General features: G+C 34.2%; 1 protein-coding gene across 1 annotated transcript; it reads left to right on the forward strand.

Annotated features, from left to right (window-relative positions):
* Window positions 1–36,538: 36,538 nt before the first annotated feature.
* Window positions 36,539–54,859, forward strand: LOC127845882 (mucolipin-3-like). The gene is made up of 12 exons (XM_052377057.1): window positions 36,539–37,681; window positions 40,816–40,910; window positions 42,095–42,206; window positions 43,279–43,396; window positions 43,523–43,616; window positions 43,897–43,996; window positions 45,453–45,583; window positions 51,734–51,847; window positions 51,993–52,103; window positions 52,644–52,766; window positions 53,452–53,673; window positions 54,041–54,859. The coding sequence occupies exons 1-12, from the start codon at window positions 37,660–37,662 to the stop codon at window positions 54,338–54,340; spliced, it is 1,542 nt and encodes a 513-aa protein (XP_052233017.1). The 5' UTR covers window positions 36,539–37,659; the 3' UTR covers window positions 54,341–54,859.
* The last annotated feature ends 17,230 nt before the right edge of the window (window positions 54,860–72,089 follow it).

Below are 72,089 nucleotides of genomic sequence, written 5' to 3' on the forward strand. Positions count from 1 at the left end.
CACAGTTTTCTGTTTGAAGACATTTATCGCACTGAAAGGGTGTTTTGGTTCATCACCTGACAGAAACAAAAGTAAGCACAATTTTACAGTTTGCATGCATGCAAGCTAATATCGAAACCATGTTTAGTTGAGGGTTATAACTAAGCGATAGACGAATGCTTTTTAGCATCCTTTTAAATTGTGTGGTCATGGGAATAACAATTATAAATACATATGTGAAATATTTCAAATGCAGACTGTATATCCCATATAGAAGAGGGTAATATTAATAATATCAATAAATGAGAATATTCGTCACAATCCTTAAAGTAATATACATATAACCGTTTAAGCATATCAATACGATAAATGGTATGCTAAACAAACATGTTAATGTTTTTTATGTACGTTTACATTTTTGTTTAGATGTGAAATATTCACGAATTACAGGCTGGTGTAATACGTGTCTCGTATGTTGAACAGGTCACATGAGCCCGAGCCTGATCCATTGGCTTCAAACTTTACAAACCAACAATCATGGATGTAAAATGCTAGGCATTCAAAAAGTTCCTTAGCAGATATAAGTGACATTTCTGCATATGGCATTTTAATCTCGCCAAACACTTTCACGAATTTGGATTTCTTTGTTGCGCTCCCACATTTCTCAAATGCGTACTACTTTCAACAGATTTCCAAACATTTTGATGCTCCACTTGATGCAGTGAAAGTGTTTGGCTAACCACAGCGCACGTTTCCAATAATGCGACATAGTACTTGAGGCAAAGGGCAGATTCATTTGCCAGAAGCAGGCAAGTGTTCCACACGTCACATGACATAAAGCTGCATTTCAATCGGCCTGTATTTATATTTGAGCGTTGGCCATATCTGATACAACTTAAAATGACGCGAACATGCCGTAGACAATAAATTAGCTCAAGTTTCGACATGAAAATTTATTATGATGGATTCATTTTAGACAATAATCAGCGTTGAAGATACCGCAATCTTGGGATGAATAAACAAAACTATGAAGTCAATTATAGAGAATGCTCATTAGATGCGTGTAGGTAGTTTGTTACTACAATATTTTGACGTATAAGATAAACAAACGAATACATAATAATCTTCGATTTGCATAAACACTTGAAAATTACAAATTCACAGCATCTTCGTTTATTGTTAAAATGCCGAATGTGTTATTTAATGTGCAACATAATACACAATCACAGATGCGTATTTAGAAATTTTGTACAATGATGGTCTCAAAAATATATCGCTATTTCGAATCTTTCAGTGACAAATAAACTTTCTATAAGGGCATATTTAGTGTTTTTTTATAATTACAAGGATTGTTTCACATAATATATAAATAAATACAAATTGCACATGATATTTAGAATGTATATAGGGATATTTTGAAATGATAAAAGTAATATGTGATCCTGTCGGATTAATGTACTTGTGTTATCAGTTAGTATATCGACGTAATATATAGAAAAAGGGGCATATATTACTGCTGATTTTATACGGATAACTGAGGCAAGGCGTTTCATAGTTTTGATTTTATTGTGTTCTTTTCGGTACCATTTATGTTTGCATATATGTGTTTATCTACATTTTAATCAAATACACAGCGAATTCCCAACGAGGGTAATTGAAAGATAAATGGGACGCCAAAGTCCAGAAAAGACCCAGAAAGTTTACCGCTGCACCAGCAGAAGAGATACCTTTTTATACTATTAGGTCCTTTACCTATTACAGTATCTTATCGGCTAACAGCGAGACACAAAACAAATGCTTAGACAAGACAGCACATTCACAAGACAATACTAACAGGGACATGAACAACGCACAGACCAGAATGTAACTGGGGTCGCCAACTTCAACCGGTCACTGAAGGTACACATTCACAGTCGGTGTTCATTAGAACGGTATCCAAATGGTCCATGGTTGTGACTCTATGCCTACTACATAGCGCTCATTTTATACTTTTCATAAACTGTCACACGCTTTATTGTGTGCTTACTACCGAAATGTCAGCACATTTGTTTTCGGATATTTAACACTACTTGCCGATCATAGCACGTTCATCGTCCGTTCGATGTTTATTAATTGTGTTCCTGGCCAGCGTTTGAAGATATTGTTGCTGATGCTACGAGCTCCTAATGAATCCTTTGCCTAGCTATGAATGTAAACTTTGATGAACTGTATATACTGCAGTAAAACGCACTCGGTAATGAAAATGCAGCATAACTGTTAGGAAAGTATTGTACATAACGACGTTCTATATCGAAACAAAAACCCAACTAAACATTCCAAGGGTCATTAGAAGTAAGGATTTACGACATGATTTATTAAACTGTTATAAAGATAAAAAATAATGTTGGGAACGCATATGTGCTCCAGTTTGCAAATATATTTTGAATGTTTCTTTTTTCTATATATATAAAGCTGAGGCAGCTACTCCATTAAGCGATTAGTCATCTCTTATTTTTTATTATAAGGAAGGCCATACACATTTGATTCTTTATTAAACGTCTTTTCAAGTGTCTTTATGATAAGTTAAAGAAACTGCTTCTTTACACTCAAGAAGTGTTATTTAAATTCAAACGTCGATTCTAATGATACATCGGCTGAGTTGTAAATAATCATTGCAAGCAGGGGGCAGGGCAGTTTTCCATATATGATTATGTTGGAACTTTGTTTGTGAATACTCTATATGCCCTATTTATTGTCTAACTCATTAAACTTGATAAGAACATTTCCCTCGATGATATACCGAGGTAGGAACCGTTGAAATGAGTTAAATAGTAGGTCACAAGATCAAGTTTAAAAAAGCTTATTAAAACTCTTTAAGTTATATTTTTGCTCCTATCTTATTTGGTCGGAATATTTGTTCTTACGATATCTTATTAGTTTTATGACACCACGTTAACAATCTTTAAGTCAAACTTTGATGATGATAATTGCAGATGATAACGGCAAATAGTTTTGTCAAAGAGTACTCAATTGATAATTGTGTTCGGCGTTATATAGCGTCTTGATCTTGATGACACATCTTCCTAATGTTAGTATTAAAAATAATGAAGCCATGAAAAATCTCGGTACAATGTTGTCCAAACTATGTCATCAAGTACAGTCTTCAAACAATTAAGGCTCTGTGTAGTCAACAGATAGCTCGTTTTCTAGTTAAAGGCAATGGTTAGGCTGAATCTTATTGAAACCTTGGTGTAAATGTTTGTCTGAGCACTGTTACGGATAAGTTAAGTTCTGGGTCATATGCGTGGAAACACTTAATATATAATAATACATCTTTGTCACATAAATCCTCGTTTCCACTATTGAGGCCAAATTTATTAATTCATTTGAAATTTGATCAGAATGTTAATTGTGTCAATATCCAAGCCTATTCGAATCTTGGTAAAGCGTTCCCAAACCCTAGATCCCGAGGTCAAGTCTTATAAAGTCTTTAATAAATACTTATTGGCAGTCTAGAAGCACTATCTTAATCGTGATTAAAAAAGAGTTGTTAGAATGTAAATATTGACAAAATCAATGTCATGTTTTAATCTAAGTCGAATGGCTATAAAATTAGTAGGTCACCAGGTCAAGTTTACCAATTAAGATATCCTGAACTCAGGTGGCCGATTAAAGACCAAATAGACCTGTTGTTATTTCAAATATGAAAATTCATTTTAACATATTAAAAATACTTATATACATGTGTATGCTTGTTTGCCACTAAGTTTTTTTAAACGCCCATGGGTTCACCATTGGTCCGCATTTCGGCTATCGTGTCTTTCTTTTATTTTTATATTCAGAAAATCTCAAGGGACAGTGGTTTTGTTCTTGAAATACTCAATTGTATTGTGGCCCTCTACAAGTTTTTAAAAAAATATGTTTACGAGGTCAAAATAGGCCAACCCCGGGGTGAACTTGTAATTTGGTTATGTACATGAAGTGACAACTTAAAAAATAAATATATAAATCCGAAAAGTCTTGAGGTTTGGTATTGGAATGTACGTTTGTATGATGGTCCTTTACCATTTTTTATGCCTCTGCTCCACCTTAAGGTTAACTTTCTTAAATAGTGTCTCTGCTTAGTTTTAAAATGGCCCGTTGAAAAAATGTCACAAGGGGGCTAAAATGTCGTTGTATAATTTAAGCAAAACATTTTGAACACTCTTAAAGTCACATTTTAGTTCAAAAGTTATTATAGAGGATTATATGATTTGTTTTATGATGGTTTTGGAAGAGTCAGTAAAGCTGCTTAGAACGGTTCAATTCACTGAAGTCTCAGATGAGTGTCAAGCACCAAGGACTCTCCCGTTTTTCATCAGGGGACTTCACATCCACAGTTTGCGGGCTCGATCCCCGGTCCGGCCAAATATCATTTGAAGCATTTGATAATTAACTCTTATCTGTTGCGATTCTCCTTCTTTATCGGATTCAAAACAGGAACGTCGTAATTAACTGACACAAGTATTTGTTCTAAGCTCTGGTAACCCCGCTTGCAAAAGGAAAGTATGAGTTGATAAACTCATTGTTGTGTCATGACTGAAATACTGTTGTAATGGGCAAAAATTCAACGGACGAAAAAACATACGTGGAGTTTTTAGACAAAAGAGGAATGTGGGGACTTTCGTATCCAATCGACACACGTCTTGCTTAGTATGTATTTGTATTCAGATGTGACTTATAGCCAAACTCAAAGATTTTTTTTGTCAGCTATAAAAGTTTCCTCCTTAAAGAGTCCAAGAAACTTATTTATGGGACAAGTTTTTGTGTTAATAAGAACTACCGTCTGCGAGCTGTGCTGATCAACTTGATAGGAAGTGTTCTTTTTAGGGCATTAAAACCTTGCAAGCTATGTGAACGTGTTTTACAACGCGCGTTCAACCCATTATATATATTATATTTTTAGATGGCAACTCTCACAGACTTTTACAAATTTAAATAGATGGTTGAGCAAGCCGTGAGTAAAATACTGTTCAAATATTATACAATTACTGCAGTCACTTATTAAACTTGAGACTAAAACAGATCTCATAAATCTGTCAAAAGCTTACCACCTTCAATAAGAAATTGTCACCTTTGACTCGAGAGCTGATATTTCGATAACTTGTGAAAATGCGTTAGTTTCTTTGCATTTTACCGCTTCATAACACATAGCATTTCACTTCATATGTTTTCAAGCACGCGGTTGCACTTTTTGGGAAAATTACTTAATTAATTTAGCGCAAACTTACCAAAGTTGTGTCTTTTGACAATGACCGGGCACTCGTCTTTGTGTTTTTGAAAATGGTTTTGAAATAATGAAGAAATTATCAAAAACGTTACCTGAAGCGACGTTTTGTTTACATCCGATTGTCCCACACATAGCCGAAAAAGTCACGTGGTTCAGGCACCTTGATTACAGAACTCTTTGTGCACGGCATAGGTTTATCTATCATATATATATATATATATATTATATATATATATATATATATATATATATATATATATATATATATATATATATATATATATATATATATATATATATATATATATATATATATATATATTATAATATATATATATTCGAGTAAATTTTAAGAATTGACAAGCATTTTGTGATTTCATGTCATGCACTTGAGCTAATCACATGACCAGGGTCGCAATTGTAACTAACTGGGGTGATTGTTCATGACAATATTTAGCTCACACACACCGCTGTCAGTCAGTTATCACCCAACAGCATAAGTATGTTCACTTAGTAACGGTTAATCATTTTGCTAGGATAAACGTTCCCATGGAGAAATTGTTTACGAGGAGTTCGTAAGTTCTAATCATAGCGCGTTACATAAGTTTATTGTGTGGTGATTTACTATTTTACCGATAACGCAACCGTTTCCTCTTATTCTAGATGCTTAAGTAGGACTTTCGTTAAATTTATGACCGCGGTTGTGGTGGATGCGGGTGGGATGACCCTTCCAGATAAGATTTATTTTAATGTTTATGTCACACACGGCTTTTCCTGCATTTGTTTACTACAGGTATCGATACAAGTTACATATTTTCATATTTTATTTTCATAGCTCCATGTTTAATGAGTTTCCATATAGAATTTAGTCGATTGGATTAACTGACACATGTTACTTCAATACAAATAACTTGAACATTTATCAAATAAACTAAATTATTATGCATTTATAAATGTTTATAATTGGAAATACTTTGTACAAGTATGTTGGCACGTCCGTTAAAGGAAATGTACAAGATAAGTATTGATGCAAAGCATCAAAGGGCGTCAGGAATTTCAGTGTAAAAGGCACTCAATGAAGTTACATGGAACGATTGTTTTTCTACTGTAAATATTAATATATTGGCCGATTATTTTAAACAAAATAGAAAAAGATACTGGTATAACCATTTTCTATGATTTTGTGTTATAACCCACAAATAACCATTATCTATGATTTTGTGTTGTAATCCCCAAATATTTCATAGTTCATTTTATTTACATTGGTTTCCTTTTTTACTGGCATCCGTGTGCAGTGATCATTAATGGAACAGAACTGTGTAGGTTTTAAAAAATCTGCTTCATCTTGTAAGCGTTATTTCATATTTTTCTCAACTTCCAGGGGAGATGATTCTGAACTTATTCTTACGTTGCTCATTTGCGATAGGGGTTGAGTACTCATTGATATGAAAACACTGTAAAAGTTTTAATGTGTTTACGAACCCCCCCCCCCACCCTCTCACACATATTTGTTAATGGCCATAATAAAAACAAAAAATGGTTACAATAAAACGACGTATTTATTTAAACTAATGTAACGAATTTATAAACTAAATAGGAGTATCATGGATGTTATGGATAATCTGGACTTTATAGGACAATGTGTATTTTAAGGATTGTTAGTACATGGGATTAAATGGATCATTTAAGGCTATAAAGAGACTTGATTGTTAGTGTAAGTTGAGTTGCTTTGAGGTGTTTAAGATCAGTTGTGTTGGATGTTAATTAAGGTCTGTTACTTGTGATTTATTGGATATACTGTGAATTACGTTGTTATTGTGTCTTTGGGATAATACAGCTAAAACGGGTTAGAAGTGTTTATTATTCTTGTGTTTCTACACCTGTCCAGAGAAAACCAAAGAGCGTTACAATATTGGCAGCGGTGGGATGCAATTCCTATGTGGATAATTGCATTTCACGAACAATCTACGTTGGGGTATTCTCGAAGTTCTGTGATTTGTGATTAACGGTGAACATTACTGGCCAGGATGTCCACCCCTGAAAGTATTTCAGATCAGAACGGGCAGGATGTCAAAATGAAGCCGAGTATAAATTCTCCGACCGCATGTTCGACTCCCATAGGGTATAACTCGGATTCAACGGATCTGAAGCCACGTGCTCCATCCAAAGATTCAGGAATAAGTCAAGTATTTTTCCCAGATGATTTTGATAGTGACGTGAATACCTTGTTTCCCATTTGAAAATAAAAAGGACAGTGTACCAGTTGTCACAGGCAGACCAAAGAGAATAAGATGGATAAAGTTTGTAACATTCTGGGTGATAGTCGTACTGGTTGCTGTGCTACTCCAGTATTACAGAAATAGTATTCTGGAGATCCATACACATGTTTTGGAGAGGGCGATGGTTTCTTTAAAAGAATTTTTGCCACATCTAGTGCTGGTATATGCAATTTTAGTATCGTCTCTGTTGCTTCTCTGTTATGACTGTTTCTATGAGCGTCCATTAGGGACTGATAATAAGTTTTCTGGTGTCGTGAATCATGAAGTATCAAATGTTGGGAGATCAAATGTGCACAATGTTGATAGAAAGGAGCAGTATACTGCAAAGTCTTCGTCCCGTGATTTCCCGTGTCGTAGAACATTCAGTGGAACTGGAAGTGATGTTTGGCATGATTTTTGAAGGTACTTCGATAATTTGACCACTTTGAATAATTGGTCCAAAGAGGAGTCTAGGAGAACCTTTTTGTGTTCCCTGCGTGGTCAAGCTGAAGCTTTTGCTTACGGATTACCGTCAATAATGCAATCCGACTGCGACCTACTGTTTTCAAGAATGGAACAGAGATTTGGCATAATCAATATGAAGGAAAGCTATTTAGCAGATGCCAGATTGAGAAGACAGCAGAAAAACGAGACATACAGAGAATTTGCCCAATCCATTGAGGATCTTCTGAGGAAAGCCTATCCAGACTGTTCAGAACTAGTAGGGGAATTGTCGTTGAACACTTTTCTTTCAAATTGCCACGACTCAGCCGACTTTAGAGTCTCAGTGAAAAGAACCAGACCGAAAATTTTGCAAGACGCGGTTACAGCTGCAATTCAAGAGGAGTGTTTAAGACAGACAGAACGTGAAAAACAAAGAGCTGACCACAACAGTGTACGTGTTTTTCACTTAGGACGTTTTCGTGGCCGTGGAAGGCGTGGCAACTCATCTTGGAATAGTCGGAACTGGAATGGACGGGGTAGAGATGATTCAAATCCAAAGGATCAATGGGAATCTCCGAGCAATCAGGATCCCAAGGATTCATCGGAAAACTCGGATCGACCGTCTCGAGAGGTCAGAGCACGGTCGAACTGAACATTAAAGAAAGACCTCAACAAAGTGACGTGAGTGACAATAATTTGAAGTACATCCGAGTTAGACTGAAGAAAGGAATGACAGTCTCAGGAAAGGTGTGTAATCAACAGATAAACTGGAAAATTGACACAGGTGCGAGACGAAAATTTATTACATCGGATACATTTAAAAGCATTCGTTATCGAAATAGGCCTGGACTTAAGACAACAAGGTGCAAATTCAAAGCTGCTAATGGGAATGAAGTGATTTGTGATGGTGAGGCATTGGTAGTGCTTAACTTCCAGGATACCGAGATATTCTTTCCAGTTATCGTTGGTGGTGTAACGGAAAATTTATTAGGAGAGGACTTCATTGAAAAATTTTAGTGCAATTTCAATTATAGTAATAGAGAGTTTCTCATAAATGTTGTAAATGACGTTGTTGAAAACACGCTTACTTCATCTGGAAGGAAACTTTCGCAAGTATGTACAACGGAAAAATGTGAGGTACCGGCAGGCTGTGAAGTACTAGTAAACTCAAAGGTGAAAGGTGACGTGGCGGAAAGAGAAGGATTCCTTGTTCAAGATAGTAAATTTGTGGAACAGCATAGCATGTTAGTTGCTAGGGTCTTAGTTGGTTATGGAAATACTTTCCATGCCAGGATTTTAAATCCGAATAGTTCAGCTGTAATGATTCCAAAAGGAACAGTGATTGCATTATTCAAACCAATTCAATAGATTGCTGAATATGATTCAAATGAGGACTCAACAGTGTATCGTGTTACTGAACAAACACGCTGTGATTTGCCGCAATATTTAACCAATACATTCGAAGATGGCAAGCAAAATCTTGATTCCGATCAGTCCGACAAATTTCATCAACTACTGTTTCGACGTCAAAATGTGTTTGCAAAGCCATGAGAAGTGGGCCGTACAAATGTCGGTTCACATAAAATAACTCTAACGGATGAGACTTCAATGAAAGATGCACCTAGGAAGATTCCATTGTTCAAACGCAAAGCCATCAAAGAAGAAATTGAACAGCTCGAAAAGAAAGGATTCATAGAAAAATCAGAGACACCTTGGAGTTCTCAACTTGTGATGGTTCGTAAGAAAGATAATAGTTGGAGAATGTGTGTTGATTATCGTAAACTGAACAGTAGAACTGTTAAGGATGCATGCCCAATTCCAAGAATACAAGATGATATTGATTCATTAGTTGGTGCAAAATGGTTTTCAAGTTTAGATTGTGAAATGGCATATCATCAGATTCCATTGGAAGAACGGGATAAACCAAAGACTGCTTTCGCAACGCCAACAGGGGGCTTATACCAATATACAATTTCGGATTGTGTAACGCCCCGGCGACTTTCCAGCGTATCATAGAGAAAGTATGTGTTGGGCTCCAATGGGATATACTTGTCCTCTACTTAGACGATATAGTTGTGTACAGCCGTTCGTTTGAAACTCATTTGACAGATTTGGAAAAAGTGTTTGATAGGCTAGAGAAATCTGGACTGAAGCTTAAAGCCAGCAAGTGTCATTTCTTTTATAAAGAAGCAAAGTTTCTCGGCCATATTGTTTTACAACATGGAAGAAGGCCTGATCCATCCAAGATTGAAGCTGTGACTTCTATTAAAACATCGGAGAACATCACTGAATTACGTAGTTTCCTTGGTTTCACGTCGTATTTCAGGAAGTTTGTGAAAGACTATGCTGTTATAGCAAGACCTTTATATGATCTCACAAAGAAAATGGCTGTGTGGGAATGGAATGGAGATTGTGAAAAAGCGTTCGAAAGTTTAAAGTGCAAACTTACATCAGCACCAATTCTCACATATCCTGATGTCGAAGGGGGTGTATTCATTTTAGACTGCGATGCCAGTAACTATGAGATCGGAGCTGTTTTATCACAGGAGCAACAAGGTGTTGAAAGAGTGATAGCGTACGGGAGTAGAGTGCTCGATAAAGCGGAAAAGAACTATTGTGTTACACGGCGCGAGATGTTATCTCTAGTGTACTTTACTAAATATTTCCAAGAGTATCTGTTGGGTAGGAAATTTCTTATACGTACGGATCATGCTTCATTGAGGTGGCTTCAGCAGTTTTAAGATCCGGATGGTCAAGTGCACAGGTGGTTGGAGCAACTTAGTAAGTTTGATTATGATATAGAACACCGCCCAGGATCGAAACATTCAAATGCTGATTTTCTGTCTAGAGTAAGCAGAGGTGATGTAATTGAATGTAAACAGTGTCATATGTCATTAGAGAAAGCAGAGCATCTACAATTTGAGAAAGAACCAACAGTGGTAGTCGATATAAGTGCCCTTGGGAATACAGATGAAAATGATGTTGAAGTAGAGATGCCAATACCACGAGTGAGACGAAAACGATGTCGGAAAGCGAATAGGCCAAATCAATCAGAAAATATACCTGAACCGGAGAACTCTCTTAGCAAGCAAACACTCTATAGTGTTCAACGTGAAGACAGTGATATAAGCTATGTTTTGAATTTAATTAGATCGGGAGCAAGTAAATCGACATGGTCGGATATTGCAGATAAAAGTGCTGGTGGGAAATTTTGGATTTCAAGATGGGACTTATTGGCGATACAAAATGAACTTCTCTGTATCAAATGGGGGTATTCGGAAAGTGACATAACATGGCGGATATGCCTGCCGCAGGAAGAAGCGAAGAAAGTATTATGGTATCTTCATGACGTAAAAGTGTCAGGACATTTTGGTATAAAGAAGACTATGAATAGGGCCAAAACATGTCCATTTTATTGGATGAACATGCGCCGTTCTGTGGAAGATTATGTAAAGTGTTGTAGAATATGTTGTGAGGCGAATAATCCTAACCAAGGCAGGAGACATCTGTTACAAAAATACGTAGTTGGTGAACGTTTTGAAAGAGTGGGTATTGATATAGCTGGTCCTTTTCCTGAAACGGACCGTGCCAATGTCTACGTGTTATTGATTATGGATTATTTTTCAAAATTGACGTAAATATTTCCCCTCCGGAATATCCAGGCAGAAACTGTGGCTGACTGTGTGGTACGAGGATGGGTGAAAAGATACGGATGTCCTCGTGAAATTCATTCGGATCAAGTGAGGCAATTCGAAAGTGCAGTCTTCCGTGAAATGTGTAATCTACTTCAGATAAACAAGTGCAGAACAACACTACTTCATGCTCGCTCAAATGGATTAGTTAAACGTATGAACAAGAATATTCAGAATATGTTATCGAAATATGTCTCTGAAAATCAAAAAGATTGGGATTTGCTGCTAGATTACATGGTGATCGCATATAATAGTTCAGTGCAAGAAAGTAGAGGCTATAGTTCCCATCGAATAGTATATGGGACGGAAATGTCGTTTCATTAGATATTCAAACCGGAAGTGAGTGTCAAAAAAGTGCAGCAGCAGAACAATCAAATAGCATCCCAAGTTTCGTCAATGACCTTCAAGAAAACCTAACAAAATGTCTAGTTTTGTGCGTGAAAATCTGGCAAAGTCAAGTGAAAGACAAAAGAAGCATTATGACTGTCGCATAAAGATACATTATTATGATGTCGGAGATTTGGTGATGAGAAATCAGAAGGAAACGGTCCAAGGTGTTAAATCGAAGATTGTGCGTCACTGGACCGGACCATGGGTTATAACAGAAAAGCTTTGTGATGTGCTGTTTAAAATTCGCTATTCAGAGTCGTCACCACCCGTTATAGTTAATGGTGATAATCTTAAGAGATTCCATGGTGATTCAAACCTGCAAGAACACAATAAAACAACGGAGGTACAGCAACCGAATGTGCGAGATTTTATTCCGAACAATACAGAAACAAACAATAGAACTTTTGTGGAAAATGGAGATAAACATTCAACGAGAAATGAGACTGTCTTACACGATATAATGAGAGGAAATCAATTAAATACAGACGCACATCGTACGGACGGACTAACGGACCGCAGAGGAGCATATCAGTACATAACGGATCAGTTTGTACAAGAAGATCAGTTGGATCAATCGGAGCGGTCACCTGAAGTGGAACGAGCACGGAATTTCCATGCAGAAAACGGCGCGAAAGACAGTTCACGAGCACGGGTTTTCCAGGCAGAAAAAGGCGTGAAACAGAAAAACAGTTCAGCACGCCCTTGTGATAGAAGCGGTGCAACTTTCAGCCGAACAAGACGTGTTTTTAAAAAAAACGAAACATTTCAAAGACTTTGTGTTATTAGTGGAAATGGGATATTGTTGTGATACGTGCGGGAAAACATTCAGCACTAAAAGTAATATGAGGAGACACATAAAAGAACGACACGCATCTGAGCAAAAGTACTTTGTGTGTACAGAAAAGAAGTGTGATGGATTGTTTGTCAGGCAATCGTATTTGAGGTATCATTTGGAACGGAAACATGGACATATGCGTCTAGAGCGAAACGTGTAAGTGGATATGCTCGATTGATGACGAAGAAAGAGTGGCGTGACGTTTATTACAGTGATGTTAGTTCGGATGAAAGCTTCTTTGAAGGATTAGTGACTGGAATTATCGAAGAAAGTTCTTGTGCCCAGCAGCAGTTTCAGCAGCCGCAACAACAATCTTCAGCTGTTGAAACATTGGATAGTGATGTTGACCATGTCGATGTGTCATCTTGTAATTTCGGACAGAAGGTGCCTACAGCGAACGAGACACAATCAGCGTGTGTTGATGACGGAAGTCTGGAAGCCATCCCAGTTTTTGAAAACTATTTAAAAGCTATGGAGGAGCTAGACGCCCCCATGGGGATTACTGTGCAGACTGTTTTTGATTATAGTACACGTGACAATACTGCATCCAATGTGCAGTGCGGTGATGAAACTGCAAGTGCAGTGAGTGATGGGACTATTTTGCAGGATGAACATGGTGAGGCTGCAGCATTTGTGAGTGAACCGGACACGGTAAACGATAGCGGGTTTGCCGACAACGAAGCAGCGCCTATGGACGAGGATTTTAAGGACCAAGTAAATCAGGATACGGCCGATGATGGCGGGGTTGCCGACGACGAATCAGCGCCTAGGTACGAGGATGTAAGTAAGGCCGATGACAGTGATGACGTCATCATCATTGATGACGTCAACGACGAGGATCAGCATGAAGAGTATGTTGTTTCATCAATTAACCTTACTCTTCAGCGCACCATAAAACTTGTTAATGGAAACCCTACCGAGATCAAGCGCACGGCATCAATTGGCTACAGTGAGACCATAGACTTTAAAGAAGTGACTTCTTGGAAATTATTTGAGATGTTTCAGGACGAATTCAAACATTATGCATCTCAATATCATGACAATAAGTTACTGTTAATTCCAGGACGGAATAGACTAATAAATATCAGTGCTTAATATGATGAACTCTTGATATTATTATTTGTCAAAATATTCATAGTGAATGAATTTATTTTGCGTTCTGTTAAAGTTTAGTTTGCATTTTTAATTCGTTTTGCATTTTATAGGCATAAGTACATGTGTTAATGAACTACGAACAGTGGAAGTTCTGTCTCCTAAGGAGGGAGCAGTGTAACGAATTTATGAACTATATAGGAGTATCATGGATGTTATGGATAATCTGGACTTAGCTGTTTTATGTTGATTTATAGGACAATGTGTATTTTAAGGATTGTTAGTACATGGGATTAAATGGATCATTTAGGGCTATAAAGGGACTTGATTGTTAGTGTAGGTTGAGTTGCTTTGAGGTGTTTAAGATCAGTTGTGTTGGATGTTAATTAAGGTCTGTTACTTGTGATTTATTGGATATACTGTGAATTACGTTGTTATTGTGTCTTTGTGATAATACAGCTAAAACGGGTTAGAAGTGTTTATTATTCTTGCGTTTCTATACCTGTCCAGAGAAAACCAAAGAGCGTTTCACTAAAATATCTAAATCAAAACAAAAATTTAACATAGAACACAAATAAAATAGTTCGATTCTACTGGGGCTCGAACCTTGGGCCTCTCACATGTAAAGCGAGCGTGTAACCACTACACTACGGAACCGCTTGAAAAATCACCTTCTAACTAAGATATTAATAAGCTAATAATAGTCGGTTTAAATGTAAACCCGGAAGTTTAAACGCTGGATAGTGAGCGGGGTTTAAGGTCCATACCAAAGGGTCCATACCACTGGCAAGATTCGGGTCAGGCCTGCGGCCTTCTATATGTGGTTCTTAAAAAGAAAACCTGTAGGAGGACTTGATAGTAATGAGACTGGGGTGCTGTGATGGTGCTCCTCATTGATAAGCGGTTGCTTCCTTTATCAAGACTCATTATTTCAATTAATAATACGTGTCGCGCTTCGCGCTCTATAGCGCCTTTATTAGTAACTAGGTGGTTGCTAGGATAGTTGAACAAAGGTTTTAATGTGTTTACGACCCCCCACCCTCTCACACAAATATTCATGGGCATAATAAAAACAAAAAATGGTTACAATAAAACACAAATAAAATAATTTGATTCTACTGGGGCTCGAACCTTGGACCTCCAACATGTAAAGCGAGCGTGTAACCACTACACTACGGAACCGCTTGAAAAAATACCTTCTAACTAAGTTATTAATGTAGTGGGAGCCTAATGGGTACTTTATCCAGAAACTGTCTTTGTTATTTATTCCACATAGTAAATTGTAAATCACGACTAATTGCAAAATTTTAAAAATTTTACCAGCCGGTTAACTTTTTATATTTGGTTGAATACACCTACCACTTGACTCGGTTGGGCGTTTTCTATGGATTTACCCTATATCCAAAATATATAGTTTATTGTAATGGGATATACACATATTTTGACAATTAACTTAATAAACGTACTCGACTGGATTTTGTTAGAAGTTACAGAATTAAAAAAGTGTCATTGACAAAGAATTGTTCCTTTGATGTCCAATTTATGCACTTATCTGGATAAAATGGCAAAAACGACAACAAATAGTTCGGTGACAAGACACTTTAATTACGTTTTATGTCACTTGTAGTGTGACGAATGCATATATTGTACATATTTATTTAACACAGCATATTTCTACACACTGAATAAATTTCAGGAAGTTTTACCGTTCCTATCTCAAGAAATTTTAATTTGAGTATGCCTACCCCAATTCATTTTCACGCAATGAATTTAAGTACAAATTTATATATCACTTCGTTTTGGGGGTTGTCTAGTTGCTTATTAAAAGCTACAGTTATAAACCATGACATGTAAAGAAATTTAGCTAACTTTGAATTAATATTGACATAATAATACATTAACAAGAGCATCGCATAACGGATGCCACTCTCGGCTGCGAAATCTTGTCAGAAGTTTATTTTTTTAGAGGTCACAGTGACCTTGACCTTTGACATAGTGACCCAAAATGGGTGTGGCGTGTAGAACTCATCAAGGTGCATCTACATATGAAAGTTCAAAGTTGTAGGTGGAAGCACTGTGATGTTAGAGGCAAAGTTAAAGTTTTATATTAGAGGTCACAGTGACCTTGACCTTTGACCTTGTGACCCAAAAAAAGGTGTGGCGTATAGTACTCATCAAGGTGCATTTACATATGAAGTTTCAAAGTTGTAGGTGGAAGCACTTTAAATTTAGAGCCAATGTAAAGGTTTTATATTAGAGGTCACAGTGACCTTGACCTTTGACCTAGTGACCAAAACAATGGATGTGTTGTGTAGAACTCATCAAGGTGCATGTACATATCAAGTGTCAAAGATATAGGTGGAAGCACTATGATGTTAGAGGCAAAGTTAAAGTTTTATATTAGAGGTCACAGTAACCTTGACCTTTGATCTAGTGACCCAAAAATGGGAGTGGCGTGTAAAACTCATCAAGGTGCATGTACATATGAAGTTTCAAAGTTGTAGGTGGAAGCACTGTGGTGCTAGAGGCAAAGTTAAAGTTTTATATTAGAGGTCACAGTGACTTTGACCTTTGACCTAGTGACCCAAAAATGGGTGTGGCATGTAGAACTCATCAAGGTGCATGTACATATGAAGTTTCAAAGTTGTAGGTGGAAGCACTATGATATTAGAGGCAAAGTTAAAGTTTTATATTAGAGTCACAGTAACCTTGACCTTTGACCTTGTGACCCAAAAAAGGTGTGGCGTGTAGTACTCATCAAGGTGCATTTACATATGAAGTTTCAAAGTTGTAGGTGGAAGCACTTTAAATTTAGAGCCAATGTAAAGGTTTTAGCACAACGGCGGATGCGAACGGCCGATGAAGAAGAAGCTATGACAATACCTCGGAGTTTTCTCCGAAAACAGCCGAGCTAATATTACAATCTTAAGGTCACCTAAAGTCAAAAGGCAACATATGAATACAGGCGCAGTTCACCACAAAATGTCAAAGTTGTCCCAATATAACGTAGCATAAAGATGTATAAGTTATCATGTTTCTTTAAACATGTAGCACAATAATATACAACTTATATTTTAATAAAAACAGCCAGATTAATGACAACTAGATGTACATAATTTAATGTCAGTATAAAGCCATTGCGTGATTTTAACTGGCCGCGTGTCATTTGAAAGCCATATTATCTCGTTCTGTCACTTTTCGTCACTGAAAATTGACCGATTTTAGGGACCACTTTAGATAAAATATTTTTTTTGCGTTTGTGACTTTTGGTAGTACCTCATTGTTTTTAGCAATGAAAGTATCCCTAAAGTCATCCTCTCCGGAACTAGTAAATATGGCTTTCGAATGGCACAAGGCCAGTCAATATCCCGCAATGTTTTCAGCTATTGTTCGCTTAAGAGTTCCTCTATGCAACAGCACGTCTAACAATCTAATGTGCTTTGCCTTTAAGGCTTTTCATGACTTAAACAAACTGAATTATGGATTGCAATAACAGTTTAGATGTGAGCCATATTGTCAGTAATTTTACATGTTTTAAGCAGATATCCCAATGCTTCAACATCATCAGGAGCACTGTTGGCGTTGCAGGTTGCCTGGAGAACACGTTCACTAGATCTTCCTGTTTGTGTGACTGTCCAGGATACGATTTTTGAAAACCGGCAAACAGTCAACAAAACTGTTAACACAATTACAAAACGTTTCAAAACAGTATGTGTTCAGCAATGCACTAACCAAAACCGGAAAATCAAACCTGCGCCCATTATGAGCAACAAAAATGGCTCTGGGAAACTATGCAAGCCACATCATACAATCATGTAGAGAAGTTTTAATTGATACACTATCAACACTTCCACCATTAACACGCATTATGCCATGATCATCAACAGAGATGCCAATCACTTTCTGAGCTTCGGAAGAAATTGGCACTGTTGTCTTCACATATGTCGAAAACTTAAAACCCGTCTTCAAATGCACAACAGCAATCTGAGTTATATCAGGCATTACTGTACCTCCAACTGACATACACAATTAAATTCACACAATGCTAATTTCATGAATTTTATAATTCCCCTTTAAATTTTATTCTGACGCCTTATATGCTCGTTGGTTATGAGAAAAATCAATTTTCAGCACAACAAGCACATTACATATTGACAAGTCGTTGAACTCAAATTATCGCTTGTAAAAAGAATTCACCATTTATATGAATAGCTCAGAATTTAAATATACCTATGCTCCTTCATAAGATTTATTATTAAAAGTAATGAATTTTTTTTTTTTTTAATTGTTATATTTGGAATAGCTTTTAATATTTATTATAACAATCACAAATCTTTTTAATAATGTGCCTGCCCTGGGGTTCTAACCAAAAATCTTTAAAAAAAATGTTATTTTACCAAACTATGAACACAGAGCCTTTAATAAAAAAACTATTATTAATATGTTTCATGTTCATCTGGAATAGGAAATAAGAAGACAGTTGATGAGAAAAAATACTAAAATTTGGCACCAGAATAGTCAATAACATTGTATTAAAAGTTAGTTTTTACTTTTACTCTATTTCTTTCTCATAAGCATCAATGGCAGCCTTGTTAGACGACGCAGTTGAGATTTTCTTGATGGTCTCCCCAGCACGAGCCTCCTTCTTCTTAAGATTTCTTTTTGCAATAAGCGTTATGTTTAGAGTGGTTAGGAAGTTATTTACCTTCACCGGCCTGCCCAAACTGACTTTCATTGCCGAAAGAAGAATTGAAAATAATAAGAACATGAAAACGAAATAAGGCCGTAGTTCCTTAATAATGACGTCACCATGTATTTTCATAGAATCCATTCGTATCATCATTACATTATTAAATATCATGAATGAGCAATCAATTGGATTTAACAACACAAATGCGAAACTAAATTTGAAAACAAACTGAATATGATGGACACCGGAATATTTGCTTATATATATTACACGATGAACAAATATTCACTGGGAATGACACTTGGAATTTTAAGGGGTCTGAACATGTGTTAGAAGTCCAAAGATCAATGGCAATTGTACAATGATTAAACATTGATATAAATGGCAGGTTGAAAAATGAAGACATGCATACCTGCTCCAAGCTTGGTATTTACGTCAAAGCATTGCATTCCCCTGATCTTGAGATGGTGCTGCTTTCCATAAGCAACACGGTTGACTTTTCTACAGTCAGGGTTTTCACAAACAACATACAAATAACCACTGAGGCTATTTTGTAGTTCGCCAACAATGTTATATATTGTAAAAGGAATGGGACACAGATTACAAAACTGACCATACTGTAATTTGATTTGCAAAACCTCCAGCTCAACGAGTCAATCAATCTTCTTCCATCCCCCACCCACTTCTGCTTACTCTTTTCACGCCATTTAGCAAATGCGAATAGCTTTTACGTGAGTCATTTGCATACTGATCTCCATCGCAGAGCTCGGTAAATGAATAATTGTTATCGAACGCAACGTTGTCAATCGGTGTTTGCTTCTTTTTCGATTTTGCAAATCGCTCGCTTTTATTTCGCACTTTCATTTTGCTAAGAAAATGTCAACAACCGTGACGTCATGAACACAAATATTTTATGATACGAATTAATTTAACTTATATTTTTATTGTATAGTTATTAAATCTTAAATAGATAAGCAAATTTAACTCTTAAATAAAAAAATACAAATTTATTTCGTGTATTTAGTATAATTTCCGGACTTTACCGTAGATATCGCTTATAGCCGAAACGCTTTCCGAATACGGCGATATCAACCGACTATTCCCGATCTCACTAGGCACATACTGCCTTAATAAGTGACTGTAGTGTAACGGTTATCAATAAAGCAATAAACCGTGTAATCGCTGTCGTCTTGTAAAATTGAAGAAAATACGCGTTTACCAAAACTCGAACAGCAAAAGTCTGCGCTATTGTTAGAAAAACCACAAAATAAATATATTTTGATTATGTTTTGTTTTTATACAAAACCAGAAGGTTTCGCGTATTTGCCCAGTCCCTGTGATCTTTCCCCTGTGATCAGTTATTATTTAAAACAATAAGCTTTGCATTATTGGCAATAAATGTTGTAATAAATGTAATAGGCACAAATGCAGTACTTATTTACACTATTTTACACAAAAAATCACCACTATGCAAGATATTCTTAAAATAAAAAATATATAAATTTACATTGATCCTTAAAATAAGTTCTCCCATAAGCGAAAAAAACATGCATTACATACTAGTCGCCGCACTCCAGTGCGACGCCAACAATGAACGTGTTCACGCACCTGCTTTTGAAAGATTAATTGGAAAAACATTTCATAGTTATTGTTTTGGTAAATAATGGGGAACATTTGTGGATTTAATTACTTTCCGGTACTACTTGTGTCCGAAACCCCTCATTGTAAATGGAAGGCCGTTTAGAAACAGCATGTGCATTTTTACCGACCGCTTTGTATTAAAAATATAACACAACAATGAAAAAGACAACAAATGAATCTTTATCAATTCGAGGTTAAAGTGAACATGCACGGGTCATTCTTTTTGGACCACGTAGTCGGTGTGTCCTGAATGACTTCATAGAAGTTCGTTATCTGTAATGAAAAACGTTACGATGTTTTACTAATCTGTCGCCTGTAAAGATGTCAGAGGGGATATCAACAGCCAAATCAACAGCGAACTTTGACACATTAGATTATTCTGATACCAACTAGCTGAAATAATGAATTATCACATACCGGACGAACTTAACGTACATAACTAACGTTTGCTTGACCGTAAGCGCACAATAAAATGTGTAAGTGTAATAATGTGTACTTCCTGATCGCGTCAGAGAAATAAAGTATATATACGATTTTTACAGGTAATTATTTGCTTTATATTCTTAACATTTCTTTAAAAATTATATTTAAACAAACACGTCATGACACCATATGGTTGTTAACATTCTTAGATAGCATTTGTTCATGCATGGTCGTTGCAAAGAACACTAAGAGCACAACACATGATATTGATGTACATTGAATTAACACATCTTTACTTAATTTTAAATGCAATTTAATAATGTATGCATAATGCAAATTAAACGCATTTTGAACTATTTGACTGAAGTTCATTTAAATGTGAAGCTTGTCTAATATTCGCGCTGTTAACTATTTCTGCATAGCCTGCTTGCGGTTTGCTCGAAACATTTGTCAGAATTTATTTGTCATTTTTTCAGTTTATGTGCGAGTGTGCGTCCGTCCGCCTAAGTGTGGAATGTTATTACAGCATTCATTATGCATCTTAAAAATTACTTGTCCTAAATATTCACCATATAAGACCCCTATCCCTTGCATAATGGTAAATGTCGACGTAAAAAATGTGTACGTGCTCATCTTATCGAGCTTTTTCAAGTATGAGGATATGTATACACATAGAGTCATACAAACGAATGATAAATTAAGCGTATGGCATTGAACAATATATGAATTAAACGAGTGAAGTTTATCACTGACATTATTATCAAATCGGCCTTTGATGAAGATATCACAAATATGTATACATGGTCTAGTTAACAGCGTACTACTAAGTGTACCATAAATGTAATAATACAGATCATTAGGTCAGGTTTGAATTAGGTTCAAATTCCATTCTTAGTTATCTAGCAAAAAGTTAACAATTTAACCAAATCATGCATGCAAGCGTTTTAGTTGTTTGAGTCGTCGTCGTCAACAGTACTCCAATTTAAAATACAAAAACAACACCACCATTTGCATACTGTACAGTTTGAATCCTATATATAATCTCCAAATTAAACTGTTTTCAAGTTGGCAACTTGTTGTATGCTTGAAAATTTGAATAGTCATCGTAGGTTAATCGTGTTAAATTTATATTTTTACTATTAAATAAATCGTCATATGCGCACTGACACAAGTACATTTATAAATTAAAAAATGTCAGAGTTGCTTTCTGTAAACAATTGTACTCTGGTAAGCGATTAAGGTAATCGTGAATATATTATTATTATTATGATTATTATTATTATTATTATTATTATATAATGGTTTCAAGTTCCGCTTTAACTAACTTATCCATCATATTTAGTTATTCAGTGGCTGTAACCGGTGTCTTCAAATATCTTCGGTAGTTTCATACACAACACGCAAAGATTCGTTTCCATACATATTCTTTACGTAATTAAAATGTAATTATTGCGATTATCTATTTTATACTTGTATTGTAAATACACTAGTATTAATATGTTTTTGAAGCATTTATAAACGAATTATAAAAGTTATGAAACTGCGTTTGAAATTGTGTCACTTGGGGCCCAGAGCAATCCCAATAGGTAAAATTAAAGAAAAATCGTGTGAACACTTATCATGAAACTTGCATCGACCGTTAAGTTTAATGAAATCTCGGCCGAGTTCAAAAGTGGGTTTGGATCAATTCGCCGTCTTTGATAGAATGAAAATAAGTCGCTTTTAGAAGGCGCTTGACACTGTCTAACAGAAGATCGGTTTCAAATACTGGAAGGGCGCCGCCATATTTGTTGTCTGAGCGATCTGAGCAAACGATAGATATAAGTACGTCATTTGTTTAAATTTTATAACGAATTATATATATATATATATATATATATATATATATATATATATATATATATATATATATATATATATATATATATATATATATATATATATATATATATATATATATATATATATATATGAACCATCTTTTTGGGGTGATGGGGATTTCATAGTATATTTCCTTCATTCTGCATCGTAGCTAGGCGCACACGCCGAGGTCTCCAATGATAATATGTATGTCTGTTTTTACGTCTGTTTTCTGGTTATTCACTCATATATTTCTCCCTTTTCATAAGGAAATCGACTGTAAACGAGTATCTAATAATAGATCCCGGTAAAATGGAAATGACGTTGTTGTAAAATATAATTAGCTCCCTTTATATCTAATACTCTCACTGTATCTTCTAGATCCAACGCATTTCCGCGGTGTATCTTACATAGTGTAAGCATAGTGTTAAGGTTTTTATGAATCCTGGTCGGATCGTACCCAAAAACAATTAATTTGACCAGTTTGTAAATAAATGTTTTCGTATGAATAAATTGTCCCGTCTGTGTATGTAAAATTGTTCCCACGTTAAGATGGGTTGCGGTGTTAGGGTGGGGAAATAACTATGCACGAATTAACTTTATATTACGAAATACTTTACGAAAGTTTCGTTGATTTTGAGCGTTATAGCGGCTTTAAGAAATATATATTCAAGTTTTGTTATTTTTCTAATCTAGGACGTAGCAGCTTTAAATATAGCCAAATAGTTTTGTCGGTTCTCACTCTAGATGAGACATTTCTATTTTGATTTATGATACCACGAAGTCATATGTGAACTTAAGTAAAGCAAATTTTCCACAATTTACTGCAAGCAAGACTTACACTTCATAAGCATTGACAATCAATGCTACATTTGAATTTTGGATTGTTATGTACAATCTTCTGTGTTTAGCCGGCATAAAGGGGTATTTAGCACAGTCATCTATGCTTCTAGTTCACACAAACCTGGGTTAATATAACTTTTATTGGTCACATAGACTGACTCAAACATAATCATATTTATGATTAGGATATGTGACATGATGCATGCCTTGAATTGGTATTGAACTTTTGTTTCGAAGTTTTTATTTGAAAAATAGCCGAGTCCGTAAATGCTACAAACTGGAAAGTCATTTATAGAAAATCTATTCTATTGTTTAATGGTACACCATACTTATTTAAAAGAAATGTTTAATCGAGTTATACAGCTGGCGCAATGAGCACAGGCACTTATGATGGGGACAGCGATCAGAGCAAACTATTATCAAGAGACGATTCTCAGGTATAGCTAGACGACTTGTGTATTTAGAAGCTGACTGGGTTTATGTTAAACTGATTGAATAAGTCGCGCCTGTACTTGTATTGTTTAAGAGATTGGATGTTTTAAACCAACAAACGACTTATAAGTTAAATTTCTATTACATGGATAGGCCCGTTTGGCTTTGTGGTGTTCGTGCTCCCTCGGTATTTTGTTTAAAGATCTTATATAACTCGAAATAAATAAGTAATAGAATGAAAACCTTCCAGACATATGGTGTTCCAAATCTATGATGTCGCAGTTATAAATATAGCCAATACGTTTTTTCGCTCCTCAATCTTTATTATACAGTTTTATCCCGATTAATAATACCATGAAGTCAAATTTGAGCTTAAGTAATACGATATTCTTAAGTTAACTACAAGCAAAACTTTCACTTCATGAGCATCGGCAACCAAGGTTGTATTTTAATTGTTGATTTCCTCTGTGCAAATGCGGTATGACGGGTGTTAATAAATGCCATCTATAGCTCTAGTTTAGAGTCATACACTAAATTGATATTGCAATCGTGTTTCTACGTTCGAATCAATTATTAAGTACTCATTCTTGGTAAAATCGAATCAGATTTAACAAAACAAACAATTTGATACCAAGATGTAATATATTTTAAACACAAAATGCAACACAAACGGCAATAAACATGTTTAAAAATAAAGCGCAAGTGCTCATGACGTCATGATTTACACGTCAAACGACAAAATCAAATTCTTTCCCGCTTTAAATGCAGCTTTTTAGCGTTGTGTTTTCCCCATTATTTATTTAAAATCGGGGACGTAGAGGTATGATCAACAGAAAAACAGGTGACTGTCTGATCATTTTGTAATATATCAGGCTTGGCACGAATAAAATAACGGCTCGGCATGCCTCGTCGTTATATAATTCTAAGTCTTGCCTGATATATTTCAAAAAGGTCAGACAGTTACCTGTTATTCTCTAATTATACAACTTCTCTTGTTTAAAACTTCACCATAATTATGTTTAAAAAATATTTAAAGAGTATTTCAGCTGTCGTTGACATTCAATATGGAGCCTGCGAGAGGGGGAAAACAGAAAATTCTCAGGTGAGGCTTGGGATCATGGATCAGGAAATATTCGTTATTTAGAAGCGGACTGCATTAAAGTAGTAACTGTCTGACAAAATCGGGTGTGTATCTGTATTTGTTTTGAGAGATCGCAGGGTTCAACAAGGTAAGCGACTTAAAGTTAAATTTCTTTTAAATGAATACCCCTTAGTTGCATTACGTTGTTCTAGCTACTTCGATTTTTTAATTCAAGATCGTAGAGGATGGTATAAAAATGTTATAGAAAAAAACATTAGAGACATCTGATATTCACAATCTATGACGTAACAGCTTTACATATAGTCAAATTGTTGTTCTAAAATTCTAAATGTGACATTTCTTTTCCGATTTTTTAAACCACGAAATCAACGTTAACCTTTAGTAATGCATTATTCGTTAGTTAACTACAAGCAAGACTTTAATTCGTGACCAATGACAATCAACGCTGGATTTTAATGTTTGATCTTTGAGTATAATCGTCTCCGCATAAGCGGAATGAGTGGTGTTAATCAAAACGAACCTTAATAAAAGTAGGGTTTGCTGTTAATATAAATTTATTCAAACATATCCATATAGTAGATTAGGATATCGAACATGATGCATGCCCTAATTTGAAAATTGCAGCCGTGTTTTTTTATAAGAAAACTATTGTTGTTTTCGAAAATCTCCAAGGCGGGACAATCATTGTATGCAACATCACTTACTTAATGGAACATCAAAAGTATGTTAAATGATGTTTATAGGGAAATTTAACTAGTGCGATCATTCAAGGGCGCTTCTAAAGCCACGTCAAGTAATGGAGACACCGAAATTAACGCATTTAGAGGAGCAATTCTCAGGTATAGTTCGACAACATGAACAATGGGACGTGCCTTAACAGAGGCTGACTGTGTTTAAGATGTAAATGACTGAGAAGACGGCGTATGTATCTGTATTTGTTTACGCGGAAGGACGTTTAAACCCATTAAGACACTTTATAGTTAAATTTGTTTTGTAGAATGAGTCCGTTCGACTTGTCGGTGTTCGTATTGTTCAAGATCGTAGACGTCAGAATATACAATTTTGTTAAAGGAAAACCTTCCAGAGATCTGCTGTTTAATAACGTAACCTTCGAGAAATCATATATGAACATTCCATTTTCTCTTATAATACACAATGGGTTTTCATGTGGACACTTAAAGTCTCTATAACGCTCAAAATCAACGAAAATTTCGTTAAGTATTTTGTAAAATAAAAGCAACACCTTAACAATCAGTGTTCCTTATAGCAATAGCCAAAATTTCAACGCTAGGAGTGGTATGATTACATAGATTTTTGTAGATACAAAATGCTCGTTTTTATTTATTTGTGGCCACAATTAATGCCCGCGAATATATCTATTCATACGACACACGAACATCATTTTAGTGTCCATGTGTCGTATGAATAGATATGCAAAACAATAATAAAAACAAGCATTTTGTATCTACAAACATCTATTTCACCAGACCACATCTGACGTTGAAATTTCGGCAATTGCCATAAGGAACACTGATTTTTAATTGGTTAAGTTTATTTTACGAACAATTGTACGAAATTTTCGTTGATTTTGAATAGTAATGTTACTTTAAAAATGACCAAAATAAAGATGCTTTATTTTTCTAAGGTTGGTTTATATTCTGTAATATATTGATTTTCAAAACATTTTAGTATGACTTACCTGTTGGTAGACATTATTTAAGTAAATTATGAGACCTTACTTTCAAATGACGAACAGTTGACCTACCCGTTTAAAAGAGCTTTATACATGATGTACTTCTTTTCATTAAGTCTTATATGTTAGGCTATTTATTTTAAATGTGTGAATTGTTAAGTATTGTTAATGAACTAGTATGTATTTATATTCAATATTTTAACTAATGATGTTACTCGTACTTACGACACATGTTTTTCTTTATTGGATATTAAAAGCATTCTCCAACATACTAGGTAAATAAAAGTAAATCATGATGAAAATAATAACAATACTTTTGCATGTTTTTTTAATTAAAGATTTAGCAAACCACGAACAACCTAGAGCCGAACCTTTGCTTTCTTAAAATGAATTAATTTGTATCCTTCATGAAATAGATTAAATCAATCGAAGCGTATCATGACACATACGACAAATAAACCGCTAGCAAAACCCCCCAAAACAAGTGGAGAATATATAAGGTAAGGGTTTTATGTACCTTACGAAAAAATAAAGAAAGGTTTACACGGCGAGGTTATTGTTTTTAAAAACCACTTTGTTCCTTTCAAGACATAGTAACAATTTGTTGTTTTTTTCGTACTTCTAATAACCTCTAATTATATATCAAGCAATATGTGGGGTATTGATACACCTATATGATGTGTCTTAATTCGATGGTCGATTGTTAAAGTATATAACATCAACACATTCTTTTTGTGTATAGCTAACAACAATACTATCTTCGCCAATCGCTTATTTTTATAAATTTCATTACAAAAACCAAATCATATGCATTTTGTGCCAGAAAGTTTTTGATTAATGATAAGCAGGCCTTCATTAAGGTTATTTGTTACGAAACGCATTTTCTATTCAGTTCTAACGAGAAAAACGGTCGCGTCATGAGCATTGACAATACATGCTGCATGTTAATGTTTTATCTCTTAGAATAATCGTCTGTCTTTAAGCGGTTTGAGAGGTTGGTAACCACTGCCATATGTACCTTAATACTTTACAAACCTTAGTTAATTAAACGTTTACTGGTCATATAGATTCATTCAAACACACTCATATACAATGTAGTTAATTACTATATGGGACATAAAGCATGTCCTAAATTGATATACAATCGTGTTTGTAACACAATTACTTTTGGTTTAAGTCCGTAAATGCTTCAGGCAGACAAACTATTTTATGCAACATCTCATATTAAATGTTACACGAAAAAAGTGTTGAATCTGTGTTTACAGAGTCATCCAGCTGGTGCAAACCCCAAAGGCGCTTCTAAAGCAACGTCAAGTAATAGGGACACCGCAATGAAAGCATTACGAGGAGGCAATTCTCAGGTATAGCTCGACAACATGAACTAGGGGACGTGCCTAAACAGAGGCTGTCTGTGTTAAAGCTGTAAATGACTGAGAAGACGGCGTATGTATCTGTATTTGTTTACGATACTGATGTTTCAACACAGAAAGCAACTTAATAGTTATATTTGTTTTATATAAATATTGAAGTATTGTATATAAAATAGTATGTTCCTAAAGTAAATATTTAAGATAACGACGTTACTGTAATTAAGTAAAATATTATTCTATATTGTATATTTAAGAAATTCTCAGCCGTATTAATTGAAATTAAGTAAATCATTTTAATAAAAACAAAATATAATAATTTTGCATTTTGTTTTTGAACAAAAAAATCTTTGAGAGGCATAAACACCGTAGAGTAGAATATGCGCATTCATTTAAATGATATAGAAATATAAATCGGCTGATCGGGTGAACATGTCCGTCTTCTTCTCACAAAAACGCAGGAAAAACGCCATTTTGTCAAGCAGTTTCATTTAATCTTTCTTAAACGCGGTCGGTCTCCGTATACAAATTTCTCCGCATATTATCATGACTTCCGTTAGAGTGAATAAATTAGTTTCTGTAATCGAACCGAAATTATCAATCGAAGCGTATCTCAACAAAAACGACACATATGCCACTGGAACAAAAACCAAATAGAAATGGAGACTATTAAGTAAGCGGTTGTGTGTACCTTACGACACGTTGAAAAAAGCTTACCAAGGCGAGGATCTTGCGCGCAACAACCACGTGGTAACTTTCAAGACATAGCTAAAATTTGATCTTTTTGTAAACCTCTAAAGATATGTCAAAGCGCTATGTGGGTTATTGATACACCTTAGTGATATGTCTTAATTTGATGGTCGATGTTTTTGTTACCTATTGACGTGTGATTTTGTTTATAGCCAATTAATAAAAATCGTTTTCGCCAATTGTTTTGAAGTATATAAAAAATGTTGCAAAAAAACGTCTTTATTAACGATAAGCAGGCCTTTACTATGGTTATCTGTTGCACAACATAGTATTCTTCATTATACTTCAAGCAAGACTTTCACTTCATGAGCGCTGCCAATAAATATTGTATTTAAATTTTGATTTTTGAGTGAAATCGACTCTGTTAAAGCGGTATGATGGGTGTTCATTTGTCATCTATACTTCTAGTTAAGACAAACGTTTGTTGTCATTTTTAACGTTTATTGGTCATATAAATCTATTCAAACAAAGTCGATTTGGACATGTAACATGATGCATCCTTAATTGATATTGAAATTGTGTTTCTATGAAAATTATTGTTGATTTTGGTAATATCCGAGTCCGTAAATGACATAGGCAGGACAATTATTTAATGCAACATCTTTTTTTAATGTTACATTAGAATGTATTAAATGAATGATTACAGGAGAAACCAGCTGGTACGGAGAACCAAATCCGTACTGAAACCGCGTTCAATGATGAAGCAACCCAGATTAAATCTACCACAGAAGAAAATCCTCAGGTAAACCTCGACAACTGGAACCAGGGTACATGCGTTAACAGATTGCTGATAAGCAGGCTTTTATTAAAGTTATCTGTTGCGAAACGCATTATTCATCAGTTTAATACATGCAAAACGTTCGCGTCATGAACATTGACAATCAATGCTGCATTTTAATGTTTAATCTCTGAGAATAATCATGTGTCATCAAGCGGTTTGAGAGGTTGCAAACCAATGTCATATGTACTTATAATGTTTACGAACCTTAGTAATATGGAACATGATGCATCCTTAACTGATATTGCAAATGCGTTTCTGTGAAAAGTATTGTTGGTTTTCGAAATATCCGTCCGTGACTGCGATAGGAAGGACATTTTTTTCATGCAACATATTTTGTTTAATCTTACATCAGAATGTATTACATGAATGTTTATAGAACAATCCAGCTGGTGCGGATACCCAAATGCGTGATGAAACCCAGTCTAAAGATGGAGACGCCGTGAAACAAACAACAACAGAAGACAATCCTCAGGTAAATCTCGACAACGGGAATCAGGCGACATGCGTAAATAGAGTGCTGATATTAGGCCTTTATTATATTATTATATACATTAAATGGGGAATTGTTTTGTTAAAGGTATTACATATACACGTGCGTTTCTATGTATATAGTTCAATAATAAAAATAATTAACGCTCATTGTTTTTGAGGTCGTAAATAAAACTAAACAAGTTGCATGAGGCGAAAGAAAGTATTTGAAAAATGATAAGAAGGCCTTATTAAATCCTTCGCATGACGATTTTCGGATGTTTATAGATATACTGTACGTAATAGTTTTCCCTAAAACGTGTTTCTATTCTTCGATTAAATTTAACATAGCTGCGTTTGAGTTTAAGCAGAGCTGTAAAAGAGTTAATAATTTTCAGTGGCATGAGGACGAGAACGGCGGAAACAAACATTGGCTAAAGAGATTGATTTGTACATTGGTATTCAGCCCAATCAAGTGGTATCTTGGCTCTTGCTGGATCAGCGTACCACACCTTATTGTCTTCTTCGTTTATGTAGCAAAACTAGGATTTTCTACATATGCGGTAATGTACTTTTGATATTTGGAATGTTTTATGCTGTTTTCATCCAATTTGTACGTGTTTGGTTTATAGTTTTGTGGAATATATAAATATTTGCGGAAGAAAACATATAATTATAATGTGCATATACTCTATACGTTCATAAGTACCGGTATAGTTTACAGTTTAAAGTCCCCGGTCATAGCTATATATATGGGCAGAATCGTAAGAAAACGTGTTTTTATTGAGGATGTCACTGAAAATCCGGTTGAAATCGGTTGAAAACAAGCAATATAGTCATTTTTATTTTGGGGTCGAGTACGGTAAAGTGCGAAAACGACCTCATTTATATTCATGACTAGACAAGTTAATTCAAACTCTTACAAACAAAATTGCGGATACGGGCGAATTGAGAGGAGAGAAGGTAAGAACAAATGCAAATACATCTTTTACAGACGGATACTAAGTTGTAACGTTTTTGCTAAATCTAATGTATGTATGTTTTTATCTTCCATATGCTAATAATGTTTAGCGCGAGCTAAATATAGATATAATTTGCCTTACTCGCGACGCTGCAATGATTTTCGCCTATTGCATGTAGTTATGATCATTGATATATTATTTTCTCGATTCAAAACCGATTTTGACCAGGTTTTCGATGTCAACCTCGCTAAAAAATATATTTCAATGAATTTATGTAAAGTTTATTTCTCGCTATACGATTTATATGCAAAACAACGATCTATTCCGCGAACTGGGACTTAAATAGTTTAATTTTATTATGTAGACCATTGTACTTACGCGAGCCGCGGGTTATATTCATATCCTTTTAATTGAATGTATTTTTTATGAATTTAATATTAATAAACCAAGCGTAATTTTATTTCCGGTGTTTGCACGTTGACGTTTGACAGAATTGTAAGTATTATAGTACACTGTAATTCAAATATATTGGGGCGTTATTACTGCTGAGCCATCATAAGAGACCTTATTTATACAGACGGTAACACGCATTGTCATTTTACCTTCGGTGTCCATCTGTTTCAGTCGTAGAATGATTCTGCATAACTAAACACACCCGTTTGCTTCAGATATGACAATCTCTTGCGTTATAGGAGTTTTCTGATGACAAATAAACACAGTGAGATATTATGATACTTAATTGAAAGCGAGCTCGTCAAATGTTGGATATGTGTGGGTGGAGATCAGTGCCCAGATGTACACGACAAACGAGGAGGCCATTTTGCGATCGTAGCGACTGCCTTGAAACATGAATTAATTTAACTTTTTGCTCACCAACTTCATGGAAAACATTTTAAAACTAATTTTAGGCAACGGAAACAATATTTAAGATCGTGCTCTTTACTTCTATCAAAATGTCTTCCTAGGAAGGAACGTATGACTTGAACATCTGAACTTTTCAAAAGCATTTCTATAACGATATAGGGCATTGTAAGTGAAGAATATTTATTTCCGATTTAAGCAAGAATAAACGAATCATCTGATTAACAAAGATACAGACACATCCATAGTTAAAATACAGTGTTTTACAGCTGTGACCGATTTTTTTGCCCTTACTGCATCTCGACGTATTGACATAATAATACGAGTGTTCGTCTCTATAGCCATGCAATTATATTTCAATGTTTTCTCTTCGGTCAGAAAAAGGACAATATACATAAGTAGGATCAATATACAATTTGTCCCACCCGCATCTCCCAAAAAACTGATATTGGTAGGGTAGAAGGTACTTTATAACACAAGTTTACCAAAATTGTGTTTTTTTTAAAGACGGTCGCCAAGATGGCCGCTTAAACCTATTTATGATCATAAATATGTCAGAATGCCCTCAAATTTGATAAATTTGGTGTCTATACCAAGGTTTGAGGCAACAAAGAACACATCAAGATAATCAGACATAGTTTAAGTTTATTTAATTACAAAGAAATCCAACATTGCGTCCAAAATATCAAAATCCACCATATTTTCGGATACAAGTTACACTTCGATTTAATTCTTGATACAAGTAAGAAGTTGAATAATCATGAAATCAAATTTTAATGAAATTCAGCTGTCCACTATCACTTGATAAACAATCTAATTTGTCAATAGCATTTTTCTCAGAACGTTAAATTGTCGGTGTCCTCCTCCTCCTTAGTACCAACCTCTTGTAAAGTGTTAAAAGTGTTCCCATCATCACAGTTTTCAGTTTGGCAAGGGCCACCTACAGCAGTTCCTGGGAGCTCATAGCATCAGAAGCTGCATCTAGGATTAACATTATACAGAGCAGTTACAATGGATGATTTTCAATAGTTCTGCAGGTGCAGCATTGTTTTGTGTAATGATTGGAATTTACTGGTCGTTGTCCTGTTTCCATCCCCATTTGGTCGGTTTCATATTATGTGCCATCCCCATGCATAACATGATTTGATAATAAAAAAGCATTTGCTATGGGATACCGTTGCATGCGATGTTGATGCAAGTTGCTCAGAAGTGACGAATGTTTCAGCAGCAACCACTTTCTTTGTGAAAGTGTTATTCTAAGGAATCATTGGGCTTGCCACCAAACAGATCTACCATCCAGCAGTGGCCAAGTTTTGATATTTCCTCTTGTTTTGAATGAGGAATGAACTAGCACACGACTTCATTGTAGGGACAGGTATTATTAATGTACGAAATACTGACTTTTTTACAAGCCCGAAAATCCTTTAAGATAAATGACTGCTAGAGAAAGCATGAGCAAAGGGCGACTCATTTCACACTTTATCTTTAAAACGTTCTTTGTTCCTACGACAGTATGTCTTCAAGGGAAATATCTCTATATTTTGACACTACCAGGAAACATTAGAACACAAGCGCAGGATCAACGGCGCGGTCAGAAGCAATCTCAACAGTAGAGTTATTTCCAAGACTTTTGTATTTTCTCTTGAATTTATAAAGGTCCTCTTTCGTTTGAAATCTCGTATGATCTTGTTACCAACCGTCTCAAATGCATTAACATTCACATTTGACTCAGTTTCTATTCTTATTACAATGTTTCTCAGAGTAGAAGAAGCTGTGTAGGGTGAGAAAGCTGTTATCTGTGTTTGCATTTTTCGTAATCATAAGCATCTCTTTGGATGCGCGCCTCAGTTTTGTATCTGTTTTGTGGAAATCCTGCATTGTTTTGTTGTACTCGAATGTACTCGGATTTTACAGTTGCAGATAGGGTCCAAAGGTTTTGCATTTTCTTTTAAACCACTGCTGCGAAAACTTTCGATAAACCTCTAGGTGCGATTCCTCTATGTTGCACATTTGCTGTTGATAGTAATAAGCAGATCGCAGGTAATTGAAGTGCAGCAAAGACGAATAGACGATCGGACACTGCCTGCAAACGGATAAGCCAACACCGAGTACGATCCGATTTTATTAACATCCTTGTCATGCTAAACCATAAACTGATATTTCAGCCATAATTGGCTTGTCTTTGAGATCTTTGCAATATTATGTTTCTTCGACTCTGTAGCCGTCTAGTTTTATCGAATTATCTGAACAGTCAGCATCTGCGTCGCCCATTTGAAGTGAAAAGTAAAAGTTCTCGGCTTGATCGGGATCTTCCTTTGTCATGTCGGCTATAAGCTTTCTGTGTATGCACTTTTCAGCAGGAAAATAGCCCCGCAAAGCCATCTGGACTGCTTTCCCTGTCATACTTATCTTCGTCTTCAGGTCGACCAGAGTTTCTGCGTTTTATGTCGGGGGCGTTTTGAAGCTCTATTGGCACGAATTTGAAAGTCCAAAAAACGAAAATTTCAACTACTTGAATGATGATAAAGTCTGCTATATGTTGATCTCGTGAAACGTAATCAATCTGTCCCTTTGCAGTAAGTCCCCACTCATTTGAGCGGGAATCACAAGCCTCTAACATAGTCTCAACAAATGGGTTAGTACGTACCCAGCTTAAATTACCTTACTCCAATTCAACCATACAAGCACATAGTATGCAGTCTCAATTACTTTCATAACCTCAACTTGATTGATTTGTGGTTCCCGTCTGAATAGAACAACAATTTTGCTTTGTAATATAATTTTTAATATTTTCATTATGCTGACGACATTTTTACGAACTTTAGTACCAGTCTCAAATACAAGACCATCCTCCGGCTTCACACAAGCTTCATTTTAAATCAAATTTTCCTTCACAATCTTCCACTGAATAACAACCCATTTATTCTAGGAATTCTCCTCTTTGCACAGATCTTGTTTTGCTATGTTAGCACTCATTATTAAATCGTTAATCAAAAAGACACTAATAACTTGCTTACTGCCCTGATTTTAAATGCTGCAATATACACAGAATAGGCACAATATACTTGCAAATTTGACACAAGCTTTGGAAAAACAAAATGTGTGAGGAAGCGTTTAGCACATGAAGAACGGATATGTTTGTACAATGGTGGTCCGTACTTATATTGTGTTGTTTATGTCGCTCTAGCTTCATTATCTGACTTTATAGAAGATTGTACTGGGGATAAATATTAATCAAAGCGCTGAAGGCACTGAAGTTGTTCGCTGTTGTCGTCCTTGATAAGCTTGTGCGCATTGCACAGGCTAATCAGTGTGCACAGGCTAATCTTATTTGACGTGCATTAAGCCCCGTTTTCCCTGAAAGCAGCCAATATGTACAGATTTCAATGATAAACACTAGACTGGCCAATGTCGTCTTACAAGCTGGTATATACACTCACTGCTAGAACAGAATCATTTGTCGTTTGCTGCAGACAGGCAGCGGTAATCGTCCCTAGCAGAGTGAGTTGCGGTTCTTACCGTAGCTAAGGCTTCTAAGCACATTTGCAAAGTATGCTCTGTAAATTTAGTCGGCCGCTAACGCGACCAAATTTAAACAAAACTTAAAAAGGTGTTGTTTTTTTTACAAAATTACGATAAAATGGATAACACATTAACTCTTCTGCTCTATTGTCCCAATACCCAGTCACTTACATTTGCTTTTCTTTATTGTTGATAACTTTAAATGAGAAAATTATAAAAGTGCTGCTGCATTAAGAAGATGAAATTATTAGAATGAGTTTTAACTTTCATTCCTTGTACAAAAAATCAAGATTTTACAAAAAATTAATCTTTCACTACTTAGTAAAAAGTCAAAGAGAAGACATCTTCCTTTACATAATATACTGCATTAAAAGTTAATTATACCTGCAAAAGGATTGAAACACCGTATAATTACAACAATAACAAAGATAATTGTAGTTTCCCTACCTCAATTTGACTTCACTGTGCAATTGTCAGTTTAAATTGTGTCTGATATTTTCAATCAAAACAAATGTTGTACTTATCATCAAGGGATGTTACTTTTCAAAACTTCTTTAATAAAACACAGTCTAAGTCTCAAACAAGACACGTATGACACAAATAGAACCATACGATACGAATCTAACAACGCTGGTTATGTACCAGTGTGGTTTTAGAGGGTTACTTTGAAATGCTTTCTCAATTAGACTTACGAGCCTCCTCTGCCGAGTAAAACTAGGTTAAAGGTCTTCCCATGTTAAGTCAAATTACACTGAAACATTTGTCGCTTGGTAGTGTCTTTTGCGTTCTTTGCCCCCCCCCCCCCTGCCTCCGAAACCTAAGTATAGACACCAAACTAATCAAATTTGAGTGGAAAGTCACCTTGTTATCCTCATTGATTGGTGTTTGCGGCAATATTGGTCGCAATTTTGAAACAAACAAGTTTGCGGTGGTCAGACGTTTGACATGTTATAAAATACCTCCAACTCAACAAGGATCAGTAAAAATACTTTTTTAGCAATGTTTTGGAGGTTGATTTTTCATATATTGACCCAACTAAAGGATTGCATAACAATTGAATAAAAACGATTGAAATACTCATGCGTTTGGAATATTCTTAAAACACTTCGGTAACTTTATTTCAATTTAAGGTTCTTTAGACTTACGAATTCGCAAATGTATTCACATTTTATTTTTATTTAAATCTCATTAAATCGCGTAAGTTTTTTTCGTAACGAAATGTACATATATGCATACGTAGCAGTAACGTCAGTACCCATACCTGTAAATATTGTTTTATTTTAAAATGCTCTCTTGAGAAACAAATGATTTTGTTCAAGTATCATTTAAAGTAATTAAGATGTACGACGTAAGCATATTTACTCGGGATACTTTGAAAGCCACACATCAGGTCTATTTTATTATTAAGTAACTAAATCTTATTCTGCTTTATTTTTTTTACTTATTGTAATATCTGTTCAAACGAACATTTTAATCAAAGCGCTGAAGGCACTGAAGTTGTTCGCTTTTGCATACCCTTAGACGCAACTCAGTTTTCAAAACTTTTTATAGCTTTTTATACCCATTCACATTTATAAAGAGTGTGTCTTTAAGCACAGGTCGAGATGTGTGTGCACTGTTTATCCTCATATTTATGTTATAGAGATAACTTAGACGAAGTTACAATATATATTTGTTTCACAATTGGTTGTTGCACTGGCAACCATTATAGAATTTTGGTTGCCTTGCTAAAGAATAACAAGCCTATAGTCATGTACATGTTGGGTTATGCGTATCTAATACGTTATCTATTTTCTTAAAATTATTGAGCAACAATTTTGCCCATATGACAGACTTTTAATGCAGCATTAAGCCCCGTTTTCCCTGAAAGCAGCCAATATCTACATATCTCAATGATAAACTGGACAATGTCGTCGCACAAGCTGTTATAAACACTAGTCTGGCCAATATCGTTGCACAAGCTCTTAAACATATTGTTTACATACATGCTGTATGCTTCAGTGTACCAGTGAAGTATAAACAGGCAGTGATTATCGTTCCTAGCGTAGTTAACAGCACACTGACTTGCAGTTATCGTTCCTATCGTATTTAAAGCAGACTGACTTGCAAAACTGCCTCTCAAAATTAGTTATGAGCTAACGCTCACAACTAAAAACTAAATTTCAATCCTTATCATACTTTACATGCACTCCAGTATTACGCGACGTTAACGAAGATTTAACGAACATGCCATACTTGTACTTTTCTTACGGTATTCACGTTTGGAGTATGCCGTGATCAATTAAGCGACGCAATAACACACGGTCAGGCGGTTCTCAAACACAATATGCTCAAAGCATGGTCTGCAGGTAAGATTGCAAAAATATCATGGTGTTATGTGTTTCGTTTACTTTTGATGTGAAGCGTTTTCTTTCAAACCAAAATGAAATGGAAATAAGTAAACTGGTTGAAACGTTATTGGATATCTATAAAGTATACTTTCTACTTATAAATAATGAGTCCAGGAAACATATTTGGATTTTCTTTGGATTGGTCCGTATTATGGGCGTATTATGGGATCACCCGTGGCGGGCTGGCGATTTGGCAACCTGCATGAGAACGATGTCCGCTCAATAACAATTTTTATCGGATCATTATACACGTATATTGTTATTATGTTTATGGGTATATTATCTCGGCAAAAGTCGATAACCAGCCAGATCGCATTAAGCACTTGTGAATTATGACATGTTAGTAATATGAAATAAAAGCAAAATTTACCTGGTCCGCTCTCTTATGCCGATTGTTGACAATGAATGATCATGAATCTATGCGGTTACGTTTGTGGGCATTAAATCTCCCCCTAGCTAACCAGCCTAATTGTATGTGGCTCTGCCAAATTATGGTCCTTGATATTGATAACTGAGTAATACGTCCTTCGCATATACATATAGCACTGGGCTTTAAATGGGGCGTATTTTGAGACACGTTGACAATCTTGGTAGGGTAAGGTATCCGTCAAAAGGTTAATCGTCATCGTATGTGTCAACAATGAGCATAAACATACATGCAGCTGCTTTTCAAAAACATTACTAGTATTTCATTTTTGTGTAAGTATATTGGTTTGTATTTTCGCTGCTTTAGTAGCATACAAAACATATCTAGGCGGTCTTTTGACCGACGCACGCAATTTATGGGTTAGCAAACATGTATCTTAGCTATTATAATGTGTTGTTCTATTCGATCTATAATGTTATAATTGCACATATCGACAAGTGAAATGACAGCCTATCAATTCAAACTAGAGGTTTATGAAGGGAAACAACTGTCAAAATAATAGCATATCGATCCCAAAATTAAATGCACAGTATGTGGTCGTAATGGAATTCAAACAAAACACAAACATATTAACAGTCAATTGCTGTTAAAACTCTATTTGTTGGGCCCTTAAACAATACGTATATCATTTTGTTGGAATAATGGTGATAGTAAGTCTGACTTTTTACGTTTAGGTCGCATTAATACGAATATAGTTGATGCCCATAAATATTTATGTATTAATTTATCTAGCAGCACAAAGACCTAAATGTCAGCTATTATAATCAGTATATTTCATGCATCAAATTAAGCTCGTCGGCACTAAAATAATCTTGATAAAACTTGATCAGAATTGTTTTCTTGACATCACATAGGACAATGTAATCCTTGGCATGTGTGTCACATCTAGGTTACCAGGTCTTTTTTAGAAAAACGTTGTTAAAATTTAAAAATCTACACGATTGTCTCAATCTTATTAAATCCTGCTCAGAATTAATCTTGACAGTTTGAATCTGGGTCATTGGTGTGTAAAATCTATATCGCCTAGATTTTTGTTATGTGTTGTGGCCAATGTTAACCTTGTTAACACTGTATAGGCTACAACTTTCACTCTTGTTTCGTCTTGTTTAAACTTGGTCAGGTTGTTTATCATTACAAAACATAGGCAAAATTGTTATCAGGGTCGCCTGTTTTGAAAAAGAGGTAACAAGGTAAAATCTTACCCGTTTAGAAGCAATATGTATGACTCAAACTTATGGAAACTTACTTAAATTGTAACTATGATAATACATATGCCAAATAAGAAACTGGGGCACCTTTGTTCATAATCATAGTCAACAGGACAAATCTGTAAAATACGTGTTTCCACTCAAGAGGTTAAATAATGTACTCAATTATGATGAAATATGGTCAGAATGTTTATTTCAAAAATATCTAGTCTAAGTGGGAATCAGTGGCATTTATTTTTATAGTCTAACTAATCAAGTCAAAACTTGGAAACAATGGTGTTACCACTTTAAAACACACGTGTTACTCAATCTACATGAGACCTAGTTAAATTGTTAACCTTGACAATATTTAGTCTGCACATATGCTACATATGTCAAATCTTAGATAACCAGTTTAAATGTTTCAAAAACAAAACCGTGTAACCAATCTATAAGCAATACTTATGCCGCAATATTAATGAAACTCAGATAGATTCTTACCCATCGCAGAAGCTTGGCAAGTTTCGAAATCGTGTTTTTCTTTTCTCCAAACCATGTCAAAACTTAGAAAAACATGGCACCACTCTTGAAGCCAGCCAAAAGTAAAATTCAATCTTGATTAAACATGATCAGAATTTTTATGTAGGTGGGATCATAAATTACAACACCGGGTTTTGTGTTAGGAACACTTTGTAAGAACTACAGACGCCACCTTTTAAAATCGATCTTAAAGAAATATTAACCAAAGATTTATATTGACTAGGTGAATGCCAAATGCAAATATGTGCTCTTAAACTGTGTCGCAATGTGTATAGAAAACTCAGGTTGTTTTTCTTTTATGTTTTACCAATGTCATAGATACAGTCTCCTTAAGCTAACACCCATAGCGTGTCCTAGATATCTACATAATTTTTATTAATTGAATATACTTTTAAAAAATAAATTGAGCACCGTTAGAAACCGATATCATAAATTATTATGAACTAATGCATCAAATGACTAAAGCAGTATTTAGAACGTGGTGAATATTTTTACTGTGCATTTAAGGTCAATTTTTACCTAGATAATCGATATGCATCAATTCATTAAACAATCCATAAACACGTACCATTTCAATTTATAATCAAGCAGCGAAATAAAATGTTCGCATTATGCCTCAAAATTTATATAAGTTGATAGCGATGCTGATGCTCGATCTTTACATAAATCAATTGTCAACAAAAAGCATTAACACAATATTTGAATAGCAATATCGATGCTCTGTCTTTAAATAAAAAATAGAAAAATCAACTAAGCATTTAAGCTATATATATAAAGTGTCTGTCGATTTTTTATTGAAGTTTTTGTTTCATTTCTATGTACTTCGGAGACGAAAACTATATAAAGAATTGTGTAGTTCTCACTTAACTTTAAAACTATACATTTGTTACTTATTCTAAAATTAATCTGTCTTTTCTAATTACATGTTTTATTTACAGAATACGAAACACTACCTTATCCGCCTTCGATTGGCCCTTTTGCCGTTTATACCATAGAAGATTTCATTGATAGAATAAACTTTGCAGTCGAAGGGGTAAATACAGTAACTACATGTGTGTCGACATATTTTATTGTAAGTTAAGTAAAATATTGACAGAAACACTACTTTTAGCAAAAATTTAGTTGCTTTGACTGAAATCTGTTTCGTGCAAACTATTAGCTCGCATGAGCGGGAGAGCTGAAATATGAGATTTGTGATTAGTAATATTCCGTTTTCCGCGTGGCTGTTTGCCGTCAACAATTACTGCACGGCTTAATGGAAACCATCCGAACGTTATATTGCGAACTATTCATAATAAAGCATTCATGTTTAACATGGTGATTGTTTATTATATAAATGCTCTCTTGTTTAGTTTGAGTTCTGGTCAAGTAGGATAACGCTCACGGCCTTCTTGTGTGAGAAGTGCCTTTCATTCACACCAGAACCATGCATCGTTTGAACTTTGAACTAACAGCTTTCCTATTTCACAAAGGCATGGTCATTGGTCTTTTGAACGAAACTCCATTAATCACAGTATGTTTAAAGTTAGTGTCACACGCCCTTAAACGCGTTAAAACGCCAGAATGACAAGCAGTCACCGTTGTAAAAGAAGCCACTGTAAATGACTAAAAAGGATGACAAAGGTCTGAAATACTGATATCAGTCACCTTTTAAAAAACAGCAATATATTACGCTTCAAAAACGTTTATTGGCAACAATAGTTTAAGACTCAGGTCTTGCATGACACAATACACGTAATCCAACACATACACAAATCAGCATACAAACATGTTTTTATCGAATGTTATTGTCAACTAAAAAAAGCACAACACCTCTAAGTATCTCCTAAGTTTTATTTATGTCATTTATTGCTTTCGCACATTGCAGATCCCAATAATATTGTGTATTACTTCTTGTGCAGATCAAAACTGAAAAGATATAAAGGGAGGTTCAAACGAAACTTTGTTTTTTTATAATTTTTTAAGACAGCTTTGACAGGAAGTACAAGGTGGCAATTTTTGATCAGAAAAATGCATTGGCTTGGGTCGGCAATTACAGTTGCAGCACTTGTTACATAGGATTCATTTCAACTTTGAAACAATCCGATGTGCGTAATCGTTGTCTATCAACATCATTTAATATATGTATTGCTCGCATTGTTCGCTTCTCATACACGTACGTGAATTCCATGATGAGTGTATTGTGGGTTATGTTTTGCATTGATATTATATTTGCAGTTCTATAATATGGAATACCAAGCTACGGGACACTTCAAGATGCTTCCCAACGACCAAATGCATATGCACTTTAGATACATCGTTGTTTCTGACTCCATTATAGAAATCAAATGTAAGAATTTGTGCGCTTTAGAAGAAACTGAATTAAAATCGGCATTTTTAACATCTTGTACCAAGTGATCAGTTCACTGCACTCATTACTACATAATTGGCATGTGTGTATGGATAACAAAACAATCCACCCATTCCTGCTAAGGACATGTTGTTATAGATATTTTATAGATATTTGCACATTTTCTTTATCGTACTTATTGAAACTATTCACTATTACTGCATGAATAGAAGTTACCTCTTTTGTACCGAACGTGTTTTCGTTTGTATGCAGTTGATTCAGAACATCTTTTAGTATTGATGGGATTAAGAATTAAACCACATATACGCGTACACGCGTATAATAGAGGTTATAAATGACAAATGCGTACAACTAGTATAGCTATCTCTTCAATGTTATGAGTAAATGTGGAAAACTTTTTTTCATCTAAAATAACTACATAGTGTAATTTCCTTTTGCGAAACATGTATCTCGATCAATGATGACCGAATTCTATTGACAATTCATACAATAAATGAAGGTTTAAGGGGATTTACAGTGACCTTTTAAAATTATATTTAGTTATAACACTAATATTTTTCTGGATGAAACCTTTTTTTTATTCCGAATTGTTAAAAATAAACCAAATATGTAAACACCAGATGGTGACATTATTGTTTTTCTCTCTTTAATACTGTTGGAGTTTAAGACTAAAATAAATCATGCCAAAAATGATACAGAAGTAGTTCATAGCAATTATCGAGAACTTGATCTTCTCGAAATGATGCTGACAGGTTTTGTTTGAACATATTAGAAAATAATGCCGTTTTTTGTTGGAAATGTGTCAAAAGTAGACCAAATCGAGTGGAATATATATATATATATATATATATATATATATATATATATATATATATATATATATATATATATATATATATATATATATATATATAATATTATTATTATTACATTTGAATACAGCCTTTCAATCTTATGTTTAGACCTTACATATTATGATTTTTGTTTTATCAAGTAAACAATATACGTTTGAGGTGAAAGTCAATTTTAATTGCGGATTGTCTTTATTAAGCATCAAGCTTTGTACCAATACACGGTCTGACAAACGTTACCAAGAATGGGCATGCAGTCTACAAATACGATCTGCAAAAGGAATTGGAACATAACAATTTGACGGACGTATTCAACAGGTACAAATCCAAAGTAAACAGATTAGTCTGCTAAAATATGTTTTAAACGATGCACCTTTACTGAAAACTTTTTCATAAAAATGTTTTGCTCTGTATATTCAACATTAATTTAATTCACATTTGCAGCATCCTCGATGTTACTTTGACTGCAGCGTTGCATTCTTTGCGTGTTCTAAGAAATGGTGAATTCTTGTGTCTAGAGACACAGATACAGATACATGTAAGGTGATGTTTAATGTTAAGTTTACTTAATATTGCGACTGGTTAGCGCTAAAACAACATTTATTATATTGCATAATGGAACGCTTTTTAAAATAAACTTTGCAGCATAAATTTTCTAATTTTCGTTCATGTATTTGTAATTTATATAAGTTAAGTATATGCAACACGTATCAGTGTTAATAGCTATAAAATATTGTTTGTATATGTTTCCCGTACGTATTAAACGCTGAACAATCAGTATTTACAATCAACAAATATACTTGCTTTAATTTTATTAGATAGAGCATAATGATAATGACCTCAACGGTGAAGTTGACATTGAACTCCAGACTACCACGAAAACAGTCTCATGTCAACGCCTGAATATCAATGCAACTGGTAATATATTAGCTATTGATGCAAAAACATAGATTTAATAAGCGTTAACAGCATCTCATTATACTGAAATGGTGTATTCACATGTAATAGCTGTTACGAATACTAGAAAGATATCGAATGGAAACATATAAATAAACTTTGTATGCAAGGCTAATACATCACGACAAGATTCGATGAATCGTGTGTATTTAGCACCTACACGTCGCAAATCATCTGTTTTGTTGGAGGATTCTTATGGTTTGCCGTTTATTGCCTGGTTGCAAGTATTTCCGTAAAGACTGGAAAACATTAGAACAATATATCAAAACACACATACCTTGATAAAACACAATTTTGGATTAGGTGAACATTCAGATAGATATTTTTCGATAAGCTTACTTCTCATTTATGGAATCAGGTATTACATTTAAACTAAACATATTTATTTGAAATATAAAAAAATACACACGTTACAAGTTTGGTACCCCTGGTTTTAAAGTTTGTAACATGCCAATAAACTGGTCTTTTGTTATCAGGTGATCAGTAATAGGCCCCATTATTGTATGCCATTTACAAGTTCAACGTCATGATTAGCGGATTAGTTGGACCTGCTAACGAATGTTTGAAACAGTTAAGCCAATTGCAAATTGGTTGTATTCATTACTATCATGACCCAACTGATTACAATCTTACCTTCATCGGTACCAATTAGATAAGGTGCGAACATTATATATACTTTATATCAAGACGCCGGTTAGGTTTACACGTGGGATGTATGTTAATATTTAGTTTCAGTTTAAACATTCGTGAAAATTGCTTTAGACGCAGACAGTGGACGAGACGCGCGATTTATAAATCGCTCGACAAATGTGTGCATTTGTTTAAACTTAGTGCAATACGTAAGGGCACCGTTGGTTGGTCGTAATGTGTCTGGTTCAAACGTGATAATAACGGCAGTCAGTACGTCGTGCGTGCGTGAATACACTTGTCGTATCGCGAATTCTCAAATGACAAAATCAGAGAGCAACAACTTTTGTTTGACTTAGGGTTCCATGATTGATGTAAGCACAATGCCCATGCGAGGGGTGTTTTTGAATGCTGGTTTTCTTTTATGTTCTTCCAGTTTGTTGTAATAATCGTGATAGCTATAAAAATATGCGTTTAATTATTTAGAATATATTTGACAGTTTATGGTGTTAAATTATAAGAATAAAAAAAATATATATATATATATCTGCTATTGTTCATAAATCATCGCAAATTAGCATGTAGGTTTAAAGTAATCTCATTTAACTTCACCGAAAACACTCGTGCTCATCGCGCTTAAATATGGGTTTTACTTCTCTCTCTTATTGGAAAGGATGTTCACGAGAAGGAGACGTTCGTATTGCTGCCAATACTTCTATAGTAGAATCCATTGTGGTGTATTCACACCTATTGAGCTTATGTCTATGTAACTGTGTTTAAATACTTTCAGAATCAGCATTGTGTGAAAAGAACACTGGCTGGCAGGCCATCTGTGTGTTTGCATTGACTGCCCTTACGATTACTGTTGATGTGTTCAGTTTTTTAACTGGACTCTTGCTGTTGGGCGTGTATCATAATAAGGTACGTTATTCTTGCCATCGGATGAAGATATTATAAATAGTGGCGAGCAGGTGAATCTGAAATATTAATTATGTACAACACGCGTAACGTATTTATATGTCGAAACTTTTCAAAATAAATTCTTCATATGTTATCAAATGTAAAACATTGGTGTGAATTCTTGAGTTCATTTAATAACTAAGTCCCTAATTTCTAAGAAAAAACAACAACATGTTCTTACATAACTGATAATTTATCATTCGCATAATTACTTTTGATTGCTTAGACTCCGTCCCTAAAAACAAAATGACTAAAAGCTCTACTTGCAGCTTAAACACCATAGGCAAAAACATCATATCTTTGGAAAATATGAGAATAGCCCATAAACCCGACAGATTCAGAGCACACGAAAAAGCCCCAAACACTGGTTAAACCTTTGGCATATTTGGACGCTGTCCATGTGTTTACAAATCTTACATATTACCTTAGTGGTAGTTCATCAAATAATATGGTAATTCCTGTCGACGTGACCTTATCGCTGAACCTAACTACAAGAAATCCTTGCAGCTAAAATTGCAAAATACCCGTTATGTTTTACTAGCTAATGAATAGGTTCACACCAAGAAGGACCCGTCAATATTGATCAATGAAATTTATGTATCGGGCTTGTCAAATGGGAAGGTAATGTTAAGTAAATATATTGCAAATTGCATTTACTTAGGATAAACATACATATTCAATAAAAAAAAAAACACAACGTCTGTTAATCCGTCAATCACTCGACTAATGTTTTATCTGATCGTCAACAAACGTTCTTCCACTATGTCATTTGGAGTAAGGGAAATTGTATTTCCCCAATTGCTTCACCTTTTATATTTAAATTCCGTCAGTCAGTCAGATAGATAGATAGATTTATTCGGCATATACATGTCAAATAATAACATAAACAATTTATCACATTTTGCATACGAACAAGATAAATTTAAAACAAACACATATACTGAGAACAAAAAATATCAAAGATCAAATTGAAATCATGAGGTATACATGTGTGTTACATTTACAATACCTTAATACAATTTCTCAGATGCTTAAAACAAAATTAGATAAGAACAAACACATATATTTAGCATCACAGAATTAAAATTGACTCAATGAGGTAAACATTTGAGATACATTTACATACCTTAATAAAATTTATAATTCTACAAAAAAGTTTAAACCAAATTCAGCTTAAGACAATCACATACATTGAACACAAAAATATCACAGATTAAATTGACTTCATATGCTATACAATTATAGGTACATTTACATTAGACTGTTAACTTATAGTTTATTTTAGTCTGATATAAGGACATGTACTGCCAGGAAAGCCCTTGAAAGTCTTGCGACTTATTTCCAAATGGGTCCTTTACATTACTGCTTCATACAGCACATAAACTAGAAAGGAGCTAGTTATAGTCATATTATGTTAAATGGCTATTGAATTATTTTGTACTTAAATTAACATATCTAAAAATTTACAAAATGTATATATACGTTCAACAATTTGAGCGAGCACATGATTATATAAACTCGTTACTTAACAAAGACATGGGATATCTAAATACTTAAAAAAACAACACCGTCTGCTATGCTAAATCCCTAAAGGTACTTGTTAAGAAAATGTTTTTATACTTCTTTTTTGAATTTGAAGTGACTATTTATACACTGAATAGACTCTGGAAGAGCATTCCAGGTTAACACACCATTATAATAAAAAGTTGAAGCTGTCGCTGATTTTATGACAGGAACATAGAAATTACATTTGCTCTTTCGTGTGCAGTAGCTATGAACATCAGATTTCTTAATAAAGTTTTCTTTCATATACACTGGACATTTGTCATAAACTATTTTATGTACATGATTTAGACTCAGTTGTTTCACTCTATCATTAAGTTTCAATATTCCTAGTTTGTGAAAATCTGAGCAAGTCAGTGTGGTTCTTGGTGGAACATTTAAAATGAATCGCACAACCTTGTTTTGTGTAATTTGTAATTTAGACTTAAGAGTTTTCCCCAAGTTATTATACCAGGCGGAACAAGTGTAGTCAAATAAGCATTGAATTAGTGAATTACAGAGGGTTTTCCTAGTGTTAAAATCCAGTACACTGTTGTGTCTATACATGAACTTAAGTCTCGAGTTGACCTTACTGATGATGTCGTTTGCACATTTATTACCTGACAGGATGTTATCTAGAACATGACCTAAATAGTTCACCGATTTTTGAGACTTTATAGTTTGATTATTACATATGACTGAGAAATTTTCGAACTTTTTAATTTTCCGCTTACCTCCAAAAAGTATACATTCTATTTTACCTATATGAAGAGACAACTTGTTGTCAACTAGCCAGTTATTGCAGTTTGCTAATTCACATCCTAATTTTTTACTTATGACATTTGGATCTTCATGTGAGAAAATTATGGCGCTATCATCAGCATATAACAGTAGTTTGCAATCTTTGCTTATACTTATTTCCATGTCATTTACATAGCATAGAAAAAGAAGAGGTCCTAAAATACTACCCTGAGGGACACCACATGTTACTGTTTCCGAGTCTGAAAAAGTATCATTTACATGCATTGTTTGCTTTCTCCCAGTTAAGTATGAGTGAAACCATTCTACAGTTTGAACCCCATGGTCTTTATTTTTTCACACAGTATAGTGTGATCTACTGTGTCGAATGCTTTTTGTAAATCGAGCATGATCATGCCTGTGTATAACCCTTTAGCAGTTTGTGATTTGACGAAATCTGTTAAATGTACCCAAAATGATTCAGTTGAGAAATTTGTTCTAAAACCTGATTGAAACTGATAAATTATATATTATTTTTCGCTAAAAAAGATTCAAGTTGGTTATATACACACCTTTCTAGTACCTTACTAACAGTACATAAAATACTGACAGGCCTATAGTTACCTACATCAGTCTGGATATTTTTCTAAAAAAGAGGTTTTACTCTAGCAGCTTTTAGCTATGTTGGAACTTCTGTATCAACTATTGATTTATTTATAATAAAGGTTATAGGTATTTTTAGAAAATTTGCCCCATCCTTAATAATCCGTGCTGGAATGTTGTCTAACCCAGTACTTTTCATAGGATTTAATGAACATAGTTCTTTATAAACATACTCTTCACTGACTGTTTTAATATAGAATTTTTTCTCTGATGGAACCTTGTTACTATAGTATTCTTTAAAGATACTAGATGAGGTTTTAAATACATTTGGGAATGCCGTTAGTTTGCTAACAAGCATTGATGCTACATTGGTAAAGAAGTCATTAAAATTATTTGCAATCTTTTTGTCATCAAAACAGATTTTATCATCTATGTTTAAAACAACTTTTGCAGAAGACTGAGATTTGGAGCTATAGCCTAGATCTTTTAAATGTTTCCAGAGCGATTTTGAGTCGTTTTTATTCTCTTCAATTTGATTAGTGATATATTCAGATTTAGCTCTTTTTACCTCTTTTTGAACCAAGTTCCTATACTTACAATTAGACTTGTATAAATCTTTCTTTTTTTCTTTTTTGAACATATATAGAAGGCGATCACGCTCTTTAATTAATGCAAGAATATCAGAAGTAAGCCATGGTTCTGTCCTTTGTTTGAGTCTAACACTTTTTATTGGATCACCTTTTGGTTTCCGCTCTCCAATTCATAGAGTGTTCATCTGATCGTCATCAGACGTTCCGATAATAATAATCATAAAATGGAGGCCAAGACCAATAGCAAGCCCAATCAAGTTATTGAGTTACGGCCCTGTTCTCAAAATTTTCTCAAAATATGGCTATTTTTGTACAAATACTTTGGACAGAGCATATTTTACATATAATCAAGTCACTAAGTAAACAAAATAAAATGAAAGCATGTGAATACTCCAGCGGCCAAGCCAAATTATTTGCCCAATATCAATGGAACTTAGTAAGAACATTTGTCCTTATGATATCTTGGCCAAGTCTGAAACTGGGTTTTGTGGTTTCGACATCGAGTTAAATATACAGAAAAAAATGCGAACAAAATAGAAGCAAAATGCAGGGCCAAATTCGTAAGAAACTTGGACGGAACATTTCTTCCACCCCTGTGAAAGAAGTATATTTAAAACATGACTGTTTATATTTAAAACATGAAAGACAATGAAAAACATAGTTTAGCTTGAAATGATCACACTGAATTCATAGTTAATCCTGTTTCCGTGGTTTATTGCCGCTTTGGCTACCATGGTTCATAATGCTCCTTTTAAAGACCATGGTTAATCTTGTTTCATGGTCCTATAAAATTACAATTCTAAAACATTAATAAAGACCTTGTGATTTATTGCAACCCTAGTATCATTGTCAAACATGCTGATTGTTACGACCATTATATGCCCAATCTTCATAAAATGCGGTCAGAAGTTTGTACCAATTACTTTGACCGAGTTCGAAACATGTAAGTATTGGGACAAATTATTTGCTCACTGAGTCAAAATTAAGAAAATGATGGAGGACAACAGAGGTCACATAAATTTTCCAATCTTTATGAATTTTTGTCAGAACTATTGTCTTTATGATATCTCGTCCGAGTTTGAAACATGGGTAGTTAAATACTAGGTCATAAGGTCAAACTGAAGAAAAAGCTTGTGAACACTGTAGAACTATTTTTGAAACTTGCTCAAAACTATTGTTCTAATGATTTCTACCACGAGTTAGATATTATTTGTGTTGGCATAGAAACTTTGATCTCGGGCGGCGGGACAGTTTCGCTTATGTGGATATTGTAAAGCCATTTGAACTCTCATTTCGTTTTGAGTTTTTATAATAAATTCACACATTTTAGATGGACACATTTCTTGTTTCGAATTTGATTAATGTTTTATAACGAAGACATTCCTTATATTAGCGTGCTTACCTGGTACTGTTCTGCATTGTATAATATTAGTGCATGGTAAGTGATAGTGTTTCTTGAATTCGTTTAGCCCAGTTATTTTAAACAACTCGTTTTTATTTATCCGGTCAAAACTGTTTCGGACATAAATGGTTCCAGTTGCTATTTAATAAAAAAAGTTTACAAAGCACGTTCATGCTGGTCACTTTGTTAGAATGTTTTCCTAAACGCATTCAAATACTGACCTAATTTTGGTATGTGAGTCTAGCTACATGACTTACAGAACAAGTTCGAGTTTCAATCCGGTTCATAGATATTTGACGAAGTTACTGGCCTTGTACTTAAAAAAAATAATAACACTTTCCGGATTTTAATGATATGCATTTAGATAATATCTTTATTTATGGTGTGTGCATCTTCCTCCATGACTTACAGATCAAGTTCAGGTTTCGAACCGGTCATTGAGTTTTGACGAAGTATGGACCTTTTACTGAACAATTTTCTCTAAAATAGCTGTTATGCGGCTTTAAAGCGCAGAAATTGTCATTGCGTTTCACAAACAAAGATCTTTTTGGAATCAATTTTAAGTTTTTCTTGTGTAAGAATCAACCTGGAATGATGAAACTGAAATTAAATTAGAATAATATAATTATATCGGGTTTCACCACTTGCAGTCTCAAAGATATGAAACCGTACCTAAACAACGTGCTAAAGCGTTCGATCGTCACGGGTGAATGACTTAATAGTGAGCATGCACACAATGCAGTCAACGGATCTCGTGTACAATTTTAAATCAAAATCTTTACAAATAACTGAGTTTAAAGTTTGAACTGATATATTTATATACACAGATAACGTTTGTAAGAAGTGTTCAGATAATTTAACAGCTAATTGAAATAACATAGTTAAGACATGTATATTTGTGTGAATTAGGACAATAAATTAAAGTTTTAATGACATTAGGAAATCCATTGTTTCTTATTATTTATTTCTGGCTTGAAATTTTTTAAAAACCTTCTGTCAAACATTCCACCGGTTAAAATCAAGTGTTCTGCTACTTGTATTTGTTAATTAGATTCCTGTGTCCAATAGTAAATATATCCAGCCTACGTACCTTATGTCCCTGTACTATATCAATATTCACTAAAAGTTAAACTTATGTTTAGTGCTGTCCTTCATATATTGTTTTCAGAGATGTAAATGTTGCATACTGTTGATACTGATAAGTGTAAAATTGAAACACGTATGTTCTTTTTTCAGGGGAACATTAAGAATTTCTCTTCTTATCTTCTGCGTTGGTGGTCTTTAGTGTCAGTAATCGGAGATTGCTTTATTTTCACTGGACAGAGTATGTTCTATATTGCCAAAGACCGGGTAATAATAATATATAAAACCTTAAATTCCAATTTAAATTATTTTATGTATTTCTAAAGCGATTTTCTTCATGTTTTTTAAACACTAGCGATTAACTATTTGCCATGTAATGCAATTACTTAAACAAACATCTTTGTGCTTGAAGGTTGAAAAAGAGCTAGGAATATTTGATGAAATTGCGTTCTTCTATGGCATAGGGTGTTTACTTTGTTGGATCGGCGCTATGCGGTACTTAAAAATAAACAAGAAATTCTCGGTAAGATTTATATTATACAAAAAAAATATGCGTTCAACATTTGTGTTTTTCAATAATACGGTTATAATTACTATCTGTACACATTTCTACAGAGTCTAGACAATTAACAAAAGTTGCTTTCGGGATGGAGCAAATGACATGAAAGGACACTTATGTAGTCAGTGTACGAATGTTAGTTGTTAGTTGTCATTTCATCAGTGTAATTTTAACTAGCATTAACAACCATTCCGTACAAAGCGTGTAGAACTCTATGCCATTCTGTTCTTTTAAGTAACACTGAGTACAACGCATTACGTGCAAATGTTCAAAACAAAACAGGGTAAATAAAATAGCACAGTTTCGAGAAATTAAAATACGAGTTATTAAAAAACAGTTATATTTGCTGTTATATTGTCAGAATCCATCATTCACAAAAGTAAAAGATGAAGTATTCTGTTTAAAAAAAACCACAGCATGTTACAAATGATGCAAGAAGTAAAAGGACACTGGCAATTGGTACATTTTTTGTTCGAATTCACTTTATATTTATACTTTTTACAGCTTCTGTTTCACACGATTTACGATGCAAAATCAAACATTCTGGCCTTCGTATTATGCACCGGGACTCTGTTTGTCGGATACTGGGCTTGTGCCTTTGTGACGTTTGGAGTTTATCACCCGAAAGTATTGTACTATACAATAAGAAGACAATGTTACGAGAATCTGCGTAATGGTTATATGTTTTTGGCCTTATTATTTTTATGCGACTTACTATTTGTCAACACCAATTATTTTTGTCTTTAGAATATATGCTCAATATTATTTATATCTTAGTTAATTTTGAATATACAAACACAAATCGTATACAAATAACAAGGACAAAAGTTTCAATCAATTTAGAGTGATCTTTTAAGAAAAGCATAAACGCCCGTTTATTCAAAAGCTTTCTTTAAAATAAGTCATTAATTTGTCCAAACGACATTTTCGAGTAAGTAATCGTCTTTTTGTTACATGGGCATTTTATGATTGCCAACTACATAAAATAACCAAGTATTCATTCAATAAAGACTTTTTAAAATCATTCAATGAAAATTAGAATTTCGCCAAATATTATACTTTACTTTGTTATTGCCCAAATAACATACACAAATGGAGATATTAATTTGCACATATTTTACAAACAATATGACGCATGCCAGGATAAACGCACTTAGATACAAGTGAGATTAGATACAAACATTTATCAACTATTAACTCAAGTGTGGCTCTTTTATTTTACTTTATGTAGTAGAACTGAGAATATTTTATAAATATATTACTGATAAAATCATAGTGTGTTGTCATGTAAAAAGATGTGTTTATGAAACAGTTCGAAACAAAAGCCCTGGCCGCCGAATCGCTGTTTGCACTGATATATGCAGACGACATATTCGAAATGGTTTCGTCGGTACACTACGAGCTGGCTGGAAGTGAAATGTTTTTGAAGGCCAGTGTCATCATCGTTATCTACAGTTTCGTTATCCTGTTCACTCTTCTAGCGCTAAACCTCATTATTGCTCTGATCAACACCTCCTATTCAACCGTTAAAGAGGTAAAGTATGCATACATATCCTTTATAACAAAGTTAAGAGTCTTAGAACAAATGATAATCCTTGGAAAAAGTAATTAATAACTGCGTCCCCTAATCCTTTTATTTGTCAGAAATCTGAAAGTCTGTCTTATTCGTTTTCGCTCAAAAATGAATGACGAAACCTTAAATATGCATAAATGAAAATAAATGCAAATTTTCTTAGCAAGCGTATCAATAACACCTGTACTTTATTATTTCTTTACAACTTTTATATAAATTAGAACTTGATGTATGCGGATGTTAACGTTTCCGTTCGTTTTAATTTAGACTTCCGTATTCTCTATTTAATCAATTAGTATACTTAAATCAAGATCGTTACGTTTTGTAGATTGACGATATCAGCGATTTTGAAAACGTGGTTTACAAATACTTTTCAAGCAATCCGAATGCCAATCAATATTTGTATGCTGAAAACACAAACTGTCCATTCAGAGATGGCATGAAGATGTACTTCAAAAAGGCAGAAAAGAAAAGGCAGACGGTATTGATGTTTGATTATTTGAACGCAGAGGCGAATCAAAACAGAGAAGAAGGAAGTGGGATTTTTATGTGGCTTTTCTATCCCAATAAATACAAATATTGGCAATGGCTGAATGTGTTAAAAATCAAACAACAGCGTGTAGAATAAGGAACAAATTAAAGCCTCAATCAATTTAACGTAACTGAATTTTACATATGTAATGGTTTTAACAGTTTGCTCAATATAAACGTTAACCGTTTTCTTTAATTGATTGTTAAATGGATTAAATTAAGGTTGATAGTCTTTATAACAGACTAATAACTTTATGGAACCTCCTTGTTTGCTTGTGATAACAGCTCTTCTTATTTTGTTATACCGATAATATTGTCCTTATATTCGGGAGATGAAAATCGTTTTGTAAAAACCTGTCATGTCATCGTTTAGCTGAATTATATGCCTCTTATGCATCTTATACCTAATGAGATCTTGCCATTTTTAAATGATATATGCTTAAGTTCCGTAAAATCAATGCGATTATAGTTCATATATAGAATTTTGTATCAAAGATACTGTGCTGTGTCACTCTATTATTACAATTACTTTTTTCACTGAATAGTTCCATTGTCGATTGAGAATCGCTTGTATGAGATTGTGAGAAAAGGTATTGCCAAGAATGATTATATATATATTATTTGTATAGTATGCATATTAGTTTTTTTGTAAGTTATGCTTTGATTAATATACCAGCATCTTTATGTGTGTGTATTTTTGTCATTTTTATCTAAGCAGTTTACACTTTATGCGAGAAATGCAAATGGATTTGTAATTTGTAATAAATGTTTGAATATTACTGACTTCGCAAACAGAAATCTACACATTTAATTGCTAAATGATTTAAAATATACAAGAAGTTACGAAACGTCTGATGTATCATTATTTATTTTAAATTATCCCTCTTGCTTAAAGACGCAAAAAAGCATAACGACGCCTGAAGTATTCTGGTCGGCGGCGTATGTCCCATATTGGACCACATGCGAAGATGAGATTTCAAAACATTTCAACAATAATAATTGTTTGTGTATGACGAACGAAATACTTTATCCCACACATTGCAGATGTATTGCCCTTAAATTTGCACAATTCGTAATGAATTAGATATAAAATGCTTGTCGTGAAAAACGCGAGCCATTAATGACTTTGTAAAATTAAGCCGAGCTTTGTTTTGCAATAACTCTAATATCAATCCTTCGTTGCAGTTATGATCTCCACGTTAATATTACATTACAAACTTTTTGATAATTGTCTCAGTTCATAAGAAACAAACCAAGGTAAACAACTCCAAAACACTGGAGTGTCACCGTTCTTGAACTCTTCACTTCCCCGAAAATGATGTCTGTGGATTTATGAAGTCGAATCATTTTATTTTCAATCTAACAGAATTATAGAGTGTAAAAGAAATTAAACAGAGGGCTATAGCTTTGTAAAATATTGAAGAAAGAGTTCTGTTATCTGTACTCTGCACTTCCTCTAAAAGTCATTTGTCCATATTTGAAGTTTCGTATGAATCAATTCACTGCTGTTTACGTAGGAATCGCAAGAAAATCAGCAAAGGAACATAATTCCTTAAATACTGTCGAACGTGTAAGGGCACCCTACCCTTCCTCTCAAAGTCCTATATCTTTACATATTCAGTTTTATTTTAATCCATTCCATACTCATCAAACTATGCTGAACTCACGAACAACAAACAGATAAACGCAATGAGTTTGTAAAACATGATGAAAATGCTTTAATAATTATGTTCGTAATTTTTGCTTTAAAGTAAGTATCATGATATGAAATTTCACCCGATTACCGAAATACTTGCAGTTTTATGCTACACACAAGCAACAGTTTCTATAAAAATAGCAAAATAGCAAAAGGACAACTGACAAGGTTTTACTTATATACACGAGACGTCATCTGAATGTATCCTCTCAATTTAGCTATCAGATTTTATTAAAATTAAATCAATACTAAGGGGCTATACAATGCAATTGAATAAAGTACACTGGCTCTGTTAATCCTGAAAAAATACGTATGGTCATATGCAGTCCCCTATAAAGCCATGTACCATAATATGAAGTTATATAGAAATCATTTTAAAAATTCCTGAGTTATACTTCGCACAAGAATCGTGACAGACTGATGGACGGAAGATTGAAATGATTGAAGGGCGGGCTGAATTAAAACGATGCATTTACTATATGACTTCTTTCGTGGTATGCAACTGTTTAAGTGTATACAATAACTTTTGAAATTGCAATAAACGATCATTTCATTTTCTAAAATCGTTTAAAAATATTAAACATGATTTCATGAAACAACAGTCGATTGAATGTTACAATAACATTTACCTTCATTCAGCCATTATAAGTTAACACAAGCCATGTCTGTCTATAATACATCTATAAATAAAATTCCATTAACGAACATGTTAAACAGTGTATCTAGACCAAAAAACCATAGGTTAAATTATATAATTGACCGTTTACTCTGTGTCCGACGAATTATTCTCTGTACAAGGCACGGCAGAAGCCGGTAACTCTATGTTCACAAATATCAACTGACCAATTCAAATATTCACGATGTTGTTCATGACGATGGGTGAAGACTTTGTTTCGATCTATTCCCCATAAAGTATCACATTCATAACCACCGTAAAATTAAACGTATACCCCACAAAAAACAGGGTCCCAGCGGTGAGATTTCGACGCAAGAACATTACTTAAAAACGCACCCAAAAGTTCATCTTTTAATCTAGGAAACAGGATTCAATAACAAATGGCAATCTTAATGGCTTTTTAACACGAAGAGAAAATAAACTCCTTAGAAATAGGCACAACTTACTACCACGAAGAGATACTTTAGTGGAATCCAACCATCGCAAGCAAACAATTTTCAACAATCGTATGTGTAAATTTCGCTGGAACATGCGTGTCAATAAAACAATAACAGTATAGTGCTTATGTAAAAGATAAAGTGTCAGCACATCTTGCTTCACAATGTTTACACTTGTTAGCTGTTTTCCCTCTTTAAATTTAGATTGCGCCATCAATCGCTGCGTGTTGAGAGTACTGTTTATAAAATATGGGACATCTAAAAAATTCCGCGTGATACATGCTGACAGAAAATGACACAATAGTGATACATTGTATGCGTATCTGATTATTTACAAAATACAGCGCCTATAAAACCATTTTTATAATACATTGCGTGCATGCACGAAATGCAATGTGTTCCTACATTCAGTCCGAATTAATATCAATTTTATCAAAGCATATAAAACATGAATTTGAAAGTAATCAAGACGGTGATCGAATTTCGACAGTGTACATTTATTACATGGGTGATATAATATTCAATTCACACATGAATCTACGCGTTTATCAGCTGCGTACTTTCATTTATCTTAAATAATGCACTACACTGTTTGATTAGCAATGCTTAATAACATTACATTTCAATTGTATTCATTGTATATATCAGATTATACGTGTTAAATGAATGGCTGATTTTGTACAGAGATTGAAGTTTAGTTTCCATTGTAAGCGCAAAAGATCTTTCTTTGAGAATACATGGATTGAACCAGAAAAAAAATTAGACGTGAACAGCAATTGGTATAATTAAGTCGAAGTTTGATTTAGAATAGACATATAATCGCCTCTTCGTGGCACCAGCTACTCATTGAAGCCACAGTCATGTTCGATTATTTATGTGTAAATATAATCTTAATTACTTGAAAACTGATACTTATGAGCAGTAGGTGATGTGTGGGTGGAAATTATACGGTGCACATTGATACAGATTAGTACAAAATATATGATTCAAGTTAATTTTTCTTCGTTGTGGCATAGTTTTAAAAATAATTTCAAAACATAGAATTTCAGGACCCTACATCGCATAAATGTTTTTCAATTATCTTAAGGTCCAACTACTGTTTCAGAGTTTCAAGAAATGTCTTAGGAAAATGAATACAAGATGTTGTATGTTTTCAAATCGAAAGCGGAAACGCTCATACGATATTTCACCGAGCGTTTGGTGGCGCTTGCCAGCTTTTAGCGAATACGCACAGGTCATTCGTTCTGAACACGTGTCGTGTGTTGTCACACGTATTTCCTTGAAAAGTGTTTATCGTCACATTATCTAAATGCGAAACATTTCTTGTTTTTATCGTCTGCAATAATGTGACGATGTCACAAGATATCAAATCAACAGCGAACTTTGATACATATGAACGTTTTGATATCTTTAAACCGTAATAATCAGTTCACCCTAAATAACTGGACGAATTTTATTACGATGTTTGGTGTGAAATTATGTTCACCTCATGACCGCTTCAGTAACATATTATAAAAGACAAGACATTGCCAAGCAATATTGTCCCCTACCGGTGAAACTCCACCATTGTCAGAATTAAAAAAAAACATATATTTGTTGCCATAGCAACCAGAATTCTTAATGTAGGAACAAAATGAAATGACGTGCATAATCTCCATATTGCCATCTATCCATGTTTCAAGTGTCATGAAAAAATATGAAGAACTGTTAAAGTTATCGCAAGATCCAGAAAAGTGTGACAGACAGACTGACTGAAAGACTGACTGACTGACTGACTGACTTACTGACAGACAGACAGACAGACAGACGGAGTGCAAACCATAAGTCCCCTCCGGTTTCACCGGTGGGGGACAATAAAGAAGTAATGTATAACATTGTAACGAAGTTTATTTATTTGTGTTCTTTATCTTACAATAATTATCTTACCTGAGACATTTAACGTAGAACTGATTGACACTAAGAGGAACACGTATGGTTGCAAACATGACAAGAATGCGTGTATTTTTATCAACTATTTGTCGCAAACAATTGAATACATCATAAAATAACATCCATTAAATTTAAAGGAACACGTGAACGAGAACAATTGGTTGCACCGGTTTTTACGGTTAGCTATTTTGTGGCTAAAGGATTGCCGTATTTCCGACTGCAAATTCGTTGTGAAGCATTTTTGTCGAGCCCGGCTGTGTGCGGTCAGCTTGATATAACTGCCGCGTATCATTTGTCGAGATCTATTAATTCAAGTCGAAAATTGAAAATTATTTGCGCGATAAAGTATCCAATTTCGTCGGTGACGTGTTGCACATTTTATCTCGCGTCGCGTTAAATACACGCCATGAGAACGCGTAACATTCGCATTTCCGGGAATGCAAATCAAGCACATGAACAATATCAATTAGCCAGTTTGGCATTAGCATCAGATATAATCAGATTCAAATTGTAATTGTAACACATTTGTAAATTTATGAAGTTTGTTTCCTTCATGATTATTTTATATTTATTTCATTCAAATGAATCACGTTTGTAATCGCAATTTACATGTGAAGTTTGACTTTGCTTGTGCATATCATAATATTTTCATCACACCGGGCAGGCGTCCGTACTATGTGTTCCGCGACAGGGTCTGCAAGTTGTTCAAGGCTCTTAGTTATAAAGAGAGCTTACGACATAGGGGGGGGGGGGCAGAAGAACTGCGCATTTTGCTGATAAGCTACATTGGAATGGTCCAACCACCAGGTCGGACCATTCTGACTGACTAGTTCATAATACTTAGGTAAATTACTAGTACGCAAAAGTAAGTAAGTCGTGGAACCGAATAGTTTACTCGTGGGTTATGTTAAACCTGGTAATACGTGTGAACTATAGCGACGGACAATGGCAGTATCCAATGACGTTCTGCCACATCGACAGTAATATCAATAAACTTTATGGCGGCAAACATTTACCTTGCGTTTTTGAGCGGCAAGACAGGAAGTCAAATGTTAATAATTGATATTAATCTGAAAATTAGTATGCATATTATTTAAAGTTATTTGAATGATTTGAATAGAATTAAAAACTTCAGAAGTGTGCTCCATAATATAGCGTTCATGTAAAATTTTGCGTATGTAACCAAGTCGGGAAATATAACAACAACAACAACAACAACAACAAAAACAACGACGAATTGTTTCTTTCCGCTTAAATGAAAATGAAGTGATCGTTTCAGAATAATTAATGGCAAAAAAAGGCAAACGGAAATTGACGAACATATGCAGGCGTTTCATTTAATAAAAAACATGTGAAACAATATAATTTATACTAATGAAGAGTTACATATAACAATTTAAGATTGATGTCATAATGCACAACATAGATACATTCTGCAACAAAAAAATGAACAAATGTAAATATAATAATAATATACAACCTTATTTATGTGTGCCTTATAGTATTTTAGCTGTTTGATCATTTTTTAAGCTGAGTATTATTTAAAGGGTTTTTATGATTATTACTGTGTATTGTCAAAAGTACTCATGTGTTGTTTCTTTCAGCTAAGCCTAAACTTAATGGTTTTGTCCGCGACGCTAAACAACATCTGCATCACCAGCCGCACCAAAGAGGAACAAACTAAAATTTGTTTCAATATAGTTCAAGGTACTATATTCGGGTTGTTTACTCATATGTAGTCATAAATTACGTACAATTGTACGCATTGGTTGATTGACATCTACTAAGAAGGCAAATGCAGCCATAATTCCGTCTTTAACCTTATTATCAAAGCAAAAGTAAATAACGAAAAGTTAGTATCTTATCATTAAATTATACTTCATTTTATTAACTTGTGAAAACGTTAACGAATTAAAACAACTAAACAATCGAAATGGTAAAATAATAGTCTTTTGAGATGTCAATATGTTTAATATGTATATTGTAATGAAAAACACTGAAAGCTGTCGCTATTAAATGAATTTATTATAAAGACTATTTAATTTATTTCGAAATAGGCTTTTGAAGGATGTAAGCTGATGCAATTCATAAAAAAACATAATATGTCATACATATAATTGTTTTCATAATATCTACTTATATTAAATTTGTGGGAAACAAATACATCACCTCGGTATATATTTTACATTTACGATTGACATGAAGGAAACGTTCTCTGTCATTTCGGAAACACAGATGAAGTCGATCTACTAAACCGATTCAATGCGTTCTTGTACAGCAGTCTCCAGTAGCATCGCCAGGAAGATTATCAGTCTTTAAATGCAAACGAAAGCTTACAACTTGCAAATCGCCAGCTTCTTAAGGTTTTTAATTCCCCTTGTACAAAGCAATACGGCTGTCAAATGCAAATATATTTCCAAGTTCAGAATCAAACAATAATAATATTAATTGGTACACACAGATTGAAGATCAGACAGCGCATCAAAGGACGCTAAAACGAGTGATCCACAAAAATGATACTGCCCCAAGTCAAACTTTTTTCTCTTCAAACAACATTGACAAGATATCCAAATGTTACAAAAATGAACAAACAATTGCCTTTTGTGATCAAGTTATTTTGTAAAATACTTGCCGGAACAACTTACTTTCAAAGCATTTTAAGTGAATACAACCATGTGCTTCCGGAGGATATCAAAAAGTTATCAGATCATTCACAGTTGCGTATGGCATTTCTGTCATTTTTAGACAAGGGATTGAAGATAAAGTTCCTTTGGACAATATTGCCCTTTTTATGGAAGGCTTTATTAACTGGTTCAACAATAGGAACATAACGAAAATGCGATATAACGATACAACTAAATGGATTTGGAAGAGCGGATGGCGGATATCTGGAGGAAAGTTAGTGTATTGCATGTCAGGGTTCAAAAACAAGACATTCGACCAAGATGTGTGCATTCAGAAAAAGTTTTCAACTGTTCTTCTCTTTGCTGTGGCAGAGTAAAGGTATAAGAGTCTTTCGACCCATACACTAGTGAATCACAAAGGGACCCGGAGAATTGCAACGACGTTATAAAAAAGCTTGGTAAAAATATTTGACACAGGTTGGCCTGTTCAATATTTGATGAAAAGAAGATAAAGCAAGGTCTTACAAAATGTTGTGGCGATGTTGACCTTATTGGATTTTAAGACGGAGACACATTAAACGATACAATAAATAGATAAGAAGATATAACGGCTGAACTTAGTGCTTCGGGCAAAACAGTTGCAGGAGTTGAACTTAAATTGAGTCTACTGAATCTTCCAATTGAAATCAAGGGACAAATAAAACAGAATTTGTTGTTCTCTCTTAAGAAAATATCAATCAAAATCAAGCATATGGAAAAGTTGAAAACGAAGTAGGAATATGCAAACGACAAGCTGATAGAACGAAGTGGAACAGAACACTGGAGAAGTGGAAAATATTGTTTTGCAACCAGTTAAATTATCGGTCTTTTGTACGACATACATAAAGTCAAGGTAAAATGTGAAACACTCATCCGAGAAATTTGCAAATTATAAGCGCTATAAACGGATGTAATGGGTAGATTTGAAATGTTTGGAAGAATACACGTCTTTAGAAACTCTGACAGACCTAGCAACAGAAGAGGATACCACAGGTTCGTTAAATCAAAGGTCTGCCGCATGGTTTGATATAAGGTCAAAGGCCAAGGTTACTGGAAGTATTCTACCGCAGTATCGTTCTGGTAGTTTTGAAAAATCTCAAAGAATATTTCGAACAAGTGATATGTGGAGCCCTGAAAAACAGCAGTCCTTTAAAATAATTGCAATTAAACAGGGTGAAGAAAAGTAAATAAATGCGGTAGCTACCCTTTTCGGAAAAGTGATACCAATTTTATTTCCTTGTATAATATTTTAGTAAGAAGTGTGATTTTTTCAAATGATGGTAGCGGATACACGTTTTTTCTCACCCGATGGCAGATTTAGACAACATACATCATTGTTGTCTACAAGTATGGCAGTTGGAATAAAATGCCCAACCACAGTCATTCATTTTCAATTGACAGCGAGATATTACTTGAAATGCATACCACATATTGAGGTGTTCAACTCGTGTGAACTCGTTGATTTACTTGTCATGGATAGAAACTAATACATCCTTATTTCAGGAAGAGCGAAGAAAAAATCTTTATAACAGTGGAAAGCGTAAGATCAATATATCACAATTAAAATCCAAAGCGACTGCATCTTGTAAATAATGAAGCTTGAAAAATAGTTGCAAAAGGGGTGAACACTTTATTCACCCCAATTATTATTGAAGAATCAACATCGATGGCAGCAACGCATTTGTATGAGGCCGTAGAAATTGAAAGGAGAATGTGTGGCTTTGATAAGTCGGTCGACTTATGCCAAGATAATCGTTTGTGATGGAAGTCGAAGGATAGTTCCGGACAAACCGCAGCCGAGATTTTTTTACATTAGAGATCTACTGAGGTCACACGTACAATTTAGAAAATGTCCGCCACCTTATATGCATGTAGCTGGAACGCAATTGTACTCTCTGTCATGGTTGCAGTTTTGTAAGGGCGTTCAGCAGTCTTATCGGTGAGACGTTCTTTTCTGAATTGTTACTCCATGACAAGAAAGGTTGAGGGACCGTGTATACATAAATGGGCGGTAACATGTGTACCAGCTGACGGATGCAAACAAGATGAATTCCACCAACAGCTGTCAAGAGGAATGCCGATTGTGCAAGAAGGAAGGGCTACTAACATGTGTTCAAATTAAGTAGGTTATGTCTTGATATCGATTTCTTTAGCAAAACGTTTAAACGTGGATATGACTTTATTCGTTTGCGAAACTTAAGTCAAATATCGGAATTAAATTTGCGACTGTCTTTCAGTGACCATGAGTTGACAAAATAGAAAGATCGACAAGGGTCACATTAGGAACTGGGTCTACAAACAGAAATGCCATTCACAAAGGAACACTGGATGTTTAGTGGGAAAGTTCGACAAAACAAATCAAAGATGCTTTTAACATCAAGGATGGGAATTATTATATATTTGCAGTAATAGCCAACGATTTGGAGTTCCGATAATTTGGAATTAAATCACGAGAGCACCGACAGAGTGGTTTGATAACAAGTGGCTCAGGTGAGCTAACAACATCGAAACGAAACATCTTTGGTTAAAATTTACTCGTCGATCAGTTTGACCACAAAATCAATTTACAGGTCGAAGATTAGATCTTTATTTATATAATCTCCTCCAATTTTTCGCGCAATCAATATATATGTTACGTTATAATAAAAAATGTAAATCAAATGACGTCTTATTCATTCATAAACAGTGCGTGAAAAATCAACATGACATTATACGTATCAGTTAACATGGAAAATTATTTTAAATATTACTGTATATAAAAAGAAAACTTAACATATAATCTTTGTTAGATTCAAGCATGTTGTTTTGGTACTAATTTGGTTCAACTCCGCTGCAGAACGCAAAAGTTAATAACCAGTTTTTTTCCATACGAATGTCTAGTGCGAAGCTCTTTTTAGGGACGTCATTGAAGTGACGTCGTTTTCGTTCATATGTATTCAAAAATTACGTCACCCTCATTGATAACGAACAGTCGAAAATAACGTCAAGCTTATTGTAGCTACTGAAAAGTTGACATGCTATAAGTGATATGTAAATTAAGTTTCTATAGGATAAATTCTTTGTAGATGCAGTTATTCCATTTATCATCAAAAGTACTACATGTATGTTTTATACATTACATTTGTATACAAGTCAAGTTTATAAGATTTCTTTAAGAGCGCGTTATATCATATGCATTGTACTATAAGGTTTCTGTGAACTGTTTGGAACTATTTAACACAAATTATTACAGAATATTACTTGATTTTCTTCTTTGTCTAGAGAGAAAACAAGTGTCGTGGTAGAATTGCAAACACATATTTATGTTTTGGTTTTAAAGTGCATGAACATGCATTATCATATAACTAGCCTTTTATGAGTATTCTATCTGATTTACGAAATATTCCTACTGTGTTGACTGTGTAGTTTCTTTATTTTCGAAAGTAAATAAAACAACTAAAATTTCTTCCGTTTACTTATTTCTTTTTTGCAGAAATAAATTTCAAACACACACACACGCACACAAACGCACGTGCACGCACAAATGAATGATCTTCCAAAGCAATTAAAAATTGTGACACTTGTCCGATTTGCATGAATGCATTGATATATTTGGTTTAATACACATATTCGTACCATTGTAATGTTCAACTATCACCAAACAATTACTATGAATACCATCAACAGGTTATATTGAACATCAAACTGATATATACAAAAAATTAAACAAAGAATTGACAACCTTACCGGATATTATTTATTATTCGGGGGGGGGGGGCGGCAATCCTGGAGTTTTCAAGTCGAACCCGACATTATTTAGCATTTACCACCGCAGTAGGATGCTACATTTTATAGTAAGGTTAACGAAATTTAATACATCAGTTGTAAAACATCTCTTGGCGGAAAAGTTAGATTTAAGGACTGACGGACAACGCTAAAATAGTGTCCCTCCGCCTTCCGAGTGAAAAACAATATACCTCAGATTTTCGACGGAACAAAAACACAAGGTGCGATCATCTTAACTGTAAAATGTACTACAGGAAATGGGGAAAAATAAACATTTAAAACAAAACATAACTAAATAACAAACATAGCGTGCAACAACTTGATCTTATCTTAGTAATATCAACATTAAATTGGCATATTTTTTGCCATAATGACTACTTCGGTGTCTACACGACTTCTCACATTTGTCACATGTTTGATTCTTTCGCCATAACGAATGTGCATGTGCGCCTGTAAGTCCAGTCTTTCTTTAAATTCAGCGCCACACATATCACATCTGAGTCTAACGACTGATTCCTCTTTTCTTCGGTGTTTGGTGGAAAATGTTGAACAACAGGTTGTACAAACATGTTGTCACGTGTCCCCATGCACACAGCACCTTAAACATAATTTGACAAAATGAAATTACTATTACATACGTTCTTATTTGAACGGAACTTGTATATTTGTATTTGCCAAAAGATACGCATTTTCGATTAAATTTTAATCTTGTGAACTCCAAGTCACTAATAGCTTTTTTTTGTTTTGTTTTTGTTTTATGCTGTATTCTGTTCGTATTTTTAAAAGTTATTTTGGCATAAACACATTTGTCAAAAGAACACAAAAATCGATAACACGTTTAAAGAATTTAAACCCAAAGCGGGGATCAAGCTCACGACTTCGGGTTTAAATGAAGAAATATCAAATTATCGATTTCTACGCAACTGACAGATGATTATTTCATCTTAAAATGTCTTGATACTTTTCACACACACAATTATCATTTTATCCATGAATTATTTACTTTTAGTGAATTCTTCATTTCAGAGTTGTTGGGGCCCTATAGTGACAGAGTTTATTTTAATAAAAGGAATTTTAAATGAATAAGTGTGAACATGAGTATGTTTGGATACTAATTAAAACTGGCAGTAAATGCTTCTTGCTGTTTACTTTACACATAATTAAGTGCGTCTTTTAAGGAACTCTATCGTACTAAATTGTTTCTCTCAACAAGAATACTTGGTGAAGCCGCGGTGCATTTCCTCGTGCAGTTTAACCCCAACTTGGTTTTGAGGGCGTCTTCGCAAAAACGACACACATATCATATATCTAAAACAGGTTTAATATACAGAATAAACGCTATGCCACGTGTTAGGACACTTAACATAGCTAATGTGTTCTGTAAACAAAAGTGTTCGAAGATATATACTTTGGACAGTCTTTAAAAATATCATGTTTGCGGGGTAGTTATGTATTGTTTCATTTAGCTATTCACAATTTTCAAGATTTAAAACTTACAAAAGTCGCGAGAAAAATGCAATGTTAATGTTTTATGGCATATCTTTATAACTTGTAACAGCGGACAACCACTCTTGGAAAACTTAACATGTACAACACGCAAACGGGTGTCGCTCTCGCACCATATAATTGGCAATATTCGTTCATAAACGTCAAATTTCTAAGGAACTTTTTCACTTTTCGTACGTATGAATTTATACAGCACAGTTGCAGTGCTTGTAAGTGCGTTGTAATAAATACTATCAAGCTTCTAAATCTCTTTTAAACATGAATATTATACTTGTTTAAGTTAATGCCATTATATTAGTAAACATAGTAATGGGTGTTCCAAAAAGGTAGAAGGAATGCCTGCAAATATTTTTTAACTGCCGTTTGCATTTTTTGCTACTGTCGTTTGCCATTCTTAAACGTACTAATAAGGTTTGCCATATTTTTTTTACTCTTTGAAAGTATCTTTATTATACGGTACCTTTTCTCGTTTGTCTATGCATAGAAATATGTCATATATGTTCGACCGGTAACGCATACACAGTTCGGTGATCGTTTATTTTTGTGAACACTGACTCTTTGTAAATTGACTACTGCTGTTTGCTTCAACAATATAAATTTGTGTCGAAGTGTTCTCAAAAACTATAGCAACACAGAACGGGTGATATACCGATCGCAAGCTTTATGCATGCCTTATTGCCTGCCCTAGGTAGTACGAAAGTAAGAGGACGATCAGCAAATACATTGGAAAAAAAACTACCTGGCGCGGATTTTTTCCTTTATAAAATGCCAACTGACGTTGACTTATGGGGTCATTTGACAGTTTTTGTTCATTCCCAGTGAGTACATATGTTCCAAACATTTAAAAGTTGAGCTCAATATGTTATTTATTTAACATCGCATTGATTGCTTGCTAAATATTAAAGATATAGTTTCGGCAAATAGATGCAGTAAAAGCTTAAATATCAGATCACAGGCAGCAGCATCATACAAAACTTGAGCCGATCCGACCCTCAACTAAACCGCACACCATGACCCTCAGATCCCTTGGATACATGATTTTTGTGGTAATATATTTTGATCAATGGTCTGTGATGATATTGACATGGCGAAAACCAACCATTCAATGGATTTTGGACAAAGGTTGAGCGTTAGAGTCAGGAAGTTTGAGTTATTGTTATGAAACAGCTACATGTGTTTCTACTGACACATGTACATGCGTTTTACCAATGTATGTATTTGACTAACCGTAACTGCTTAATTGTTTTTTTTCACCAAATATGAATTTAAATCGTTTGAAATCAATTAAGATACTGCATGGTCCACAGAAAAACAATCCAAACAGACGGATACGTTAAAAAGATTTTTTGCAGACACGATTTGTAAAACAATTCAATTTTTTGTTAAATGGATGCCTTTAGGACCTCAACAACTTTAAATGCTTTTGCCGGGATTTTACCCCATGGATTATGGATCATCTAAAATTGTATAAATTCTGAATAAGGTATATTATGATTTATAACTCGAAAAGTTAACAATTACTTAAAATAATTAAATGTATTACGCAGAGTGGGACAAAGCGCACTGCACATTCAGTAAAATATGCGAGTAATCACTTTTTAAAAGGGGGCCATATGAGCATACTTGTTGAATGACCATAGGATACTTTTGTTTATTCGATGAGGTCGGTGATACGACGACTTTTTTCGCTTAATTTAAACAACAACTAATGGACTGAACCAACCATAATCTTCAAAGTTGTATTCCTTAATTCTGTAAATATTTTCACTATAATCTTTTGAAGGTATGCGAGATACATTCATATGAAAATGCCATTTACGTTTTATTATATATTAAACACTTTTGTTTCTCAAGACATATGTATATGATTAAAACTGGTCGGCCCAGTTGAATTAATCTTGAATACCGATCTTGTAAATACTGCTTTATTATTACTGAACATCGCTCTGTGGAAAATGAATTTCACAGGTGTGGCTGCCTTCTTTGTACGATGCTATGAGACAGGAGGTATTTGTTGCTTGATATGATGTGGTTACTTATTTAAATGACATGGACACTTATTTATTTGGTGTGAATACTTTTCATATTATATTGATACTTCTTTCTGTGATGCGGATAAATCTTTATATAATGCGGATTCTTTTTATGCACTTATATTAAATTAACAAATCATGAAATCGTATGATACTTTACCTAATAATTATAATCGTTTGTGAAAATGTACTTACATCCAGTAATACGAACCATACGTTGTCATTTTACCAATAAAATGGGTGTAAATTGTCCCTTTACAAACCATCTAAATAATCTATGAAATTAATTCGTCCTATTGCGCCATCAAATTATCTCAAGTTAAAATAAACCTTACATCCGAACTGGCGTTTCAGGGTAAGATTACACTTAATAATATAATTATAGGTTCTCATCATTAAAAAGTCAACTGTCAAAGCAATGAGTTTGCCATTTTAATGTCGAATAATAAATGTCATGTTTAACACCATATGCAATATAAAAACACATTAAATGTCACGATTAACATTAAGAAATACAATCCATAAAAACAGAAATTGGCACACATAGTTCAAACAAGCTGTATCAAAATTATGACATACAAACCCTAAAGGTACATATCGAAAACTGATTTAAAAAATCTTGGATAAAAGAATAGAAACATACTTGCGATATGCAGAATTGTAACCTTTTCAGGCCTTATTGTTTTCCTTTATTTCAGACTGAGCAAGCGTGGTACCCATTTAAAGATGTGTATGTTCTATTCCAAATACTGAGTAAAAAATTGAATGTGTTTCTTCTAACAACATACATCTCGTTTGAAGCAGAAAATGGCAGAAAACAGTGTTCGGTAACATTTCGACAAAACAATTCAATTTCGAAAAACGTGAAGTACGATATTAAACTTATCCAAGATTTCATAATTAATCTAGTCTCCAGAGAAACGCACCAACATATTACCGACACATACAGGATATAGGCAATTACAACAAACGCCATATTTGCGTTTTAACCTCAGTTGATTGACCGCATTAAAACTTTACAAATATATGAATAAGTCAAGGCCCTCATAGGCATGCGAAAACATACACAATTTTTAAAATAAAACATAACGCAAGTATTGAACCAACCACCAATATTTGCATACCAGAGAGACTCAACTGAGTATCAATTCTAACCATGTACAATACAAAATAAATAAAATATAAGTTTGCTTTGTTCGAGAATGAGCAGAACAATATACTAATAGAAATTTCCTAAAAAGTTGTTGCAAAATATATCTTAGTTAAAAAGGTTTTGAACCAGTTTTTATATTTTTAGAAAGCTTACAATATTAGGTGTTTGGCGGGATCGATTGAATCTTTGTATCTCCTTTGAACTAATTACAATCAACAAGATATTGAAATTCGTCATGTAGCCGATATTGGTGACATACTCGTTTATCACTTTATACATTATCAAATCCTATTTCAAATGAGATTTAAATGTACACAACACAATTTTGCAAGTTCGTTTAGCAAATATTCATAAGATATTAAGATATGACAATGCATTTCTTCATATGATTATGAATGCATAACCTTCTCCGTTTACATAACTTTGAAATGTAAATAATAATCAAACCGGCAATACATTTTATATAAAAGGGCATAAGTCTAAATGTAAGCTGCTGTCTAAAAAGTACCAAAGTCTGATCTGTCCTTCCGATTAAAAATAAAAAGTAGTCGCAACCCGGACCCTTAAAGATACACATGCATGGCCACCAAAGTGGCTTGAATGAATCAATGAAGTGTTTTCCGCTTTCGATGTGAATTTCAGACATCGAGACTCCAAAAACTACATCAGGGCAGATAGTCGTTATCTTATCAATTGTTTTATAAGATCAATTATAAACACAGCACGCTAACCACTGAGATAACCAAAGCCAAAACATGACGGGTGTAATGTATACAACAAATATAAACAAACAAGATCAATAAAGTTTCAAATTGCGTTCAATTACAACATGACATATAAACATGTTTGCAATGCATGCTGCAGACATTCTCTGCTTTGAAAAAGGTAAATTCTTTTTGAACTCGGTCGATCGAAAACTAAAAAAAAAGACGAAAACTAATCACTTACCTATTTTAGTTTAAGTACGTAAGACACTCTAAATTTTCGGACAACCCATTTTTGGCTAAATTAATTATTTTTCGTGAATGATTTTTTTCGGACGTACGGGTTTTTGTCAATGCTACGTGACTCTACATTTTCGGACAGTACATTTTACAGCGCTATTTTATTATATTTCTTCTGTGTTTTCGCAAATCTGGTTTCATCATGCGTTTTATAACCGGATTAAGGTGTGCGGCAAAAATACAAGAGGTAAATATACCAGATGAAAACAATGCAAAGAGTCAAGTGGTAAAAATACCAGAGGAAAATATGCCAACGATAAAAAATGCCATTCGTTGTATAGTAAAATATGTGTTTTATCAATAATCAGTATGACATTTACGATTGGGTATATTACATACTTAGAGTCAATATCATTGACTTATTTGCAAACAGGCAGAATTTCCTTCTTTGGTAAGTTGCTTACATTGTCCTCTGTTGCATGTTTATTTAGATTGGGAGTCACGCCTTTGTTGACACAGAATCAATGTTCAAGGTAATATCATGCGGCTTAGGTATCTACATGAAAGATATTAAATAAAACGCTACTTTAAAATCTTATCATAAATATAAAAAAAGAGCGTTAAAGACAACGACTGACGAACGAACAAAGAATTCACAGTTTGCAAATATTCATTTTATTTCATTAATTACGGGCTTATAACTAGAGTTTCGGTAAATTAAATGCTCATTTGTGAACCCGTTGAGCACAAAGAGCCATGGAATTACTTTGTGCACAAATATAAAGCATGTGGATTGATGTCTATGTGTGCCTCCAAAGCATTCTTATTCCATCTCGGCTCTGTTTGTGGATCAGGAAATGTATACTTATGGCTAGATGAAGCCGCTCGATGGTTATGGATATTTAAGGAGTCAAATATAAGAAATTCACTGCTAGTGTTTTTGACAGAACATCCTTTTAGTTTAAGCCGATTTATTTAAGCTCGATTGCATATAAAGCCTAAGGCTTATTTCAAACGCTATCGAGTCTGTTTCCTTGGACTATA

This window comes from Dreissena polymorpha, chromosome 9, assembly GCF_020536995.1.
Source record: "Dreissena polymorpha isolate Duluth1 chromosome 9, UMN_Dpol_1.0, whole genome shotgun sequence".
Lineage (NCBI taxonomy): Eukaryota > Metazoa > Mollusca > Bivalvia > Myida > Dreissenidae > Dreissena > Dreissena polymorpha.

Excerpts from the sequence above, each read along its gene's own strand:
- LOC127845882 (XM_052377057.1), top strand. The coding sequence starts at position 37,660 with ATGCTCAAAGCATGGTCTGCAG. Across the intron at positions 43,617-43,896 it reads AGACACAGATACAGATACAT|ATAGAGCATAATGATAATGA; the intron begins GTAAGGTGATGT and ends TAATTTTATTAG. Across the intron at positions 51,848-51,992 it reads TCTATATTGCCAAAGACCGG|GTTGAAAAAGAGCTAGGAAT; the intron begins GTAATAATAATA and ends TTGTGCTTGAAG.